The 62481-nt window shown below is 41.0% G+C and overlaps 1 long non-coding RNA gene across 2 annotated transcripts; it reads right to left on the bottom strand.

Annotated features, from left to right (window-relative positions):
- Positions 1-47200: 47200 nt before the first annotated feature.
- Positions 47201-55935, bottom strand: LOC311520447. 2 transcript variants are annotated; one of them, XR_014711597.1, is made up of 3 exons: positions 55841-55935; positions 53522-53749; positions 47201-47478 (listed from the first exon to the last, which is right to left on the bottom strand). It is a non-coding gene; the product is annotated as an uncharacterized lncRNA (long non-coding RNA). The 2 variants fall into 2 exon arrangements; XR_014711598.1 differs by lacking the exon at positions 47201-47478 and adding an exon at positions 48431-49678.
- Between the last annotated feature and the right edge of the window lie 6546 nt (positions 55936-62481).

Raw genomic sequence — 62481 nt, forward strand, 5'->3', positions numbered from 1 at the left:
CAGAAACACTGTCACAGTGAAGAATGCTCAGTAATGAACAGCTGAGCCCCTCAGTGAAAAAGAGATTTCATGAGAGGAGAGCTGGGCCTTGTTTATTACAGCCATATTTTCTCCTTGGGAAAAAAAAAAACCCAGGAATGCCCACTGTAATAAAACATTTAAAATAAAAAAATGAAAAAAATCAAAGTGTATGACATGTAACATGATTGCGAAACTGGAATCTTATAAAGCTATCTGAGCTAGACCAGGCTGGTAGCAGCATTGGAGGTTAGCATTAATTTTGGTTCCCAATTCCCCAAGTATGTTGTGGGGCAGAGAAGATGATGTGAGGGACAAAGTGAAGGTTATTCCTCCCAACAAGGGACACTGTAGAGGCAGTGAGAGTTGGAATGAAACAAATATTTGTTATAAACTTGGGGGAGGGGGGAGAAGAGGGAAAAATGTTTGAATTATTTAGAGATTGGACACAGGGTCTGTGACCTTTCATTGTGTCTATACTGTACTGAGGGAACACCCATAAGTCAGTACCCCTGGAAGGAAAAAGCTGAATGCAGAAGATGGTATTTCTAGTCAAACAGTTTTCTTCAACTATTAAAGTACAAACCTGAAGAGGCAGTGTTTACAGTCACACTAGTAAGACTTGACAGCACCTCCCATGCAAAATAACCACAATACAAACAGCCACAGAGGGCTGGAAACACCTTTTTCCAAACATGTTGTGGTTTATCTCAGTTTATAAGGTCCTTAACATAAGCAACTCATAGTCACTGATGGAACATTTGATTACTATAATTCCCTCTGAGAAGATGTGCAAGACATTCTGAATGTACACATTGCTATACTGATTTGCTCAACTGTCATCATATAACGCCCACCCTGTGTCCTTAACATAAACTATCTATAAAGTGGCAGGCTGTCTTTATATTGACTCTGCTGTAGTACTGACAGCCCCAAGTGCACAAAATCATGAATAAGACCTCCCAAAATCATAAGACTGGATTAAAAATCATGATTTTTTTAAAAAAAATACTAAAATGTTGGGTTCTTTTTAGTTGTCTTCTGGTTTCTGAGGCTGTTGGGTGCACTCACTCTTAAGATTTTCTCTGCAATGATGAGGGCTAACTACTTACTATTTTTTAAATGAAAACTGAGATTCTCATGTAACTACATGACTCCAGGAGTCGAAGCTTTAAGAAAAACATCCAATATCATGAAATCAGCAATAACATCATGTGAGTTACCAACACTGCTGCTGATTTTTAACCCTGTTAATGATGTGGGCATATACAATATCCTAGAGCTGCTCTTTGAGCTTTCCCCAAGTGATATTTGTAGTAAGTTACTTGGCAAATTTAAAATTAGATGTGTATTAAGTGTGATTCTACACAAAGCAATAGTCAAACAATGCCTATTCTGGGGACATGTCAAAATTGCCAAAGGGATGAAAGACCAACATTAAAAGTCAGAATTAAAAAATAGGTACCATTGATAATTAAGGCAACTCCCATTATGTAACTAGAGAATTCACAGTAACTAATAACTAAAATAACCCAGTTATTTAAGCACAGTATTCACCGCAGAGAAGGAGAGAAAGCAATATTAATTTAAGTATTCAGAAGAGCTATCCATCCAACTTCTTTCCCAAAAACTTTCAGAGATACAGGTAACTGCCAATAAAATACTAGATCAGAAGCAAAAATTCACTGATCTAAAAATTGCGCTTGTAATTTCCCCATTCTTCCACTTCTTTATTTTCTCTCCTTTCTTCAACTCATTCTATTAATCTCCATATCATCTCCCTCATTCCTGTCTGTTTTTCTCCCTTCAATTCATTACTTCTTCTTTTCTACCTGTTTATCTCTTTTTCTCTTTCTTTGAAAAACAGCATCTCCTTTTCCCATTCCTTGTCACATTCATATAGTCATTATCTTTTCTCCACTTTCCTCCCTTCTTTCCCCCACAGTTCAAATCTGTCTGGTCCCCAGATGGTTCCCTTTGCATTATAATGTCTGTCTCCTAATTGTCCCCACACAACAACCTTACTTGGTATCTCTATCTCTCTTTCCTCTTCTATCTTCCCCCAGGTTCTCTTTCCTCTCCCTGGAGTCTGTCTCATTTATTTCTCTCTCCCCTGGGCCTTCTTCCTCTCTTTGGGGCTCTAAAACACTTGCCAATACATGAGCCTTTCTTGGTTTCCAATCACTTAGGGTATGTCCACACTGAAATGTAAGCCTTCTGTAACCCACCTTCTGTCAACACTGCAATTGCACTAACCCAGGGTTCGGACTCAGGGTCCCAGGACCTGCAAGGCTGGAGGGTCCGAGCTCGAGGTAAGCTGCGACCCAGGGTCCAAGCCTTAGTGCTTTGCGACGTACTCACGGCCCTGCTTGAGTTGGATCCCAAGAGTCAGCCAGAAGTATCCCACAATTCCATGAGACAACTTCCTTAGTCCTCTCTATCCCAACAATCTGCAATCCACTGTCTTGAAAATGGATGCCACCCACCCCCTTTGTGAATGGCAGCAGCTCAAATCAGCATTATCCCATTTTCTTTTGATCACCAATCTGCAAGCACGTAGTCAGGAGCCTCCTGGATTTGCAATAGAGAGTGAACCGATCAAGCCTTTTGCAAAGTGAGCTGCTTCCTGGTAATGTGCAGGGCGGACGGAGATATAGTTACTTTGACTCTGGTCTGTTCACTGCAGTGTGGATGCCAGAGCCTAGCTTCAAGCACTGGTTAGAAAAGTCTTAATGTACGATTAAAATACAAAGTAGAGACTCAAGCCCAGAGTTCCCTAACATGGGTCATCTGATTCAAGTCCCACTAAACCTGGGCTTACATTGCAGTGTAGTTAAACTCTAAAGCACTAAAGGTTGAAACAAACCTATAAGGGGTGTTAAGCCCTAAAATTTGTCTCCCATCTCCTAATTTCTGGAGTAGTGCATTGGGAATAACTAACAAATGAAAAGGTTTCAGGGTGACTGCTTTAGCCAGGGTACAGCCCTTTCATTCTTTTCTCAAGACTGACTCTGCTAAGCCAACTTTGCAGTTCAGCCCACTTTGCTTCCTCCCTCCAAACCTGCCTCTTCATTCCACTCACCCCTACAAGCCACACTGCTCCTCCACTGTGCACAGCCAGCATGCATCACTACCTCTCTTCTTTATGTCCATAGGCCATCCAGGACAACTGCAGCTTTAAAATACATTCCAGTTGACCATCAGCTCCTCAGGGCCCCTGCCCACACAGTTTCCACACTGCTGCCACCCCACCTATTTGAAGCAGCTCCCACATAATTGCTGTGCTTTCAACTGGGGCACAGGGGCCAATGTGTTCATACACCCCTACTTGCCCATCTTACAGAGGAGAAGAGAGCGAGCAGAACTGCAGAGGAAGCTCTGGCGGGCTATACTGGTGAGGTAGAAGTTAAAGCACTCCTGGTGATTGGAGAAGCAGGATTTTGATACAAAACATGTCTCTCACATGCAGAAGAAATACAAGGCTCCTACTGGTGGGCAACATTTTAACAAGGGTCTCCCTCCATTATTACACTTTTTACATCACAGCTGGGGCTCTGGAATTCCACAAATGCTGTCAGAAGACAGTGGCTGATGAGCTATTTTGGGAAACTACAAGAAACTGTTAAAAAGTAAACTAACAGAGGGAAGGATCGGCTACCCTTTAAATGAATTGTCTGATAAGAGAAACCCAGGAGTCAGAACCTTACAGAGTACAGTCAGCACATTCCCACTTGGAAGGACTGACACAGGGCAGAGTTATTTATTTGCCAGGCATCTCAATAATGATATTATGAAAGAGAAAAAGAAACTGAATGGTTTACACTGAGGGGAAGGCAGGAACAGTAGAAAGCAGTCTTCTTGAAAATGGAGAGATCCTAGCCATGAAAAAATTACTACAGCAGAAAGGACACCCACTATAAATATTTGCAAGTCAGGGAACTTTTTATTGAATATACAAAATCAACATTGTTAAGACATCCAGCAGCTCTGTCTTCCTTCTTATTGTACTGAGATCAAAAGGCTGCCACTGTTAGTTATACGTGATAGAACTTGTCATATCTATCTAGTTAGTTAAATAACTACTGAGTGCACTGTATTCATTTCTAAGGAAAGATTTCCAATGTAATGTTAATTTGAAAATATGCTATTGTACTCTGCTTTTCTGAATAATTCCTTGTTTTCCAATCAGATTCAGCACATGGAGCCAAATTTTGTTTCCACTGAAGTCAATGGCAAAACTCCCCGTGTCTTCATTTGGACTAACAGTTGGCCGATGTTGTCAGATGAAAACACTGTCTGGCCAGAGACCCAAGTTAGCTAAGAGAGGCAAGGAAGTTAGTGGAAGCTCTGATAACAGCTGAAAAACCTCAGAGATGCATGAAAGAGATTGAGCTGAGCAGATCTTCAAGGTAATATAGTTTTTCTTTAGGGAAAATTATAGTGCAGTAGAGGAAGGTGAAGATGCAAAAAGCGGCCCGGTTGTCCCAGTACAGCTGAGCTGGGGGTAACCCTAACATGGCTGGTGGTGCTAGGGAGTTCAGGGTGGAGGTGGCAAGCAGATCCCAAAGGAGCATATCTACGTGGGGAGGGAGTGGGGCCATGACTTTGTGATACCCAGCTACAGGAGTGGCTCCTTGGGGGGCTGTTGCAGCCATTTCAACTTAGGCCTGGTCTATATAGGGGGTTTGCACAGGTTTAGTCCTCCAAGTATAAACCAAGACTTGTACTGGTGCAGGTTATACTAGTTTCAAACCTGACTGGAGGCTAGGCCTTAGAGCAGTCTTTACTTCTATCTGAATTGCTCCGTAGAATTATCACCCAACAGCCTGAAGATCAGGGAGCTGCAAAGGCAGATTGAAGCCAGAGCTGCACGGGGCCTCATGCACACAAAACCAGTACTAAGGATCTGGCCTAAATCATTTATGGGTTCAAACTAGGATTGCTGGAAGCTTAGCAGGGGTAAGACTGAATGTATATTGTGTCAGCTAGATACCATAGAAATGGGCATATTACAAACTGATAGACATAACTACTAAAATCCAAACAGCTTAGCTCACTGATCCAAAGCCCACCAAAGTCAAAGAAAAGACTCCTGTTGACTTCAATGAGTTCTGGACCAGTTCGTAACAGGGAACTGAGTTCAGAATTGAGTGTCAAATGCTTCTTAAATCAGAGGCTCTGGACCAGAAAGAGATGCATTAAAGAGTTTAGTGGGGTTAGTTTTAGGGCCCTGATCGAAAGCCCAGTGAAGTCAGTGGGAATCCTTCCTCTAACTTCACTGAGCTCTGGATCAGGTCCTAGATGAGGTGTTCAGAATTCCAAGACAAAGGAAAACTGCACAAGCTGAACACTGTCTGGGATTGAGCACCGCCTGAATTTACTGTAAATGATTAATTTTAGTCATTCTAACCTAAATATTATTAATGAAAAAAATAGAGAAGCAAGTAGATAAGATATAGATCATACGTATAATATAAATGTTAAAGTGCAGGGGTGTTTTTCACCCTCCTAAGTGCTGCTTTGAACATCTTCCATATTTCAAGTTCTCTGTTCAAAATTGCATCAGACATCTGGGTTAGCTGACTGTTCTTGTTAATTAATTCTTATATTTAGTGCTCTACTGTTGTCACCATTTGTTCATTGGCTTTTCTGTTCATTATTATCATAATATTTGTTTGTCTCACTAAATAAAGCAAACAATAACATTTTGAAGTGTGGTATAGTAAATGGAGCTTCTAGCATGGGCGGAAAAGCACACATGAAAGTTTCTATAGGAAAACATGTCCTTGCCAAACCACATGCAGGGATGAATCTAAATGAGTGAATTTAGGTAATTAATGCACAGCCGAGCCAAAGAAATAGAGCAGGAAATAGCTGCCAAACACCAATTACCTGTACGGCTAAAAAAAAGGGGACAACAAGAATTCCCAGAAGCCTCTCTATCAAAGCCTTTTTATGAAAAGTCTCTATACTTTGACTTGTAGCCAGCCTTTCTAGGCTAGCAGCATATGAGGAGGAGGTGGGTAGCAATGGGCGAGCTAGTTCCAGTGAAATAAAAGCCACCCCAAACTGTAGCTCAGATCTGAAACCCAAACATGACTCCTGTTATAGGGTTTAAAAATGTTTCGTGCACTTCCCTAGTATAACTGGAGATGGACCCAAAGCAAACACCCCTACATTTTGGAAAACTTTGGCCCCAAACCTGAATCTACTGGTGCGGCACTGTGCTTCTCCATGTTCTCCAATGGGCTGATATAGCTTAACACCAAACTCAAGATCTCTACAGTATGTGCCTTTAATAGAGACTGACTCACACCATTGCCAAAGAACTACTGGAGGAAGACTGTCAGGGTATAACTCCTGACAGTCTTCCTCCAGTAGTTCTTTGGCAATGGTGTGAGTCAGTCTCTATTAAAGGCACATACTGTAGAGATCTTGAGTTTGGTGTTAAGCTATATCAGCCCATTGGAGAACATGGAGAAGCACAGTGCCGCACCAGTAGATTCAGGTTTGGGGCCAAAGTTTCCCAAAATGTAGGGGTGTTTGCTTTGGGTCCATCTCCAGTTATACTAGGGAAGTGCACGAAACATTTTTAAATGTTTAAATTTCCTGGGAACTTTATTATCTCCCCTCTGTCAAATAGAAGCAGATATTGGGGCCTTGCAGATCAGCTTCCTGTCAGAGGAGAAATCAGTGACATGGAGTCTGGGAATACTTTTAGTGCAATTTATTCATTTTACCCTACATATACACCACAGTCCTGGAACACAGGTGGTCACAAACAACATGCTGATAGTCTTTTCAGGGATCTGAAACAACTGGGATTGTTTAGTCTGTAGAAGAGAAGAATGAGGGGGGGATTTGATAGCTGCTTTCAACTACCTGAAAGGGGGTTCCAAAGAGGATGGATCTAGACTCTTCTCAGTGGTAGTGGGAGAACAAGGAGTAATGAGCTCAAGTTGCAGTGGAGGAGGTTTAGGAAAAACTTTTTCATTAGGAGGGTGGTGAAGCACTGGAATGAGTTACCTAGGGAGGTGGTGGAATCTCCTTCCTTTGAGGTTTTTAAGGTCAGGCTTGACAAAGCCCTGGTTGGGATGATTTAGTTGGGGATTGGTCCTGCCTTGAGCAGGGGGTTGGACTAGATGACCTCCTGAAGTCCCTTCCAACCTTGATATTCTATGATTCTATGATCTCAGCCTGAATACCAATACCCAGTTCCCAGGATACAAATCTGCTGCAAGAATTAACTTTAATTAGAGAGATAAAGGCAGTAAGCAAAGTCCATTGCTGCTTACCACAGCTCATACAAAGAAACCCTAACAGAAAACAATTAGTGTGCAGTAAGCTGGGGTATAATGCATTAGCATGCCGCACACTGTCTGTCTGTGTGTACCCTCCTCTCAAGTGCTAAAGTTTCCATAGTGAGCTTTGATCTACTCCTCTTTGAGTAAATCAAAGCGCACTAGAGAACCCACTAGCCTACTTTCTGAGGGAATTTGAAAACACAAGGAGGAGATTCAGACAGGTACAGGATCCCTCTATCTGATTCACTCACATTGGATTGAAGGAGATCTGACTGAAAAATCAGAATAAGTTGCAGCTTGTCTTTAGTTATTTTATTTAACGCCCAAAAAAAGCAAAATTACTGCTTCTCTTGCTGACTTGATAATCCAGTAAGAGGTCTCCTAGGAGAAGTACCTACAGAGAACCTGGTTCTCCTTTCAGTTACACCGGTTTTACACTGGTATAACTCAACTGGACTTCAAAGACGTTACTCCTGATTTACACCAATGAAAGTTAAAGGAAAGTCATGTGCAGAATATACAGCTTGTGGGTCTCTTGGGTTGAGGCACCACTCATATTGTAGTATTTGGAATTCAAGCATTGATGAGGTTTCCAGAGTCTCCTCCTCCTCCTCTGGCAAAACTTAGCAGAATCAGCAAAAGGCAGTTCATTCCCTGGAATTCACCAAGATATCCTTGAGACTGCCATGGAAATCTAGAGATGTGTGCAGAGAGATGCATCAATGACTAGAAGCCCACAGGAGTTACAGTACAGTACCTTGCATTTCAATCACCAGAATTACTAACTCTGTCCCTAGCCATGAGAGAGAGAGACCATAATACAAGAGAGAACAAATGGGAGTTTTACACTGAGGAATTAGTTGAATAAATTGTTGTGCTAACACTTTTATTTGCCCCATAATTATGTTAATTCATTTGCTATTATTCACTGTAATAACATTGGTCACAATGAATTCATTTAGTATTAATGCATCTATGAAACACATTTCCATGAGAGTTGCACAGTAATTCAGAATTAGTTAAATGTACTATTAACATAAAATATGCTCATTTCCTTTTTGTTGTTGTTTTCAGAGTTTCAGAGTAAGATTTCTTTTAGCCTTTTCAGTCAACTTTCTTAGACATTCATCAGCTCTGTAGTTTATAAGTCAGGATGTGTCTGTCATCCTTAACCTTCATCCTCCTTGAATTTTCATCCTGATGCATTTGGATTAAACCACAGACTGATAAATGAGCATTGCTTTGGCGACACAAAAGAGCAGTCATTAAAGAAACCTCTCATAAGGTATGAATCAAACACAGGAAACATTTAGTCTTTTTCCCTGTGATTTTTCCCTAGTTCAGGGACTGCCTGCAGCAATATGCTTTTCTTATTTTTATTTATTTCCTTTCTCTGTTTCTTCTCCAAACAATTTTCATCTGAGTTTTCCAGTTGTTTTTCTAAATGATATACAGGTATGCATGGACAGAAGACAGTCTGCTGTTTATTGCACTAATGTGGTTTAGCAAAAGCAATTTTATCAGTCTGAAATTTAATCCAGGACTAGAAGGCATGAAAACGAGAAGTGGGTGAAGGTTAAGTAATAGGCACCCTAATGTGAGAAACAAGTCTAATTAAAGAAGTGAGATATGTAGGGACTTTATGCCATTTTCCCTGCTGAAAATCGTTTTTCAGAAGCACGGTGCAATGGGAGTGAGAAGGGTATTCTTAGTACTCCCAATACATTGTTTCTGTCCCTTTTGAACATGTTGGGACTCATTGTCTGCTCACTTTCACCTTGCGTAGTCATTTGCAGCTGTGCAAAGTGAATCAGAAGGTGGAAGGTACAGGAGGATCAGGTCCTTTGATTCTATTTTTCAGTACATCTATCCAGTGTTTCACCTTCCACTTTTCTTTTGCTTCTTCCATTTCCAGTCCTCCTTTCTGAAGGAAGTGAAGATGTTTTACCTCCCTATGTCTTCAAAATCAAGACTGAATGCCTTTCTGGAAGGTATGCTTTAGTCAAACACAAATTGTTGGGTTCACTATAGGGGTGACTGGGTGACATTTTATAGCCTGTGCTAAACAGGAGGTCAGATAAGATGATCCTAATGGTTTCTTCTGGATTTAAAATCTATGACACTATGAATCTATGAATATCTAGGGAATGCAAGTCCTGTTCTTAAACAAATTAGGTCTGAAGTAATGGGTCATATCTTCAGATGGTATAAATCAATGTAGCTTCCTTGACTTCACTGGAACTGTGCTGATTTACACCATATGAGCATCAGAGTCATTGTCTTTCTTTTCCTTCAATGTAAGGAAGTGCATAAACCCTGCATTTCCTCTCACACTAGTACAAATTAGGAATAACTTCATTGAAATCAATGGAACTGCACTGGTGTAAAAATAGAAAAAGTGAGAAAAGAATCAGCATCATATAGTGTAAAATCCTGATTTAGTACCGGGAATATGAATTTCCAAAGAATACCAACACATAGCAAATATGAGCATTCCTTGAAAAGGTCCTCCATTCAAAACCCAAGAGGGGATATGTTCAGAGGCCCATATCCAAATAGATTAGCATGTGTAAATTTCTTCAGGCTCCAAGCTGAGTCCAAAGAAAATAGCAAACAGCAGATGCTGTTACTGGCACAAGCATATTTTTAGCTATGGCTTGCCGTCTAGATCTGGGATGCCCTGAGATGTTCTTGACAACAGTGCCAGAAGAGGTTATACAAAAAGGAAAAGGAACCCAGAATGCAATGTTATTTCTGAAATAAATATGATGTAAAGTTATTGTAAAAATATGCTTTAAATGGTACAATATATAGGGGGCCAGATCTTTGGTGGCGTAAATTGGCATAGCTCTATTGACTTCAATGGAGTTAAACAGAATTACACCACCAGACAAACTGGTCCAGAATTTGAAAAGAATGTTAAATGTATGGAACCTTCTTCTCCTCTCAGCAGCTTCACACTTGTGCAACCCAACTGGCTTCAGTGGAGTCACTCCTGATTTATACCAATGTGAGTAAGAGGAGAATAAATCCTTTGGTAGATACAAGACAGGTCAAGGATAGTTGAAGCCCATTTTTTCCTGAGACATGCAAAAGCATATATGGATTTTAACAGACTTGTGACTACTGCAACTTTGAGCAGAATGACACATCTGTGGAGAGAAAGAAATTGTTTAAGGTGTTATGAGAAAAAAAAGAGAGCAAACGAAAATTAGGACTGAGTGGCAGAAATAATCCCTGACAGTGAGGTCGAGTCAACTGTGCCATAGTCATTTAGACCCAGCCTAGATAAAGCACTTGAGAATACACTATTCAGAACAATACTGCAACATCAGGGGGATAAGCTAGATTCTTTATCTCTGACTCCTAGGATTAAAAGAGCAAGGAGGCAGCTCAGTAGTACCTAACAACAAAAACACTGGCACTTTATACTAAGCATAAGATCCAACTTCATGATGAGAACAGGTTGGTAACAGTGTGGATGAACAATTTTCTACAACAGTTTTCCATCAGAAAGAGCAATTAGTCAAAACCAAAATGTTTTGCAGGAATATGTCAATTTTCAATGGGAAAAAGTTGAAACAAATTGTTTTGACTTCCTCATTTCACTTTGATAATATTGAAATATTGCATTTTGATAAGATAAAAGTTTCATTTTCATTTATTGTTTCAATTCATTTTCTTTGACATATGTATGATATATTTTATATTTTACAAGTTTTTGACATCATTGAAATGTCACAATTCCACATTATCAAAACAAAATATTGCAAAGGTGCTAAATAATTTCTTTTCAGAAACTTGTATTCTATGAGAAATTTCCAAATTTTGGCTTTTCATTCTGATTCAGAACAACTTTTTTTCAAAATGTCAGAATTTCCCATGGGACAGAAATTCCGTTTTCTGACAAGCTCTAGCTGCCAAAGCATTTAAAAGTTAGAGCTGGGGAAACTCATATATATTCAATGAATGGCGCTCTGATGATTTACCCTAACTTAGGATCTGGCTGATTTAGGTGCTGAATACACATATTTTTCTTCAAACTGGGACATTCAGCGTATAGCTGGTCCAATTAGTTCATTTTAAAAAATAGAAATTGCAGGTCACCTTTAAAACAAAAAGAAGTCATTTTTAATATAGCAATATTTCATTTTTGACAGGTAGTCGTAACTCAGGTACTGCAGTTACAAACACGGGAGGGGAGCTACTCTTCTAATACACACTTAAAGAAGAGTTATACATTAAGGACCAGGGGATGCGGATGTGGAGATATGTTGACTACATTAAGCAGCACATCTATTTGTTTTAAAAATAACTTTTTAATGGCACTAAAGTCAAACATAAACAATCTCATAATTTGAGGCACATATGCACTAGTGTGTTGACAGGGAGAAAAGAGAAGGTAAAAATATATGGAACAAAAGATTGCCACCATCAAAAAAGAAACCCATTATTAAAAAAGAGCAGTACAGAGGAAAATCAAAGCCCTAGGGAGAGCTGCAATGCTGAGCCAGAATTTTAAAAAATATCTACTTCAGTTGCTAGCCTATGTTGCTGCAATTCCTGGCATATTTCCTAAGTGTTTCACTGTATCCTATGGTGCTCTGATCCTATCAAATGAAGCAATTGACATGTACGCATTGCCAAATGACAGGAAGCCAAGGAACGGGGGGTGGAGGGAGAAGGAAAGGAAAGGAACAGGTTGGTTTGTTATGTCTAAATGAGAATTTACAGATAATCCATGGAACAGTTCTAGGAGGAAGGCCCAGCTCTAATGCAGACACAGATGCTATCAAGGAAAGAAACAAACAAATGGGGGGGCCAGGAGAGCAGAATCTTGCACTTCCTCCCCACTCTTATCCCCTCCCCTCCCTTACACTTCTTAGACTCTCACCCTTCTCTGGCTCTTTCCCCTCACAATACAAGCATGTGTTAGTCTCTCCCACCTTAAAAACCCATCCTAGACTACACTTGTCCCCAACTATTGTCCCACCTCCCTTCTCCTTTTCATCTTTAAGCTCTTTGAACATGCTGTTTACAATCATTGCCTGGCGTTCCTCTCCTCCAATTCCATCCTAAATCCTTTTCTATCTGGCTTTTGCTCCTTACACTCCACTGAAACCATTCTCTCCAAAGTCTCTAATTGCCTTTTCCTAACCAAAACTCAGAACCATTATTCCATCCTTCTTGAGCTGTCACCTGCCTTTGACACCACCAACCATGATCTTCTTGAAATCTTAACCTCACTTGACCTCTGTGACTGCCCAACAATTTTGGTTCACTTATTTATGGGTCCACACTATTCTTGTGTATTCTAGCATGATCTTAACATAATCCTTATTTGGACTAATTCAGTCTGTCTACCTTTCATATCTTTTTCCATTAACATTTGTTGTGACAGCTTATGAACTTTTACATACATTTTACAGTTGAGCTTATAGTTAGGACAAAATGTAAGCCCAGTTATCACAACACCCCCTTTTACAGGCTCCAGATGAACCCCAAACACAACCTGGGATGAAACAGGATTGAACTTTAAATAGAAGCAGCTCTAGACCATCTCAACTAACTTTCTTGATCACTGTGGACAATGCCACCATCCTGCCTTTTATTCAGATCCATAACCTGCTCATCATCTTTGACTCAGACCTCTCTCTAGGTCTTGACATCCAGGCTAAGTCTACATCTTTCTGCATCACATTTGTAAGATACGGCCTTTCTTGTCCGCCCACTCAGCTAAAAACACTCATCTAAGCTCCCAACATCTCACGTCTCAATAACTGCAATGTCCTTCTCTCTGATGTTGACAAATACGTTCATAATGCTGCTTCAAGGATCATTTTTCTAGCCCATCACTTTGACCACATCACCCCTCTCTTTGCATCCCTCTGATGGTTCTGTTCTCTATTGGATCAAACATAAGCTACTTTTCTTCATTTTCAAGGACCTTCATGGCCTATCCCTCCCCTGCCTATCATCTCTCATTCAACATCAAGATGTCAACTCCTGTCTCCACTGAGGAGCATGTCTCTGATTTGTACCAATGGGGAGCCAAAGCTCCAGGGCTGCTGGGCTAAGGCTCTAGGCTGGGAAACTAGATGGGTACATGGTTTCTGTCTGAATCGCAGGTGATGCCCTTCTTTGCCCCAGACAATCCAGGATGGTGAACAGGATTGTCCCATAGACTTTTGTTGCAGTCATGTCCAGAGCATGATACGCCACCTGGGATTCCTGTCAGAGCTAACTTGGTGGCTCACACCTCCCAGAGCCACTGGTGGGCCTCAGTCACCCCCTCAAATGTTTCTAAGAAGGCCTCAGGTTCCTCTCATGACCCTGTCTTAGTGAGGACATCTCCCTATCACCTAGGTAACCACGCTGCTGCGCCAACCTGTGAATGCTGGTGTTAGGATATAGATATTCAGGCCTGTCTGTAAAGGCCTATACTCTAAGAGTTTAGGTGTATTCTTATCACTTGGCTAGTTATAGAGGTATAAAAGAAAGAATCAAAATCACTGTCTGCTGGTGTAACGGTCTTCTCTTACTGTGACAGTCTGAGGCCCTGTTCTTAGACTAAGGTGTTTGGCTAAGCAGCAGAGGCAGCCATAAGCTGGGAAGCGAACGGTCACATCCTCACGTTCCAAACTAGTCACGTTGAACTAAGGTGCTATTGGGCTCTTAGGAATACAATCCTGTCCTGATAATGTCTATCGCCTCCAGAGAAAGGGAAGTGCCTAGAAAATGTAAAAGGAAACTTAGTTTGATAGCATCCTGTCTGGCAAGAACTCACTTATCAATAGCTGGGATGTGAAATACTCACTTCTGTATTGTTTTGTCATTATAGTTCCCACTTTGCTATTGTTTGTCTGTATAATCTCTGTCTGGTTCTGTGATTGTTTCTGTCTGCTGTACCATTAATTTTGCTGGGTGTAAACTAATTAAGGTGGTGGGATATAATTGGTTACATAATCATGTAACAATATGTTAGGATTGGTTAGTTAAATTTCAGGAAAATGATTGGTTAAGGTATAGCTAAGCTGAACTCAAGTTTTACTATATAGTCTGCAGTCAATCAGGAAGTGGGTGGGTAGGAAATGGGAACAGGGAATGGGGGTGGGGAAATTGGAATCATGTTTGGCTAAAGGGGGAAATGGGAATCATGTTTGGCTAAGGGCAGGAATGGGAACAGGGACACAGGTGTAAGGCTCTGTGGTGTCAGAGCTGGGAAGGGGGACACTAAGGAAGGAAACTGGAATCATGCTTGCTGGAAGTTCACCCCAATAAATATTGAATTGTTTGCACCTTTGGACTTCGGGTATTGCTGCTCTCTGTTCGTGCGAGAAGGACCAGGGAAGTGAGGGGGTGAAGGAATAAGCCCCCTAACAGCAGGTTATTCTGGGCCCAAAGGTACAGCACCTACCAGTGCTCGTTTTGCTAGAAATGTTGCTGCTGCACCAAAATTTGCTGCAGCTGCTGTTGCCGCTCTGGTTCTCCCATCCATTTTGTTAGTGCTTCGGGATCCATGCTCATCCTGCAGACACTGTCTGCAGTCTCCACCACATGTAGGGAGGAGGACCCAGACACCAGCCTGAGACAAACAATCAGCCACACCAGTTCAGTTTGCAGCCCCTTTTTCTCAGAGTTCTGTTTATTTCTCAAAAACACAAACAAAAGGAAATGTGGAATAACAACAAAAAGCAACAGTCCTGTTCTCAACTGAAATTGTGGAGTCCTCTGGTCTCCAGTATCTAAATGGTCTGGACCTTCCCCAGCCTAGGGAGACCGTAGGACCTGCTTGCCCCCTCACAGCCTTCTGCTGCAGCCATAGGAGAGAGTGTTCTCTCAGCCCTCTCCTGATCCCAAACTCCCTCATGGAGCTGGGTCTTCATTTATATTCCCCAGCCAGGAATCAGATCCAATCCTTAGCTGCTATCCAGCTAGGCTGGCTGATTCCCAGCACCCCTCTGCTGGGCTTCTCACCAGAACACAGCTGTCTGCTCCGTGGGCCCAGTGGACCTTAAAGTGGCAGAATGTCCTTTGACAATGCACCTCTCCAGGAAGGCTTCAAACCATTTTAGCACATTCCCTGGATCCTTGCCACCTCTCTCAGGCGACATAGCAGTACCTGATCAAATTCTGCAGTGAGGCATAGGAGGATAAGAATGGATGTCTGCTCTCTGTCCATGGACAGGAGGAGGTCATCCATCAGTGCCACTAAAGCAGTTTCAGTTTCATGTCCTGGCCCGAATATGAATTGCGGCAGGTCTAGAATGTTAGCTTCAGTTAGATGAGCTAGTAGTTGACCTTAGGCTAGCTTCTCTACAAGTTTGCTCAAGAATGTGCGGTTTGACCCTGGGCAATCCTTGTGCAGAACCAGGGTAACCCAGCTGGGTTTCTTCAGTGCATGTCAGGCATTTGTGTGTTTGAAGGAGAACGTGAAGATCCCCTCTCTGAATGACATGTTGGCTTTTCACTTAGGAGTCATACCAGTTGTTCATGACTCTCCTTCAAAAGCCCAGAAGGGGATGGGATGACCTACATATAAGCATCCACAAAGCTACCATATTATCCTCTTTCCAATCACTGCTTAAAAGTCTCCTTCCCTGCGATGCCTACAACAAAACTACATGTCACACTGACCAATATTATCTCATTTTTCCCCTTGTACTCCCCCTCACAAGTCTGTGTGTGTCCATTGGCTGTCTCTTTTCTTATCCTTAGATTGTACACTCTTTGGGGCAGAGACCTTCTTTGTTTTGTGTTTGTACAGCACCCAGCCCAATGGGGTCCTGGTCCAGGACTAATAATTATTATAAATACATATTAATACATAAATTAGAAATTGGGGCTATTACCAAATACATCACATAGTTTCCCCCAAATTTTGTGGACCAAACAGTAGTTTAAGTGCTTGAGACTGAGACAGCTTACTGTGTTTTATGTATTATTTTTTATTTTTTTAAGGGGTGAAAATAAAAAGACATGGTGTTAAAAATCTATCAGGGAAGGGAGGCGTTACGTTTTTGTTAGCTTTTTGTAAAAAAGCTTTGTTGAGCCAGAATGAATAAAAAATGGCAGAAGTTTGCAGTTATCTACAATCATGTTATATAAAAATTGTGGATAAAAACCATTAAAAAATGAAGTCAGAATAATTGGGTGAAATATGTGGGTTAAATCTAAGATATGGTAATGTGATGACTTACTGTTTTGTTTCTTATTATGTATGCCTAATAAATGCTTACGGGAAATTATAGAAGCCATAGAAGTAAGCCAGTTTTTTCATACAAAAAACCCACAAAACAAAATTAACTTTCTTTTAATTTTGAAGAGGTTTCTAGAAACACTGTCAAGCCCAATATCCCAACCTTACAAGAAGAACCATAACATGTGAGATTAGGAAAATATTTTATATGTCTTTTAAAGTACTTGATCTGTATTATGAAATTTCAAACAGTAATTTTATTTATTTATTGTAATTTTCCCTGAAATGTATAGGGCTGCTCTGTGAGAGCATGTGGCTCTGCTGTGAGTTTCCATATGGAATTAGTTGTTTCCAACTAACATGCCAACATTGCCTGTGCTTTGAACAACAATATTTTTCCTCATATTCCTTGTTTCATCCATTCATTAATCTTCCGATGCAGAATTTCCTTTCCTGTAAGTGCTAACTAAATGAAAGAGTATTTCCAAGAGCACATGGTGTGTTGAAAGAAGTCCAGGAAACAATTTGCCAGTGCAGCAGCTTCAGCAAGAAGGGCCTGCAAAGTGGACTTTCACCACTCAGAAGCAAGAACAGTCTTTGAATCTGTCATGAAGCAAGAAATCTGCCAGCAGCATTGTATATTAAGACAGTAGTGGTAGTATTTATTACTACAATTCATGTTTATGTTATTGCAAAACCACAGAATAAGAAACATTCCAAACTTTGAAGAGTTTATAAACTAAAATAGACAAGACATGATAACAGTTCAGGTAAAGGAGATTATTGGTGGGAACAAGGATTGTAAGAAGCAACTTTTAAGAAGAAGAAGTGGCATGGCAGATATGTAGGAGCAGACTTTATCAGGCATAGATGGGCTGCATAATAGGAAGTGTGAAGTTAAAAGTGAGCCAATAGGAGGGAGGGAGTGGACAAAAGTGGAAGCAGAAGTAGACAAGCTTAAAGATGTAGTTGGGGTTATAAAGAGCTTTGAAGGTGACAAGAGAGATGATGAAGAATTGATCAGCAAAGTAGGACAAGTACTGGCAGTGCAGAGAGGAAATGGATGAGAGCGCAGACAAATCAAGAGGAATAAAAACAGAAAAAATAACTCTTTCACTAAACTAGGAGGAGATCAGAAGGGAGAGTGAAAGACAGCAAGGGAGAGCAAGTGATGATCAGAGAGAGAGAAACTGAAGACCAAGAGATCAGAAAAAGAACTGATCAGTAAAGACTAGGACAAGAGCATGACAGAAACAGTGATTGCAAGCATCTGATGAAAGAAAAATGAAGTAAGAAGCACTCAGATGAGACTGATTATTAATGAAGAAAGTGAAGTCACCCTAGATAAGTGTAGGGAATTGAGAAGGCAAAAGTCATCTCAGTAAAAACAACAGGGGAAGGGAAACTGGAGTGTTTTATAACAACCTGGCAGAGAGGAAGAGGAGAAAACTGCTGGATAGAATGGACTTCAAAAGAAAGAGCTGAAAAAGAGAATGGGGAGGGAAAGGGGCTGAAATCAACACAAGGAGCAGCTGTTAATGCTAAGCCAAGACTTTGGGTCAAAGCAGGTGGAGGAGAGGTCCCTGAAGGAGAGAACAACAGAATCCAAGCCACAGGGAGAGACCCACGTATCAACGAGGGAGCAGAAGAAAAATATCATTCATCATAATTATTTTATTTTTAGATGGGGCAAGAACTTCCAGTGAAATAAAAGGAGTGCAGAAAAAATATGGGAAATGGAAATAAGATGAGCAAGTACATAACAAAAGGGGCAAGTATGGAGGGAGCATGAGAGTGGGAGGAGAAGAGACAATATAGATATGAAGAGGCGACAAGAAGGGAAAGAGATCACCTGAAGCAAGATGATTTGTGTGCACAATGAGAGGATAAGAAGAGGAAGAGACACTGGGACTGAAGTAATGTGAAGAAAGAAGGTGATTGAGTTTACAAAAGTAGAAGTCGAGAGAAAAAAAGATGAAATACAGAAAGTGCAGTGAGGACAAGGAGAATCAGGAAGCATGTGAACTTAAGGAACATCTGTCTTACATCTCTGAAGATCTTTGTGGAATCCCCAAAGTAGCTATGACCTTGTCAACTTCAGGCATGTTATACTCAACATAATCTTTATCAAAAAGAGACTTATAATGTACTTGCTGAGTAGTGGAACTGAACTGAAGGGAGGGGGAGGTACGAGCTTGTGGCAAGGTGTCTGCTCAAGGGTCCTATAGATTACTCCTCTCCTGCGGATCCTGTTGAGAGCTTCATGGCAGGAGGCACCATAGACTGAGGACTTCACATAGAGGTGCAATGCAGAAACAGCTCTTTGCTGGAGCCACAAAGGACAGCAGCAGACGTGAGTGAACTCTTGTGATGCCCTTCCGACCCAGCCATTAAATAAAGCTGAAATCATTACCACTAGGTTAGTGGAGCCTCAGGACAGGACCAGGCTACACATCCTATGTGAATGGAGACAGGCCTACCCAAGTGCACCTGGGGCCTCTGGGGCTACACTACACACTGACACCAAATTGTGAGTGAGGTTAACAAATGGAGTGGGGGAAATTGATATGTAAAGGGACGTTTGCCCATTGGACATTCATAGTAGTGGTGTTACTATGAAGGAGTGTTTTGCCTATCATTCATATCAGTAAATTGTTGCTGTGCTTTTCCAAAGTGATGCTGTGTTCCCTTTTCCCCAATGCAGTTTTCTTTGCTTCATACATGGATTCAGTGCTTGCAAGTGGTAAGTATTGCTGATACTTGGGATAACTGGGAAAAAACAGCTGAAGACAGTTGGCAGTTTTTCAAAGAGACATTATTAAGGGCACAAGAGCAAACTATCCCACTGCATAGGAAAGATAGGAAGTATGGCAAGAAACCACCCTGGCTTAACCAGGAGATCTTCAATGATCTAAAAATCAAAAAAGAGTCTGACAAAAAGTGGAAGCTAGGTCAAATTACAAAGGATGAATATAAACAAATAACACAAGTATGTAAGGACAAGATTAGAAAGGCCAAGGCACAAAACGAGATCAAACTAGCTAGAGACATAAAGGGTAACAAGAAAACATTCTACAAATACATTAGAAGCAAGAGGAAGACCAAGGACTGAGTAGGCCCATTACTCAATGAAGGGGGGAAAATAATAATAGAAAATGTGGAAATGGCAGAGGTGCTTAATGACTTCTTTGTTTCGGTTTTCCCCAAGAAGGTTGGTGGTGATTGGACGTCTAATATAGTGAATGCCAGTGAAAATGAGGTAGGATCGGAGGCTAAAATAGGGAAAGAACAAGTTAAAAATTACTTAGACAAAGTTAGATGTCTTCAAGTCACCAGGGCCTGATGAAATGCATCCTAGAATACTCAAGGAGCTGGCTGAAGAAATATCTGAGACCTTAGCAATTATCTTTGAAAAGTCATGGAAGATAGGAGAGATTCCAGAAGACTGAAAAGGGGCAAATACAGTGCCAATCTATAAAAAGGAAATAAGAACAACCGGGGAATTAAAGACCAGTCAGCTTAACTTCTGTACCCGGAAAGATAATGGAGCAAATAATTAAGCAATCAATTTGAAAACATCTAGAAGATAATAAGGTGATAAGTATCAATCAGCATGGATTTTTCAAGAACAAATCGTGTCAAACCAACCTGATAGCTTTCTTTGACAAGGTAACAAGCCTTGTGGATGGGGGTGGGGGGCAGTAGACTTGGTATATATTGACTTTAGTAAAGCTTTTGATACTGTCTCACATGACATTCTCATAAACCAGGGAAATTCAAACTAGATGGAGTACTATAAGGTGGGTGCAAAACTGGTTGGAAAACTGTTCCCAAAAGAGCAGTTATCAGTGGTCCACAGTCATGTTGGAAGGACATAACAAGTGGGGTCCCACAGGGATCAGTTCTGGGTCCAGTTCTGTTCAATATCTTCATCAATGATTTAGATTATGGCATGGAGAGTATATTTATAAAGCTTGTGGATGATACCAAGCTGGGGTGCGGCGATTTGAAAGTGCTTTGGAGGATAGGATTAAAACTCAAAATGATTTGGACAAACTGGAGAAATGGTTTGAAGTAAACAGGATGAAATTCAATAAGGACAAATGCAAAGTACTCCACTTAGGAAGGAACAATCAGTTGCACACATACAAAATGGCAAGTGACTGCCTAGAAAGGAGTACTGCAGAAAGGGATCTGGGCACCATAGTGGACCATAAGCTAAATATGAATCAACAGTATAACACTGTTGCAAAAAAAAGCTAACATCATTCTGGAATGTATTAACAGGAGTGTTGTAAGCAAGACACGAGAAGTAATTCTTCCGCTCTACTCCATACTGATTAGGCCTCAATTGGAGCATTTCAGAAAAGATATGGACAAATTGGAGAGAGTCCAGCGAAGAGCAACAAAAATGATTCAAGGTCTAGAAAACATGACCTTATGAGGGAAGATTGAAAAAATTGGGTTTGTTTAGTCTGGAAAAGAGAAGACTGAGAGGGGACATGATAACAGTTTTCAAGTACATAACAGGTTGTTACAAGGAAGAAGGAGAAAAATTGTTTTTCTTAACCTCTGAGGATAGGACAAGAAGCAATGGATTTAAATTGTAGCAAGGGAGGTTTAGGTTGGACATTAGCAAAAACTTCCTAACTGTCAGGGTGGTTAAGCACTGGAATAAATTGCCTAGGGAGGTTATTGAATAAAGACTGGGAGTGGATGTGTCATTACACAAAGTAAAACTATTTCCCCATGTTTATTTCCACCTCCTCTCCGCCCCCCACTGTTCCTCATACACTCTTATCAACTGCTGGAAATGGCCCACCTTGATTATCACTACAAAAGGTTCACCCGTCACCCCCGCTCTCCTGCTGGTTATAGCTCACCTTACCTGATCACTCTTGTTACAGTGTGTATGGTAACACCCATTGTTTCATGTTCGCTGTGTATATAAAATCTCCCCACTGTATTTTCCACTACATGCATCCGATGAGCTGTAGGTCACGAAAGCTTATGCTCAAATAAATTTGTTAGTCTCTAAGGTGCCACAAGCACTCCTTTTCTTTTTGCAGATACAGACTAACACGGCTGCTACTCTGAAATCTATCATCGGAGATTTTTAAGAGCACGTTAGACAAACACCTGTCAGGGATGGTCTAGGTAATACTTAGTCCTGCAAGAGGGCAGGGGACTGGACTAGATGACCTCTCAACATCCTTTCCAGTCCTATGATTCTATAATTAAGGACACACAGGGAAGGTATTTAGTTATCCCAGAAATTCTGGGTGAAGGCTCAAATTTGTTATTTTTGTTAGTTTTAAGAGGTGCTCCTAGCTGTTTCAGCCTGTATTTTGATGCTGTCATTCAAAATGAAAATGAAATAAATTTTATGAGTCTAAGGAAAGGAAGGAGTGAGAGCAGCACAATAAGAGCAGTGGACTTAAAAAAAAAAAACACAAACCCCAGACTTTAACAAACTCAGAAAACTGGTAGGTAAGCCCCATGGAAAGAAAATCAAATGGAAAAAGGAGTTCAGAAGAGCTGGAGACAATGTTAGAGACACAACTGCAAACTATCCCAATGCGAAGGAAAGATAGGAAGAATAATAAGAGACCAATATAGCGCCATCAGGAGTTCTTTAATAACCTGAAAATCAAAAGGGAATGCTACAAAAAATGGAAACATGGACAAATTGCTAAGGTGGAGTACAAATGAATAGCACAAACATGTAGGGACAAAATCAGAAAGGTTAAGGCACAAAATGAGTTATAGCTAGCAAGGAAATAAGAAGAGGTTCTTTAAATACATTCGGAGCAAGAGAAAGACAAAAGAAAGTATAGGTCCTCTATTTATTGGGAAAAAGAGCTAATAACTGATGACATCAAGGCTGAGGTGTTTAATGCCTATTTTGCTTCAGTCTTTATTGAAAAGGTTAATGATGACCAGATACTCAGCACAATTACTATTAACAAGGGGGGAGGAATACAAGCCAAAATAGCAAAAGACCAGGTTAAAGAATATTAAGATAAGTTAGATGTATTCAAGTCGGCAGGGCCTGATGAAATTCATTCTAGGGTACATAAAGAAGTAGCTGAAGCAATATCGAAACCATTAGCAATTATCTTGGAGAACACATGGAGCATCGGTGAGGTCCCAGAGGATAAGAGAAGGGCAAATATACTACCTATCTTTAAAAGGGGGAACAAAGAAGATCCCAGGAATTATGGACCAGTCAGCTAACTTCGATACCTGGAAAGATACAGGAACAAGTTATTAAACAATTAATTTGTAAGCATCTAGAGAATAACAAGATTGTCAAGAATAGCTAGAATGGATTTGTCAAGAACAAACCAGGCTAAATCCACCTGATTTCCTTCTTTGACAGGGTTACTGGCCTAGTGGATAAGGGGAAGCTTATAAAATTTGCAGATGACACCAAGATAGGAGGGGTTGTTAGCACTTTAGAGGACAGGATTAGAATTCAATTCTTGACATATGCCTCTTGTGGAAGATCATTTATGTCTTCCACCCCACCTCCCAGCATCACCCTTAACTAGTTTGCTGTTGTCAGTCTTGCATACTACATTTTTTCATAGATTCTATCACAATATAATTTTGCCAGTATCTGAAATGCCTTTTTTCAGTGTTTGAATGGTACTAAACTAAAATGTTCTGTGATCAGCCTGCATCACTGGACATGGAGATATGTATATGCAGAACAGCACTATGGGATTCATCTGATGAAGTGGGCTTTACCCATGAGAGCTTATGCCCAAATAAATTTGTTAGTCTCTAAGGTACCACAAGTACTCCTCAGTCTTAGTACTATGGGACTTATTTTATGGAATGAGATTTTTTTCCCCACTGCAAGACCTTTCACAACACAGTATATTTTTAGTATGGTTTAGATTTAATATACTTCTGCCGTTCTATATAGCTCAAGTAAACAGTCAAAAAGTCTGTCTTTTCATAAGTCTTCAAGTAGCTTTAGATAAATATTATTATTTTTTTTAATATATCGTTATAACTCAGTTGGGTTTAAGTGGACACAAGAACAAATGGATATGAACTGGTCATTGGGAAGTTTAGACTTGAAATTAGATGAAGGTTTCGAACCATCAGAGGAGTGAAGTTTTGGAATAGCCTTCCAAGGGAAGCAGTGGGGGCAAAAGACCTATCTGGCTTTAAGATTATACTCAATAAGTTTATGGAGGAGATGGTATGATGGGATAACATGATTTTGGTAATTAATTGATCTTTAAATATTCATGGTAAATAGGCCCAATGGCCTGTGATGGGATGTTAGATGGGGTGGGATCTAAGTTACTATAGAAAATTCTTTCTTAGGTATCTGGCTGGTGAATCTTGCCCATATGCTCAGAGTTTAGCTGATCGCCATATTTGGGGTCGGGAAGGAATTTTCCTCCAGGGAAGATTGGAAGAGGACCTGGAGATTTTTCGCCTTCCTCTGTAGCATGGGGCACGGGTCACTTGCTGGAGGATTCTCTGCTCCTTGAAGTCTTTAAACCACAATTTGAGGACTTCAATAGCTCAGACATAGGTGAGAGGTTTTTCGCAGGAGTGGGTGGGTGAGATTCTGTGGCCTGCGTTGTGCAGGAGGTCGGACTAGATGATCATAATGGTCCCTTCTGACCTTAGTATCTATGAATCTGTAAGTCACAAAATTGGAGGTGGTAAATCAATATTTTTCAAATAAATTTGATCACTTCTTTTACATTATTCTTCCAGCTCTGATTACAGCATTAAATAAAACATAAAAACAAAAAATAGAAGAACAGTCCCAATTTGCAATTTAATCTAGTCATCCTTACAGCTTTAAATAAAGATTACAGGAGCTGAATGTAATTCTAAAACATGATATTGTAAAACCTGTTTAGAATGACAAACATACTTTAAAAAAAAATAGATGTTTCTATTAGTGTAAATTTGCAGCAGTGTTGTGAAAAGCACTGGGCCTGATCTGGGAAAAATTTGCCTCCTCTACTGAGGAAAATGTCCCACTGCCTTGAGCAGCCATGAAATGCTTCACCTTTTTTAGGAAGAGTCTCTAGGCCTAATTGTCCACTCACATTCACCAGCTAAAGCGTAAGTTTTTGTAAGTAAGAGAAAAAATAGATTATCTGAATCCATCCAGCTTGGAATTATGTGTCAGAAGCCTTAGCTGAGAATACTCGGGATCCCTCTGATATCCTAATGTGAGGCTGAGTTCTTCCTTTGCTGAATGAACATCAAAGCTAATACCCGCAATCTCTCTTCAATTGATGATAAAAGATAAGGACTAAATTAACAAGTAGCTGGTCACTCTGGAGATGGAAGTTGTTATCAGTTTGGTTATCAACAGCCCATACTCTGTTACGTTTCTTAACCTTGTCATTGTAATGTAACAAAGACAAATATAGCATCTTCCATGTAAGCTGAATACTAGCTTGTCTGGTTATCTGGTGTGTGGGGGCAGATAAGTAAGGAGAGGAAACATTGAAGAAAAAATTCATTTTCCACAGATTATGAGCTTTTTTTTTACTGCTAGTAATGCAGAGAAGATTAAAGTGAAGTCTATATTTCACAAATGGGAGGACCAAATGATTTAAAACCTTTGTTATAATGGCCTGCTTTGGAGTGAAAAATCAATTTCTTTTACAGCAAGAATCTGTTAATCCAGGAGACGCGTGGAATGTTAGAAAGGGAGGAAAAGAAAGAGTTGGTTGGGTGGTTTCTTATACCTACATTTTGATATGACTAATGACAAAGACCGTGGCCATTATCTCTATTCTGTGTGCTTAAAAGAGGCTACGATTAAAAGAAATGCAAAAATACCTAAAATTTAGAAAGCTCTATTAAAAGCAGTGTGGCATCACTATATTTTAAACTGATTTTTATTAATAAACTGTAGCTGGTACATTTTTGCAGAAATGTAGGACACCCCATTATACGGATGTGCTGCTGCAATACAGAAAGGGAGCCCTTGTACATGTGATCGTGCAAGCATAAATCTAGGCTAAGAGCAAATATTTTCAAATGTGGCACCTAAATTGAGGTGACTAAATCCATATTTAGGTACTGGAATAAAAGTGATCCAATTTTCAGAGGTGCAGTGTTGTTTTTCACACTAAATCAGTAAGAGGCTGTATTTAACAATTGTATTGTTCCTATTTAAGCACTGAGAAACGCAGAAACCAGAGCATGTTCTCATTGCAGCTTTCAACTCACTCACTGTCCCTGCAGTCCGGACCCCACTATCCAGTAAGGAGGGTCACCTCTTTGACATCTGCAGCCTCACCTCACATGCTTAACACACACCAGTGCTGGCCATTTCCTTTCATTTCAATAGGATTTGTGGGAGCTCAACATCTCTGAAAATCAGGCCACTTTTATTTCAGTTGGTCAAGATTTAGAAGCTTAACTTTAGGTATCCAAATTTGTAAATTATTGGCTATATGTATTGATATCAATGGCATTCCATGCACACAATGAAGGTAGCATATGACCCTTCTAAATGTTGTTCTCTATCGAATCAGCAAAGGCCAGATTCTCTTCACATTGACACACTGGTATACTTCCATTGACACCAGATGAGTTATTCCATTGTAAGTAATTGTTTTACATTGATTTACATAGTCCATTGTGTAATTAATTTTCACCATTGCAAGAGAAGAATCAGATCCAGACTCTGGAAGGCCATATTACAGAGTTCTATGCCCAGCACATCCACAGGAGGCTGATTGAGTTGTATGTATTGTATCAGAGGTGGGCCCATTTAAGTAATTATCATATAGAGTTTAATAGAGAATTATGGGCCTGATCATTGAATCTTTTCTATATAATTCTATAGGATGGTTTTTGAAAATCTCATAGAAAATATCATTCTTTATTAAATTCTAGTTTTTAGGGTATTTTTAGAACACCCCATTGATTTCGTCCTTTACATTTTATAGCACTTTTTCATATGGGCTGAATGAAAACATGTATATGAGACACAATGGCCAGATCTTTCTTGCTATATCCGTGTGAGTAGCTCCAATAAAAACAACAAGATACCTGTGTGCCTATGGGGAGTAGAATTTGGACCCACACTGTTTATAAAACAGAAGCAGTGGCTTAAGCTCCTCCTCATTCAGACTAAAGCTGTGGAAACAGTTTAACTTGTGCATGATAATAATTAGGGAGGTTATTGCAATCTCAAACTCCACGGGGCTTGTCCATCTCTGCTCAGGAACTCTAGAATGGCTGCTGTATCAGCAAATCATATGCATTCACCTGACAACCAAATAAAACATTGTGATGAAACAGGAAGATTTTCCTCATGAATCCTTTCAGACAAATTCAAATTAGCCTCAGCAAATACAATTGCTTTTATTTCTTTATTATTGTTATTATTAATTTATTTTAAAGTTCAGGCAAACACCAAAAAGCCCAGAAACCTGCAAGTGCAGAGCCTATCCAGCAATTTTTTAATGTCCCGTTAGCCCAAAATGAAATTTCAGTGTGCAAAAATCTTCCAAAAAATCCTCAGAGTTGACAAATGTAAGTGAATTTTCACACAAAATATTTTTCAGTATTTTCACACAGACGTTTCCAGTGCTGTCAATCCTGTATGTTTTGGAAGCACTACAGTCACTTAAAGCATACAAATTAATAAATAGAAGTGAACAATATTAGAGAAATACAGATGAAGATTGCAAACCATCTTAAAACCATTTGATAGTAAAACTAATTTGGATCTAAAACTCTGATCCAAATTCTCCAAAGCTTTCAGAGAACTCAGATCCAGAACTAAGCTATTGGGTCCACATCTATAATAGACAGAACTAAAACCCCAGAAACAAACATTCCCCGATACTAGAAAAGTTTGGATCCTGTTCTAGAATTTTACTCCTCAGGCTCCTCTCCTATTTGCTTTTGAAATATTGAACAAGACTTTGCAATTTGAGAACATGCAGTGGACCAGGGTTAGTTACTCTGGTGAAAATCTGGAGTAATTCCATAGATTTATGTGAATTTACTCCAATTTTACTCCAGACCAGAATCTGACCCCATGTAGTATCTCTATAATATCAAAGTACCGTAAAACAAGTGGTGACAGAAAATGTTAAAACAGAACAAGAAAAAATGATCCGTAAGCTAAGAAAATGAATTCTTGGGCAAATAATAAATTGAGTAAAATGAATTGCCAAATGTCACTAATTTAATGCTTTCTGTGAGCAATAAGATATAATATGGCTGAAACACTGTAATGGGGTTACAAACAAGGCACACACAAAAGAGATTCTTTTGAAATACAACTTAATTTTTCCTTATGAATTTTCATGCTCCTCTGTGATCCATCAAAAGCAGATATTAAACCCAAAACTATAATACATCATTAAGGATATCATAGCCAGCCATTGAGAAACTGCAGCAGGGGATGTTTACAGTATTACACATACTGTGTGACTGCACCTCAGATCTGGATTCTTAGTTCATGTTGCAATTAGAAAGGCACAATCTTCAATTGCTGTAAATTGGCATAACTCCACTGACTTCAATGGAGCTGTATCACCTTATACCTGCTGAGGATATGGCTTGAAGCATCCTAAGGAATAAATTAGCCAGGCTGTGGGCAGATGCATGAAGAGAAAGGATTCTTCCCCTAGAGATTGAGGACAGGAGGCTAAACATAATAGTGAATTCAAAAGCCTCCACCCATCACTGCCTGGTCCTGTCCCCACCTGACACCACCTTGCACACTACCAGACAAGGAGCCACCAAGGAGCAGGCCTCTGTATCAAAAGGGTTTCATAAACCCTGACTTTCCTTTGAGCAACAGAACCACACTGGTTTCACCTTAGAAAATTCTCCAAAGCTGTGGAGGAACTCCTTCCTAAACATCAAGAACAGTGATTCTTGAGCAGTATGGGTGTTATATGTACTATAATAGTTATTGATTCATACACACATATATAAATCCAGGCACTTAAAGTCACATTCACACAAGGCCAATTTTAAAAGAAAAATCTCCCCTAAAATTTAGAATTTTCACATGGCTCATATGCTACCTCCTTACCATCTTGTTGAGAATTCCAGTGGAAACTAATCACCAGTTTCTTTTATTTGCCATTTATAAACAACAAAATAAACCAAACCTCCCCAATCTGCAGGAGGGGCTGCAGACAGACAGTCACCACACACATTTTCTTTGGGCTTGTCTACACTTTGGAAGTGGATTAAGCTAAACCAGAAAAGGGCACTTTTATTCCAGAATAAGAGTATCCACTTTTCCAGAATAGCTATTCCAATTTAAAATCACACCCCTGTATTATTCCAGATTAATTTCCATGTGTAGATTTCCTCAGATCCAAAATGTATGGTCACATATGCACAAAAGTCAGCGTAATTTCCAACTACTCGTATAAAAATGGCCTGTTAATACCCTGCTGTTATTTCCTATTTAAATAGATTGTAAATTCCTCAGGGCAGAGACAGTCTGTTTATTCTCTGTATGTACAGTGCTTTGAACAAAAGGGTCTGGATCTACGATTGGGGTCCCTAGGTGCTTCCATAATCAAAATATATAATAATAATTTCCCTGTATATTCTGTGTACCTGTTTACATTCTGTGTCTTCCTGTGACTGGTTCTTTGAAAGACAAATAAACTGTCATTTAACATATACACAACATATAAATACTTCCTTGAAGTCAGGCCTGAGGTGCATTGATGTCACTGTGTCTCGGTGGGTGAAGGAGGTGGAAGAAACATGCACGGACTTTGCTTCTGCTGTGCTAATTCTCTTTCTGGAGATAAACCAAGGACTCCAGGACTGTCAAATCAGCCCCATGAACACTAAATCCACTTCAAAAATTCCAAAAAGAAAGGATAGAAAAGAGCTGGAGGTTAGACAAAAGAAAGGAAAAGGAAAGCTTAAAAGAGATGAAGGGGATGGGAAAGTAAGTGTGAGGGGGGGGAAAGGAGGAATACAGATCTGAGCACATGTGGAAGAAAAATGAAGAATTGGAGAGGATGGAAAGAAGAAAAATAGATGGATTTAGTGTAGCAAGGCTTAGCTATTAAATGTTATAGCTTGATAAATTCCCAAAAGTGCAAAAAGCTGTTTATGTGTATATAGCACTTTAAAAGTCACAAAAGGAAATAGGAAATGAATTCAATGCACTTGCTTTCTGTGTTGCACTTTTTTAAGAGCAGATAAATGCCGCTAACAGAGCTCTTTGCAGTGTTTCAAAATGAATAAATAAAACCATACCTCCCAACTTTTTTATTATGATGTCTGTCTCTGACTTTTTAAATGCTTTCCTTAAAAATGTTTTCACGCTTCTTTTTCCCTGAACATTTTACAGTTTTGCCTTCTTAAATTTCACTGGAGACCAGCAAATCAAGTTGAATCTTGCTGATTTGATAGCTGCTTTTACATGGCCCAGCAGAAGGCAATGTGTTAGTATCAGTCTTGCTGGGAGGAGAGTTTATTAGCAAACCCTCCCCTGCTTTATTGGCAAGGAGACGTGATCAGAAGGAATGCCGAGGAAGCTGTCTGTAGGTGGCTGGAGGAAGATGTAAGGTGCCACTTTGCCTTCTTCAATCATGACCTTCACTCACATGACAACAAAAAACAAAACCAGGTCTTTGACACAATATAATTAGGACCCTAGCATTTCACCAGGTCGGGGAGAGAGACAAAAGAATAATACTTGTTTTGCAGCCCCAGTAATTAGTCCTGGAGGATTTCTCCAACTGCTACTGTTGGCAAGCAAAGCTCAGGAAAAAAGCCACCACTCTTGCTATACATGCCGACTGTGGAGTCTGCTTCCTGCTTGAAATTCAAATGAGCACTGCTCTGACCTTTACTGTCACATTTTTTATTTCATAGACAGTTTACAAGGCCTCTCCACCATGCAGGTCATGTTTTAGTTTAAACAGAAATATTCTCGTAGGTGTTAGATGCTAGTTAATGATTACACTGAAATCATTCTAATTAGGTTCTGTTGTTACATGCTGCCCTTTGGGGGCTGCTTCTGTTGTCACATAAAGTATTTTGTAGAAAAATAATTGGTCTGAGGTCTTTTCCCTTTTTTTCATTTTTACATTATTGATCTTTTCTGTACTTGATGATCCAGAATACAGTGCATACCAGTTAGTTACAGCCCCTCCTCACCACCCCACAATTCCATGTGCAGAGAACAGCTAAGGGGATTTTAAATTTGCGTGATGTGCGTGGGATTTATTAACTGTGGTTTGGGGAGGGAAATGTTCATTGTGTCCTTTACTGAACACACTCTCCTGCCTTCTCCCTAAGGAAAGTGGCTCACTGCATGTGGAGACTAGCAGACAACGGAGGAGGCATTCTGTCTCCTCCAGTGGAGGAATGACTTGGAGGAAGGAAAGTAAGAGGGACTCTTTAGCCTACTGATGATTTGATAGACTAGCTTCACTTTGTGAGAGAGCATGAAGCAAGCAGATTATAAAGAAAGTGTTGGTTGGTGGAATAGGTTCCCACTTGACTTCTTAAATTTGGTGGAAGAGACTTTCTATCAAGTGTTTGAATTCTAGAACTGGATTCTAACTTCTTGTCATGTAGACTGTCTTCTACTGAAACATGAAAAATGACAGTAATTTTTTTCTGTGTTTAGAATATAGCTTGTATATTTTTAGAAATGACTGATCATGCCTCAAGTTTTTGGGTGCCCAACTTGAGACATCTAGAAGGGGCCTGATTTGCAGAAGTGCTGAGCACCTTTAGGGTGCCACAAGATTTGCACCCTAAACTGTGAGGCACCTGAAATCGAGAGTCAGTTTTGAAAATGTAGGTAATCTATTTTGAGAATGTAGATCCCAATGTCTATGTTTTAAGCTACACATGCTACATAAAATGCACACTACCATCCCATGCTATCTAGGTGAGTTTGTAGCAGAGTGTGTGGTTTCAGTGGTATGGGAAAAGCAGTGTTTATTTACTTATAGTAAGAGCAGATGCTTTCCCCCCGCCCCCCAGGAGTCCAAAATGCAGCATACCACATTTAACCCACAGAAATCAGCTCTAATATGAGAGGTCAGTGTTACACTAAAGAAAGTGGGAACAAAGTGCAGCAAATATCAGCTCAGTATGCATCCATAGAATCCTACCAAAGTTACAGTCCATTTTGGTCAATTTCACAGTCATAGGATTTTTTAAATCGTAACTTCCATTATTTCAGCTATTTAAATCTGAAATTTCACGCTGTTGTAATTGTAGGGGTCCTGACCCAAAAAGGAGTCATGGAGGAGAGACGGGGCAGGTTTCAAGGTTATTGTAGGGGGGTTGCTGTACTGCTACCCTTACTTCTGTGCTGCTGCTGGCAGCAGTACTGCCTTCAGAGCTGGGCAGCTGCAGAGCAGAGGCTGCTGGCTGGGAGCCAGCTCTGAAGGCAGAGCCCCAGCCAGCAGCAGCGCAGAAGTAAGGATGGCATGGTATGGTGTTACCACCCTCACTTCTGCACTGCTGCCTGCAGAACTGGGCCCTCAGGCAGCAGCCACCACTGTCTGGCCACCCAGCTGTGAAGGCAGCAGCGCAGAAGTAAGGATGGCATGATATGGTATTGCCACCCTTACTTCTGCGCTGCTGCCGGTAGAACGCTGCTTTCAAAGCTGGAGGTCCAGCCTACAGCTGCCGGCTCTCCGGCCACTCAGCTCTGAAGGCAGCACAGAAGTAAGAGTGGCAATACCGCAACTCCCCTAAAATAAACTTGCAACCTCACCGTCCCCCCCCCACCGCAACTCTCTTTTCAGAGTGATAAACAGAGTGATAAACCAATTTGATAAACACTGGTCTCCCCCTGTGAAATCTGGTCTTTTTTGTACTTTTACCCTATTTTATACAGATTTCACAGGGGGAGACCAGATTTCATGGTCCATGATGCATTTTTCATAGCCATGAATTTGGTAGGGCCCATACAAATATAGAATAATATGGGATATTGGGACCAAAGTTTTGCATTCAGTTACAAAGATTAATGTATGGCTTCTTAAAATTTTCCAGCTGATATAGTTATTTTATGTGGACTTAAATATATAAAGTAATTGCATTAATATTTCTAACCGTGGTTTATATAGTGGCATGGTGTTGTGCTCTTTTATACCAGCTGCAGCAGATCTGACCCATTTCTGTCAGTTGTTGAAGTTTGTCTTTATAAGTGTATTTATTAATATTCCTTGTTTTATATGCAATAACCATAAGAAACATATTGCCAGTTTTGAGAACAATCCACCACAGACACAGTTCCCAACAGTTGCTAACTCAAAATGGAACTTCAAACAGTTGAAATGTAAAACCATAAAGGCTGTTATTAGATTCTGTGTTGTCAATACAAAACTGGTACACCCTGCAAGTACTAAGTGTTCCCCCAGGAAATATGGATGCCACAGTGCCACCTCTATTGAATGCGTCTCATATATGAGGGGCAAGACCAGTACTTTACTGCTGCCATGGGCATAACTCACTTTTTAAATGCTGCTTCCTAAGGGAGAAAGGATTCAGCCTTGATGACAACTCATTTTTAGAAGTAATTATTGGTCAAGGCCCCATTGTGCTAGGTGCTGCACAGACATATAAATGGGAAATCCCTCTCCCAAAAGGCTTACTTTCATAACAGGAAGAGCAGGATACACACTTCAGGCTCATGACAGAATGACTCTCAAAATTTGAGGTGTGTCTTGCTCTCTTTGCTATCTGATTGGGTGTAACTTGGATACTTTGAGTTGGATTATCAGACCTGCACAAAGAGGGAAGCCTCCATGCATGGATCTCCCTGGCCTGAACAGAAGCAGGTTGAAATTCTATCTCTGCTGTCTCAGCACTCCAAGGGAAGCACTACATATGGAAGGCTCTCATATGGGAAAGGGTAGACTTAAAATGGTGCCGCTGAGCTGAAGCCAGGGGACAGGTGTGCTATGAAAACTGTCCCTCTAGAAATAATTGCAGCTGCCTAACCAGGGGGCTGGAACAATTTGCATAGTGGGGCTGCTGAGAGCCATTGACCCAAACTATAAACCCTGTATATAATGGAAAGCACTTCAAGCCGGGGGTGTGACAGCACCCACAGTTTCAGCACCAATTTCACTAACTGTCCATAATTTTCAGATTACTCCATTCATCATTCTTCATTTTAGTAACTCAGAAAGTTTGAAACATCTACTTAGAATCTTTTGTAGATAGGCAAAAAAAATACCCATCTGAAGGGACTTTTATTTCTCCAAGGGGTTAATTTTATTAGGTAGATCAGCCTATGTTCTATCTACAGCATATCCTGAAACAATAATAGAAAAGATTTATGTCAAAAGTGGTATTAAGTATTCAGAGGCTGGAAAGTGGGGGTAAAGTGAGGCTTCCATCTATTCACAGTGATTTTCTCTCTCTCTCCTTTTTTGCAATTTTTTTTCCCTTGGATGTGCAAAATATGATCTGTCTACACCAGGCTTTTGGTAGGTATTACTGCATCGCCCAGCGGTGTGGATTTTCCACACTCCTGGACGACGTAGTTATACTGACGTAAGTCTCTAGTGTAGACAAAGCATAACTCAATGAAGCCGGTGGAGTTATTTCCGATATACACCTCCGTAGGAGACAGTAGAATTGGCCCATCAACTACAACTCTCTGCCTGGCTGCCACTACAGCCCTACAGCCTCAGCACTACATTGCTAACACTTTTATCACTACCTAAATGAAGTATCAATAATTAAATTCCCACTTATAAAAACAGGAAATTATTCATGCCATCAGCACTCAACCTCAATAACAGAAGTAAACCTAACTATCTCATTAACCAATTTCATTGTGTGCAAACAGAACTGCCCATTGTTGACAATAAATATTTGATAAGTGAGGCAACAGGAAGGATAAACCAAGGATGTATAGTGTGGCTGCTTTATAGCTGCCACAAGAATTAACCCAGATGGCTACGGTTTACCCGGCTAATACCTCAACTTATTTTTTTTTCATTTTAACAGGAAACTGATTTCAGTCGGGTCAGATATAAACCATCTGTTCTCTCCCTCTTTGTTTATGGTATTAAGTCAAGTTTAAAACCCCAAGTCCTATCAAATCCTACTAGTTCCCGTGAGCTTTCTAAATTAGCAACCAAATGATAACTGGAGACCAATTAATAATTTAAAATAATATTTGCTAATTAATAATACTGGAATGTACTATAATTTTACCCAAGTTCAGGACAAGCAGTTGCTGATTTTATTATAACACTCAGTCTTCATGAAGTGAAGTTTTAATGTGTACCAGCGAAATCCAGCCCACCCATTCTAACAGAAAAGAAAAGAGTTTGGTTTAATATAGCACCTTTCATACTCCGTATCTGTCACAGCACTTCACAAAGCAATTAGCTATGTTAGAAACCACAGCAGCTGTTAGTGTGATTGGTCATCTTCAGGACTCAAGAGGACTCTGCCCTTCTTTGAAAAATGTCACAAGTTCTATAACTTCCACCTGGACATTCCCCAAGATTTCAGTTTAACATCTGACCCAAGTGACAGCAACTCTAACAATATACCACACCTTATTACTGGACTAGAATCGTCTGGGTCCGTCCACTAGTTTTAATGTTATATAAGAAATGATACCTGACAGGGTGGGCATCCATCAGTAAATGTATGTACTCTTTGAGCCCTACTCTTCCTCCGCAGAAGAAGAGTTGATGTCAATACAAGTTATTTGTTTTGTGTGCATGGAGAATCAGGCTACCTGGGGGAACTACAGCATTGCCATAGGTATAAAATGATGGTGCATGGGTCATTGCTGGTCTGTGGAACACTTGCTGGTGATGTGTAAGATAGCTAGCAGTTCACATGAAACTGGCTCCATCCCATGTTTTCAGCGGCTTCAAAAAGCATCCAGGTGCCGAAACCTGGACATCTGTAGAAGCAGCTGGAAATAAGGAGGAGAAGCTAGCCTAGTTGCAACTTCCAGTGTCCAATGGTACTTAACAAGAGGAGGAAAGGAAACATAAGCTGCCCTCAGGAACCAGAGACCAGTATTTTTTTCTATACAAGCAACTGCTGTGGTTGCCAATGGGATGGCACAATGAGGATGTTGGATATTACCACAGGTGGCCCACAGAATTGTGAGAGAGACAGGAAATGATCCACAAGACACACTTTCTGTTAAAGTGTGGTCCACTGTCTGAAATGTCTGAGAATCCCTATATTAATATACCCTGGGCGGGGGGGGTGTTCTGGTTCACAAACACATGCTCTGGACTATGTTATTGTGCTGATTAAGTTGTTTACTGAAACAGCAAACCAAATATTTAAATGTAATTCATTTATGAAATATTCATGTGTCTAAAAAATTCCATTATAAAATAGTAAATAAAATAAAAACAAATTATTAAATTCAAATAAAGTAGCAAATGATAAAGAGAAAAAGGATGCATACACAGGACAAGTTCTGGTTGTCTCTACATAACTGTGTGAGGGAGGGAGAAAGAAGAGCACATGGGGTTCTTCCCTACCACACTTGTGTCTTGACACACAACTGCACAAAGAGTAAACCATAATCCAAGTGATTGTGCTTCTTGAGCATCACAATGCTTGATACTCACAAGAGACTGTTGCTCGGTAGGACACGGTATTTGTAGCCATTACTCTACTCTTGTGCAGTCTCAGCCCAGCACTGGGTAGGGAGCATTTTGAAAAAGGAGGCGTGGGAGCCACTCCTAGACATACTTCTTTTAGCACTACCCTGGAGGCCCTCCGTGTGCCTCAGCATTGTGCAGGAAGAATGCTTCCAGTCGTTGTGACTGGAGTGTGCACCTCTGAACCTAACCCCACTACAGCAATTGCTTTGATTGTCACAGCCTGTGTACGTATATATGGAAAAATATAGATGGCATGGACACTTGTGCCTGAGAGTGTTTAAATTCCCATTTTTAACACCCCTCTCTCCTTTCCTCTCTGCCTCTTTCTGGTCCCACTTCCCTCAGCTCATTAATGGGAGTTACTTCTTTGAAGTTCCTCTTGAAGCTTAACCAAGGGGAATAAGACCTGGTGAAGCCCATTTACGCCATTGCTTCTGAGAAACGAGGAAGAAGACAGAGTGCAAAAGAAAAGAGAGAGGAGGAATCTGACTGTTGTAAAAGCTGTATAGTCTTGCATATGCATTGGAAGACAATTACAAGGTCTGAAAGTAAAGGATGGGTGAACTCATTCTGTCTAATTTCAAACCCACTCAAATACCAAATGTTTGATATTTAGAATTATGTTTGTACATTACTGGGTTCACATTCCAGCTGTGAATAAATGATCAGAGAAAAAGAGACTGAACAAATCCTATGGAAAAGTTGGATGGAAACTGGAGCAGGAATCAGTGAGAAAAACACATGCAGAGAGATGGAGAAAAATGGGACAGAGATCAGGAGAGAGAAATTCTAATGAAAATAAACAAGTAAGGCTATATAATATATACAGACTCTCAGCTTGTGGCAACCTAGCTTTTGGGGGAGATTCTCCTATACTTAATACACACTGTAGCACTGGGTTCTCTTTAGCTAGAAAGATATTTTCAATTAAATGGGTTTAATTACTGGAGAACGATGATGAACAACGATCCTGATGCTTCGATACAAGCAGGTGTAATTATTACAGCATGAGGAGTCATGTTCAAGTCAGTGGACAATACTCAGGATAATACACAGGATGGCTGGTAGTAAATACTTGCATAGTCAGGCTCTAATGTTGCAAATCTTGTATACCCTGTGAATGGTGGGAAAGATTCCCAAAACTATTAGTTCCATGAGTTTCATCCAAACTTAGTGGAAAGCTTCTTAAGCCAATCAGGGTTCAGGTTTTATCTAGCCTATTTTAAAATGCTGTTTGGTACAGGTATTTGGCTCCTGCATGTTTTATGATGTAGTGTGCACTTTGAAAAAAGAAAATGGAATTGTGAGAGTGAAAAGTTGCTCTGTTACTCACAGCAAAGCCAACACCAGACAAGTCAGGATGCTCTTGTAAATGTCTAAAATAACATTTCTATTTAAGTTTCTGTGTGAATCTGAAGTGTTACTAAAGAACATGGATGACTTTAAAACCTTGTGTATGATTTGAACTCATGGCCTTCTGGTTCAGAAGCAAGAACAAGCCATGCCAGAATAATTATACAGTGTATAACTCACCTCATTCACTATGAGCCATATGCGTGACCTAGCAATTGAACTGTTAAAATCCCGAAGTCAAGTGTACACCTACTTAAATTCAGCTAATAAGTGGAACAGTGAACAAAGCTGGTACTTCAGTACCAATTCTGACAAATGTCACTACAAGCATCTGTTAGACCTGCATTTTTTTTTTGGACCAATGTTGTTTTATAATTAGTAAAGCTGGGCAAATCATTCAAAATAAATATTTTTCATGAACGTGTGAGAAAGAGAAATAACTTTTCTAAAATGTGAAATTCTCTGTCTAAATATTTTACAGTCATGGAGATGCCCCAAAAGTCGACAAGCTCCACCAGAGCCTCCAATCAGCTACAGTGCACCTTCAGAACTTTGGCTTCTGATGAGAAATGGAGGGAAAGCTTACATTTATTACATTGGTCAATATGAAACAGAAGAAATAGCTAAAGTAAATAAGAGTAATTTCTGTTGAGATGTGGACATTAATGTGTAACAGACATTAATGTAGTTTGCAGTACAGTGGCAGCTGATCACTGACTGGATCATCAAGATTCTTTTCACTACCTCAGACAATCAGAGATAGGCATATTCATACAAGTGCAAAATTTTCTGTGCTTCTATTGGTTTACTGATAGTTTTTGGAAGAAAAACTTATTTACTTCTATGAATTCATTATGGGGGGGTGTATTCATTTTATAGATGATTTTTTATAAGAGAATAATAATCTGATTGGTTGGGTAGATTCCATTTGCTATAATATGAATTCATGACATTACAGGTGAAAAATTATCTCTACCATTGTCTCATCTACATCAGCCAGAGCACTTCCTTCAGCATGTTAAGCACCCACAGCTGGATTGGGGTGGATTTCAACTCCCCAACCATCCACCCACCCTTAGAATTTATACTAATTAAATTAATATTACCAAAAATGAATAGCAAAAAATGAATCAGTGATCTTGAGAATAGATCCCTGATACTTTCAGATATCTTGAACTCATATCAGTATCTACATGGGTAAATATGGATTAGTCCCATGAGAAAGGCTTTGCAGATGCAGCCATTTATAGGCCAAAAAATGCAATTTTTGGACATTTTGACAAAATGTAGAATAAATAGTACCTTATTCTCATAATGTAGAATCAGGTTTCCTGTGTGAATACTTGGGATTATAAATTCAAAATTAATTTTGAGGCTATCCTATCATATTTGTATAAAATACATTTTCTGTGAACATTCCTCCCAGCAAACGTGTTCACTAGAATATTTGTGAAAAGGGAATACAAATAAAGGTAGTGATCACAGTCTAACTGAATTTATTTAAAAAGTCAAAAAAAATTCACTGGCATTTTTTCAGTATTCACCCATCAGATAACGTTTAGTTTCATATTAAATGGAAATCTCAAAAGAAAGTCAAATCCCAACAATCAATTTAACAAATAACATTTTCCCGTTGCTTTATTTCTTCCAATTGTTTTCAGCTCTTACAATATGTGGACTATTGTTAGCAACTTCAATTTAGCACTAATTTTTTTATGCTGAAGTCTGTCCTTCCCACCACACAAATGTGCATCTCATCTTCTTCTTTCTTTGGTAAATTGAATGCAGTGGAATAGTGCATTCTGTCTCTGGTGAAATCAGATTTTCTGCCCTATGGGGATAGCACAGCCAGATTTAATTTCATATCCTGATATTTTTGCAATCATGCATAGACTTCTTTAGACAAGTGAGAATGAAATGCCTTTTTGACAAGTCTCAGCGTGTCCCAGGCAAGGACACATACAGTTTTATGAGAGAGTGTCCAAGCCTATTGTACATCTGGATGATGTGACTAAATCAGACATCAAAGTGATGAATCTCAAATGTAACTGGATATGCAACTGCTACACTTCATAGTGTTTCCCTTGGTTATTTTCCATTTTGACTAAATTCTGTGGCACAATTTAATTCAATATGTGTCTCTAGAAGTGAAGTCAATATTTCTTTATCTTTCTAAAATGCAAATGTATAATGAAGCTAAAGGGAATTCTATCACCTCAGGTGAAAAAGAATCTTTTGCATCTTAAGGACCACATTCCCATGTCAGTTAAGTGTCTTACAAGTCCACCTACACATCTGAGCCTCTAGTGCAGTGTAAATGAAAGAACTGCCTAAGTCTCATTCCAACAGTGTGAGAAAATTATATTCTTCCCTTTTCTCCTTCCATCTGAGAAACTAATTGCATTTTGTGCTTTGTGCAGGCTGGAGAGAAATACACATCCTACTAAAACAGTGAGACGATTTTAAAAGGGGTGTGAGTTGACCAAACAAGAAAGTTACATTACAATATTTTTTTTCCAAATATGTAAACATTTGGGGTTTTTTTTATCAGAATGCAAGCTTTTCTACTAAAATCAAACTGCAGTGCAATCATTTAGATTGACTAGTTAGAGCTATCCAAGTGTTGAGATTCTGAAGATAATTCTCAGTTCAAACACTCTTGGATTTGATCTGGCTCAGAAAATCTATGTGCCCTTTTCCCTGCACAGTTACTCCATGTGGATCTGCAGAACTTTTCTTCCCCAAGCATAATGTAACATTAGAATTAATAAAAGTATTAATAAAAATCAGAAATAAAAATAACAAAAAGCCAGCATTTTAAATAATCATTGTCATCTGATGAACTCATACAACAGGAAAACTGCTTCTAAGTTAGAGTACATGGAAAGAAATGACTGCTAAACAATCTGTGGACCTTTACCCTTTACATGAAAAGTCCCACTGAAGTCAATGGAAAATCTCCCAATGACTTCACTAGGCTTTGGATCAGACCGAATAAAGGTTGTGGGATCAAGCACACAGCTAGGAAGCAGAATAATAATAATAAATAATAATAATACCTAGCTCTCATATAGCGCTAAAGCTTCTAAATACCAGCACCAAGCAGAACAGAAAATGCCTACATATCTGCCATATTTTGTTTTAAGAAAAATCCAGAAATAACACACACTCAGAGAGGCAGACTGAAGAGTCACAGACATCCGCAGGATAGGCCAATGTACATCAGAGTCCCATATCTAACCCTTCTGTGTTTTTCCTGCTAGGAATGTAGTGTATGCACAGCTCAGTACTTGGTAGCTGGGGTCATTTAACAAAATTATCTGCCATTAGGAAAACAGAAACAAAGATACGGTTCTGCTGGAATTTTTTTTCTGTGCTGAAAATTAAAACTGGCACTGTGTCACAAATAAAAGAAAGCATGGCATTATAACTGAAATACTTCCAGGTGTTCACGTGTGGCATGCAGAAAATCACACAAGACATTCTAAATACAACACTGCCTTCCTTTCGCACCCCATGCTACCAATGACTACAGTGGGAGCTTTGCATGTGTAGGGAATGTAGAATCAGACCCTTTGTGGTCTCTATTAAAATATGTGATCTCTCTGCCACTCATCAAAGAGGGCTCTTATCCATCAAGTCTCCTGCTTCTCCTTGTAATAGACTCTGTATTGGACTGTGAGGCATTTTGGGCTTGATGGGTCAGAATCTCTGTAATGTATGGCTCCCAGCTGAGGGTAATGGGGTAGGGGGAGAGCTGCTGTGAGGCATTAAAGTGTCCCTTGGCACAAAAAGTTGATGCCCAATTAGGTTTAGAAAAAGTGACAAAGAGTTGATGCCCAATTAGGTTTAGATAAAGCTCTTCTCTGTAAACCTCAATTACCTGTGATGCCTTATGACATTCAGCGTTTACAAAGTATAATTACACAATAGTGTCTGACATTTAATGTCTATAGATAATTTAAAAGACTTCTACTTCAAAAGGGCTGCTCATGAGCAACAGTAATCACTTCAATTAGCTTGGCACCATTACAATGTAACAAGACCATTTGACTGCCTATTAGAACCAGCCAAGCTCTTCAAGTGTGTTAATTTAGCAGTCATTGCTAATTTCTGGGCTTTGCTACATTTGCATAGGAAAACATAGCCCTGTTAGCCAGAAAGGGATTTTCATTCCTGTAGCAACTTCCTATTCTTAGTAAGTTTTTTATGATGTTATTGTTTTCAACCAGAAACATATTTCAAACAATGAACTATAGTGAGTAAAATGCTCTTGCTTCACCTCCATTTCATCTATGTATTTTAGTTCTCCAGGATCTGTGTCCAAGCTATTAATACAGCTTTTGAACTTAATGCACCTGACAAAATATATAATTGTTTAAAAGACGTTCTCCATTCTATCCAGTTTTCTGTGGTGCAAGACCAAAAAGCATGGCAAAAGTAGCTTTTAGCCACCTTTGAGCTTGCCCATGAGTTGCCTGACTTTCCCACAGAAATTAGAGCAGATTTAGGGTGGCCAAGGGGTCGCTGTGGGAGCTGAGAATGATGGAACAGAGCAGCACCCCAGCCATTCCCTATCCTCCAGACCACACCAAATATGCAATGGGCTGCTCTGTAACACCCAGGAAACCCTCTTACACTAGGAGAGTTCCATATGGCCCAGTTACACTAGCCTAATAAGCTCTTTTATACTACTGGAGCAGCATAAAAGGGACAAAGTTGAAAGAAGAATCAGCTCCAAGGCTTTTTTTCTTCTTAGTCACTGAAGAGATCATTATTATGTGCTGGATATATTATATCCTATATTAAGTTGACGATCTTAGTCCAGTTCCTAGAGAGCAGGTATCCACAAAACAAAATAAAGCAAGTAAATAAACCTACTATTACATGTGGGCCCTTTGTCAGCAATCTCAGCAGAGAAGCTGTAAACTGCATGGGAATATAAACTGAACTGTCCTCTTATATCTTAAAACTATTAAAATGCTGAGACACATTGATGAGGTAGAATGTGGAATTCTGCCACTAACTCTGGTGTGGCTGAAAAGAAACTTTAGTTTGTAGTGTTATCAGTCTGGCAGTTTCTACCAGTACTAATTTTTTAACCATTAAAAAAATTACAGTTTAGTTTGTTTTATAGTCTGCACATATGATGTCTCAAATGCCTGCTAATTCTACAAAACTGGTAAAGAATATATAATGAAATGTCATGAAGCAAACATCTATAAGAGAAAGGACTGACAAATATACAGAACCAGATCTGTTCTTTTTTTCAATAACTTGCTCCTATGGGTAACGGTAGCAGAAAATCACCGAGAACAATTTTATGTTGTATGATACCTTCCAAAACCATTTTTTCTGCTTCTTAGGTAGTCTAATAAATACACCCTTTTTCTGTGGAAATAGCACATCTCTTTCCCCTTTCACTCAGTTCTTTAAATCAGTGACTGGACAAAAGATATTCAAAGATAAGCAACTAAAATTACCTAAATTGGGCTAGAATTCTTGCATTCTTATGAGATTTCTGGAACTTCCTGCCTCCAGTCAATAAGCACCTTTAAAAATATGTATTTACCTTTCTAATACCAGGTGAGGTAATAGCAGAGGGGGAGATTTTCAAAGATGCAAATTGACGTTAGACCCCAACTTTTATAGACTTACAATGCAATGTTGATACCAAAGTGTCCTTTGTGCATTTGTATATTGCTCCCAGAATCTGGAGGTAATCTATAGTTAAAAAGGGAAATACCATCAGTAACTTTAATATTTACCTAATGGGAATTGCAGTTGCTCAGAATGTCTCAGGACCTGGACTTACATCATATCATTAATAGCTATTTAGCAACCCTGAGGCCTATTACAGCCCTTTGTTCTGCTTTAGATCTGTAAGGAGACCATGAAACTGCCTTTAAAGGTTATCTGGGGATTCTGTCAGCATGGAAGCAATCCTCTATTAGCATAAAGCTGGAGTAGTGGCACTTTGCCACTCCACATTTCACCATCTATAGTGGGATTCATGGCCAAGGGAAGAAGGACCACAGCCAGATCTCTGTGTTCTAATGATCTTTGAACAGCCCTGTGGAGCTACAAGCAGCCACACACAATTTAAAGCAGTTCTCACACTACTGTAAGTTTCATCGGATACCCAGCCAGCCCCAAAGAGCTACTTTACCCTCCCTCCTTCTCCAGTCCTGCACTGAATGTATCTTGCGTGAACTGGAGGACCTAGCCTGGAGAACCCAAGACAATCAAGGTCGCTGAGAAATTTTGTAGAAAATGTTTTCTCTCTCTCCCTCCCTCTCTGCCTTTTTTTAAAAAAAGTCATATAGCAAATATGAAAAAACACTGAAAAGATCATTAGTTCCATTTTACTTTTCCTGGCAACTGTCAAAGCAATATCTGTTTTTTAATTCATGAAAAATTGAGACAAAAAGGAAGGTTACATGGACAGGAAACAAGACCAGTAGGTGTCGAAGGAAAAAAAAAAACATCAGCATAAAACTGGTTCATCAGCAAAACTTTTATGAGAAAAAGGGCACTTGACGTATTTGTTCAATATTGGAAATCTTCTTTAATTTACTTACTACAAACTTGCATCTTTTATAAGAGACAAGTCTCATCAGGAATGCATTACGAATTCCTTTATTGCCCTTCTGGTGTCTATTTCCACTTATTGCCTTACAGTAAACTGAGAGGTCTATCATTGCTCTTTTCAACACAATTTTCACAGATTCATATGTTCATCTCAGGGTCATGCTCATTCCAGTGCCCTAAGATCATTTATTTGCTGTGGAGTTTTTTTGTTTTGTTTTTAATTTTGAACTCTGTATGTACATGGCCAGAATCTAACCTCATGTTTGGAAGCTGATAATAATACTTCCTTCTTCTGTAGTACTTTCCAACCAAGCACTCCAAAACACTCTGCTAACTTTGATTAATTTAATGTGTGAGGTAGCTATTATTAGTCCTTCTTTATAACTGGGGAAACTGAGGTACAGAGGTTGAGTGGCTTGTCCGAGGCCACGCAGAAAGCCTGTGACAGGTCCACAACTGTGTAACCTTGTGCTTTCTTGAATAAAATGGAATATATCTTGTTAAATCTTTGTCCACATGAAGGTTTATTATCTTCCAGTTAACTCCTACAGTTTACCCAACAAGCTTTCAGGAACACTAAACTGAGAGCTGTGATAGGATCCCTGAGGTACAACCTGGCACTGGGGTACCACTGTGCCACCTTAACACTCCAGACTGGGCTCTCTCACACAATGCTTTGCTACTGACAAGCAGCAAACCTCTCCAGGCCCTGTTAGTACAACAGCATATGGAGTCCTACACCCAGCTAAATTGCATGAATGCTCTGAGCCACTCACAAATCACACAGAGAAAGGCACCAGCATATCTCCCAAGCCCCCAGCCTTGCATCCCAGAACTGTACCATCTTGCCCTGGTCAGAAGCCTAATCAGTGTAAGCATGGGCGACGGGTGAACCACTGGCTGGGGGAAGCTAGCCACTGGTCAGCTCTGCCCCGCCCCCCACACCCAAGGACCCGCTCCCATTCCCCCACCATTGCCCCCTCTCCCCGCGGCTGCCAGCCCCCACACATCCAGCTCCAGAGTGTCAGGTGGACAGTGCTCAGCCCCTCTCCCCAGCCCCGAGCACAGGGCGGGCAGGCAGTGTATGCCCCCCTGCAGCCCACAATATAGGATGGGTAGCTCCAGTGCCTCCAGCTCCCACCCCCAGTGCCGGGCGGCGCAACCCTAGCGTCCGGAGCCTCCCACTACTGGGTAGCCTCAACCACCCCAAGTCCCAGCAGTTCTAGCCCCAGCGCCAACATGCTGCTTCCCTGAAGAGGAGCAGGCAGCAGCCTGACTGGGCTGGGACCAAGCAGGGAAGGGCACGCAGAGCTTCAGGGATGAGCAAGGGCGGGGCCACACCAGGCTGTTTGGGTAGGCACAGCCTCCCCCAGCCTGTGCGACATGCCACCCATAAGTATAAGTTCATTACCCAGTCCACAAACACCCCTCAGAAATAAAAGGTAGGCATGCAGTCTAAATCTTAAACCTTATTAGACTATGCAGTATTTGGATCAAGCAGTTTTTATTACCTCACTGGTTGTTGCAGTTAAATTACAGTCCTTAATACATGGACTTTCCCTTTAAGCCTGGGACCAGTCTCCTCAGTTCAGGTCTTTGGCTTCCCAGCATCTTGCTGCTTTCAATATAGGTGGGGGAGAAGAAAGGTGGCCTCTTGATGCCACTGTCCCTTATTTTATACTGTTGTCCATGTCACTGGAAAGAAACTACCCAAGGCATGCCTGGTGGGCCTTGCTGAGTCACAGGTTTGAGCAATAATTGTAAATCCCTGGTTTACAACTCCCCTGCTGCTTAATGGTCGTTTAATGATCCAGGGTGTGGATCACCTCGTTTGTTGTCACTGGAGAACAAGCAGTGAACAACTCCCAGACTTACAACATATTTCAATAACAACCATACTGCAAAATCTCATAATTTCATACACACTAACGACATACATATTTTGATAGAACCATAGGTTTAAGCAGATAATGACCTTTCATATTATATCTTATATGGCCTGCTTTGTACGAAATATCACAACCATATATGAATGATGAATATAGGGGTTACGGGGTGCTACTTTGGGGTACAGTGAGTCACAAGTACCATATTCTGTCCTTTTGTACACTCAGGCTGGTCTACACTACGAGTTTATTTGATTTAGCAGCGTTACATTGAATTAACCCTGCATCCATCCACACAATGAAGCCATATTTTTTTACATAAAGGGCTCTGAAAACAGATTTCTGTACTCCTCTACAATCAGGGGATTAACACTGAAATCGACATCACCGTTTTGAATTAGGGTTATTGTGGACGCAATTCGAAGGTATTGGCCTCCGGGAGCTATCCCACTGTGCACCATTGTGACCACTCTGAACAGCACTCTGAACTTGGATGCACTGGCCAGGTATACAGGAAAAGCCCCGGGAACTTTTGAATCTCATTTCCTGTTTGGCCAGGCGAGCTCATCAGCACAGGTAACCATGCAGTCCCAGAATTGAAAAAGAGCTCCAGCATGGACCGAACGGGAGGTACTGGATCTGATTGCTGTATGGGGAGAGGAATCCGTGCTATCAGAACTACGTTCCAAAAGACAAAATGCCAAAACATTTCAAAAAATCTCAGAGGCCATGAGGGACAGAGGCTACATCAGGGACGCAACACAGTGTCGCGTGAAACTTAAGGAGCTCAGACAAGCGTACCAGAAAACCAAAGAATCAAACGGATGCTCCGGGACAGAGCCCCAGACATGCCGCTTTTACGCTTAGCTGCATGCAATTCTAGGGGTGGCCGCCACCACTACCCCACCCCTGTCTGTGGACTCTGATGATGGAGTACTCTCTGCCATGGCTGAGGATTTTGCAGATGGGGAAGATGAGGAGGAGGAGGAGGACGAGCTTGAGGAGAGCACACAGCACACCATTCTCCCCGACAGCCAGGATCTTTTTATCACCCTAAATGAAATACCCTCCCAACCCAACCAAGCCTGAGAAGGGATCTCTGGTGAGTGTACCTTTTTAAATATAATACAAGTTATAAAAGCAAGCATTTTTTAATGATTAAGTAGCCCTGAGGACTTGGGATACATTCGTGGCCAGTACTGCTACTGGAAAAGTCTGTTAATGTGTCTGGAGATGGAGCGGAAATCCTCCAGGGACATCTCCATGAAGCTGTTCTGGACGTACTCCCAAAGCCTTTTCAAAAGGTTTCTGGGGAGGGCAGCCTTATTCTGTCCTCCATGGTAGGACACTTTACCACGGCAGGCAAGCAGCACGTAGTCTGGAATCATTGCATAACAAAGCATGGCAGCATATGGTCCCGGTGTTTGTTGGCATTCAAGTAACATCCATTCTTTATCTCTCTGTGTTATCCTCAGGAGAGTGATATCATTCATGGTAACCTGGTTGAGATAGGGGAATTTAATTAAGGGGACATCCAGAGGTGGCCGTTCCTACTTGGCTGTTTGCCTGTGCCTGAAAAGAAATCCTCCCCGCAGTTAGCCACACGGTGGGGAAGGAGAGGGAGGGCATTGGCACTGAGCTGTTCGCATTTGGCTAGCAGGGATCTTCCCTGATACCAGCCACGCGATGGGGGCAGGGGTAAAGCAATCATCCCAGAGAATTGGATTGGGGGGCTGGGTTAGTTTGGTTTCTGCTGCTGCACGTTAACAGGAAAACTGCAGCATTAAATGGCCAACTCAACATGCTTTGCTTGGTATGGGAGAGAAGGGCGCTGCTGTTATGAAGGTTGCAGAAGCCGAAAGACTACGGCTTACCATGGCCGCCTGCAAGCCAAATTCTGTTCTGTTCATGCGCGATGAAATGTTCTCTGAGCTCATGCAGTCGTCCGGCACTGACAGAGCTCAGCAGAATGTGTGGAGGGCACAACAGCAGAGTACAGTGAAGTGGCTGAGGAACGTGAGGAGAGGTGGTGGCCAGAAGATCAGAGGAGGCATGAGAAAATGCTGGGGCTACTGCGGGATCAACAGGACATGCTCTGGCGTCTAGTGGAGGTTCATTAACAGCAGCAGGAGCACAGACTGCTGCTGCAGCCCCTGTTTAAGCATCCTCCCTCCTCCCCAAGTTCCATAGCCTCCTCACCCAGATGCCCAAGAACGTGGTGGGGGGAGACTCCGGGCACCCAACCACTCCACCCCAGTGGACAGCCCAAGCAACAGAAGGCTGTCATTCAAGAAGTTTTAAAGTAGCCTTTTCCTTCCCTCCTACCCTCCTCCCACACCCCACCCAGGCTACCTTGTGAATTATCTCCCTATTTTTATAATCAGTTAATAAAGAATACATGTTTTTTAAATGATAGTGACTTTATTTCCTTTGCAAGCAAGCTGTGATCGAAGAGGGGCGAGCGGGTGGCTTACAGGGAATTTAGAGACAACCAAGGGGACAGGTTTTCATCAAGGAGAAACAAACAGAAGTGTCACACAGTACCCTGGCCAGTCATGAAACTGGTTTTCAAAGCTTCTCTGATGCGTTGTGCTCTTCTAATCGCCCTGGTGTCTGTCTGCGCGTATTCAGTGGCCAGGCGATTTCCATCAACCTCCCACCCGCCCTCTTACTCTCACAGAGATTGTGGAGCACACAGCAAGCACCAATAACAATGGGAATATTGGTTTCGCTGAGGTCAGACCGAGTCAGTAAACTGCACCAGCGACCCTTTAAACGTCCAAATGCACCCACTACCATCATTCTGCACTTGCTCAGCCTATAGTTGAACAGCTCCTGACTACTGTCCAGGCTGCCTGTGTACGGCTTCATGAGCCATGGCATGAAGGGGTAGGCTGGGTCCCCAAGGATAACTATAGGCATTTCAACATCCTCAACATGGCCTGGAAAGTAAATCCCTTCCTGCAGCCGTTTAAACAGACCAGAGTTCCTGAAGACACGAACGTCATGGCCTTTCCCGGCCATCCCAAGTTGATGTTGGTGAAACGTTCCTTGTGATCTACCAGTGCTTGCAGCACCATTGAAAAGTACCTCTTTCGGTTTATGTACTGGCTGCCTTGGTGGTCCGGTCCCAAGATAGGGATATGCATTCCATCTATAGTGCCACCACAGTTAGGGAATCCCATTGCAGCAAAGCCATCTAGTATGACCTGTAAATTTCCTAGAGTCACTACCTTTGATAGCAGCAGCTCAATGATTGCGTTGGCTACTTGCATCACAGCAACCCCCACAGTAGATTTGCCCACTCCAAATTGATTACTGACTGACCAGTAGCTGTCTGGCATTGCAAGCTTCCACAGGGCTATTGCCACTCGCTTGTGAACTGTGAGGGCTGCTCTCATCTTGGTATTCTTGCACTTCAGGGCAGGGGAAAGCAAGTCACAAAGTTCCATAAACGTGCCCTTACGCATGCAAAAGTTTCGGAGCCACTGGGAATCGTCTCAACACTATGCAGTCCCACCACTCTGTGCTTGTTTCCCAGGGCAAAAATCGGCGTTCCACGGCATGAGTCTGCCCCAGTAACACCATGATCTCCAAATTGCTGGGGACTGCGGAATTAGAGAATTCTGTGTCCATGTCCTCATCACCATGCTGCCGTCACCTCCTCGCCTGGTTTCTCAGGTGCTGGTTCTGCATAAACTGCACGATAATGCACAAGGTGTTTACAATAGTCATAACTGCTGAGGCAAGCTGAACGGGCTCCATGCTTGCTGTGCTACAGCGTCTGCTCGGGCAATCCAGGGAAAAGGGCGCGAAACGATTGTCTGCCGTTGCTCTGACAGAGAGAGGGGCGACTGACAACATGGCTTACAGGGTTGGTTTACAGGGAATTAAAATCAACAAAGGGGGTGGCTTTGCATCAATGAGAAACAGAATGGCCCCCTCAAGGATAGAACTCAAAACCCTGGGTTTACAGGCCGTTGATTTTATGGAGGGAGGGGGGAGAAAATGAATACAAAACAAATCTAGTCTATTTCTTGTTTTGAGCCACTTCATCTATCTTTATACATCTTGCTGGCAGCAGACTGTGCAGTATGACTGCTGGCCATCATCATGTCCTGGGTGCTCGGCAGAAGACGATGCAGTATGACTGCTGGCCATTGTCGTCTACTGGCTGCTCATTAAAAGACAGTGCAGCGGGACAGCTGGCAGGACTGAATTGCCATGAGACGAAACTTAAAAGGGTAATGACCTGGCTGAGTCACTCCCATGTTTGCCCAGGCGCCCATGACCTCACTGAGGTGGGTTCAAAGAGCACCCTGGACTACGTCGACGATGGCTACCAGTCATACTGCACTGTCTGCTGCCAAAAGGCAATGAGCGGCTGCTGTGTAGCAAGGCAGTACCACATCTGCCAACACCCAGGAGACATACGGTGACAGTGAGCTGAGCGGGCTCCATGCTTGCCGTGGTATGGCGTCTGCTCGGGTAACCCAGGAAAAAAGGCATGAAACAATTGTCTGCCGTTACTTTCACGGAGGGAGGGAGGGAAAGGGAGCCTGACGATATGTACCCAGAACCACCCGCGACAATGTTTTTGCCCCATCACACATTGGGATTTCTACCCAGAATTCAAATGGGTGGGGGAGACTGCGGGAACTGTGGGATAGCCACCCACAGTGCAACGCTCCGGAAGTTGACGGTTGCCTCGGTACTGTGGACACACTCTGCCGACTACATGCACTTAGAGCATTTGTGTGGGGATACACACAATCAACTGTATAAAAACACTTTCTACAAAACCGAATTCTAGAAATTCAACCTAATTTCGTAGTATAGACATGGCCTCAGACAACTCCCACTGAGATTAGTGGGAGTTACACATTCATAGATTGTTTAAGGACTGTTTAAGGACAAGGAGTAATGGTCTCAAGTTGCAGTGGGGGAGGTTTAGGTTGGATATTAGGAAAAACTTTTTCACTAGGAGGGTGGTGAAACACTGGAATGCGTTACCTAGGGAGGTGGTAGAATCTCCTTCCTTAGAGGTTTTTAAGGTCAGGCTTGACAAAGCCCTGGCTGGGATGATTTAAGTAGGGATTGGTCCTGCTTTGAGCAGGGGGTTGGACTAGATGACCTCCTGAGGTCCCTTCCAACCCTGATATTCTCTGATTCTATGACTCTATACAAAATTGGCTGTTAGTGTGTAGACACCTCCAGTTGCTGACATAACCTCCATTCACTTTAGTGGAGAGTATCCCAGTCTCTCTAGGCACAATGGGGTATTTGCCAATTGCCTCAAATACTTTCAAAAACGTACAGCAAACTGGAAAAGGTGCTTTGTACACAGACTATTTTTACTATATCTTCCCTTTATAAAGGTATTTCCCTTTAACCGTCAGTGTGCCTAAGCCCCCTCATTCCTCTTGTGTGTGCATGTACACTAAAACCTCACACATTCCCGCAAAGGATGAAAGGCATAATGCCCTGAGAATGGGGTTTTCTCTACATTCATGTTTGCCCCTTCAATCCTCAGCCACTGCTGTATTTCCCACAGTGAGCCTCCAAATTTTCTCAACAAAAAACGGTAACCACTGACAGTGGTTGTGTATGAGAAACTGCTGAGCACACTGCTGAGCTCCATTTGCTATGTAATTGCTAAACTAGTGGGATCTAAACCACCACTTGGCTAAGCATTTTGGGACAACTGGATTTGGTCACACAGATTTCCAGAGGAAACAAATTTAGGTGTGCCAGTTTCTTTGCTGGGATAAAGCCAGCTATCCCACTAGGCTCCCCAGCCGGCAACATAGCCTCCTTTTCTCCTGAATCCTCTCCTGTGAGGCTTCCTCCCACCATCCCAGTATATATTACTTTAAATCTGCTCATACTTTGACATCCAATAGTATTCCCTCCCTCTCCGTAACTCTTCAGGATCTGCCCTCCTCGATCTCTACCAAAATCTCCTCTTCTCCACTCATTCTGTCTTCCAGAAACCCTCTTTTGTCCTCACTATTCCCCCAGAGAAATTCCTTTCTGCTCACTTTCCCTCAGAACCCCTCCCACCTCACCAAGCCCTTCAGCTGCCCGAACCTATCACAAATAAGAGGGCTAGGCCCAGGGCCATCATGGACAAGAGTCTATTTTCTTCCATAATCTGCCTGTGCATGTGGGAGTGGAGGTGATGCGACACATTTTTAATTCTCCCTCCCCACGAAGAGAGGCAGTCAGTGACTCTCATTTTTCTTTCTCTCTTTCTTTCCTCCCACCTCCAGCCTTTGTTGGATCTGGGTAGGTAATTAGAACTTCAGTGATGCCAATTCCCGTCTTTCCCCACCACAACAGTATGGAGGAGGAAGCAATCTTAAGATGACTTAGGAGCTACATACATGCCACCTAGCACTCCCTGTCTGTACAGCATGAGCAGATGTTACATCCGCTTCTTTTGCACAACTGATCAGCCGCTGGCAAACATCGTAACAGTGGTGGGGGCCCTGAGTCACAAAGGAAATGTTGATGTGAAGTACAGAGCAGCACTCCTCGTGTTCAGTACCCATTTCATCACCCTCTCAGTACAAAAAGTCCAAACTAAATGACTGCAAAAATTGCTAATTGTTACGCAACCCGCCCCCACACACATATACCCTGGTAATAGTCAGTGCTAATTTACTGGCTCCCAGTCTGTTACAGTCTTTCAGCATCAGGGTGAAGTGAAGAGCTATCTCAATCTCGCCTGCAGGGTTGTTTTGATCAGCCAGAACTTGATCTACACTGACAAGGCAGTAGTGAGCAAATGTCAGAGCATTTTTTATCAGAACTCCACCACACCTTAGGAGTGCTTCCTACATGTCTAGGGGTGAAAGGGGGAAAAAACAACACATAATATAAAATGCATTACTCTGATTTCTCACCCAGCTTCATACCAAACACCTGGATATACTGTTATATTACTCAAAATTATGTGTTCTCTCCCCACCAAAAAAGAAAAGAAAAAAAAAAGGCTAAAAGCCACTGTTTGTATGCGTCAGACTACACTAATTGCTGCCACTCCTCTTAAGAAAAAAGAAAGAGTCGAGCAATGAATAAAATATAGATGACGGGAATCAATTTAATTTAATCACCATAAGTATGTTGTAAAATCACTTCATCACTTCATGTTGGATGAAATATTCAATGGTTTTCCCAGCCCTCTCCTGTTCTTTCATCTAAGGAGACATAGAGTATCTTTGTCAGCAGAGGCAGCTGCTCTGGGGGTGAGATGAGACCTGCCATCTGTCCAGATTTGATCAGCTCATCTCTGATTCGGGTGAACATGTCCTGATCAAACAGCAGGGGAAATGAAAAATAAATGCTCTGATTTTATACCAAACAACCCAGGAACCACATTTTAGGAGGAAGGCCTTGATGAAACAGAGGTGGGAACAAAACTGAGTGGAAATATTTTACAGTCAGGAAGAGTACCATAAAACTAAACCATCCACTACAAGTTCATGCAATTTCAGTGGCAAAATTGATATTATTTGAAAAAATGAGCTGTTTACTTACATGGCTGGTGGAAAGGATTTGATAGCTGAGGAAACCTAACTGTCTCATTAGTGTTCCCATCCAGGTTTCCCTCCAAAACTGAGCATTCTGTTGCAAGAGGGAAAGTCTGTCCTGAGCAGCCTTCATTATGCCAAAGAGTTCCAGTCTGTCCTCACTTTCCTGTTCCTACCCATGTACTCTAACATAACAGCCTCTCTGGATACGGAAATGGTATATCTATGTAGGCATCTAAAACACAAACACAGCAGGAGAGGATTCACACAGTTGTGTCATGTTGAAAGAAGCTAGGTATCACAGTGGGTTAATGCACTTGCCTTTTGCTATGTGAGAATAGTTAGGAATCACAGAATGCTACTTTCTTCTAACAGTGAACAAGAAATAGAATAAAGTATATTTATAAAACAATATTATCCCTAATGCTGCTTTCACTCAGGATCAGCTTGTCTGTTAAGCCTTTGCCTAAAAACTCACTCAGCCTCATTCCTGCTTCAGATTTTAAGAACCAATTCACATATCCTCACACCATTCAACTCCAAAGCCTTGGATTCAAATTTTGGCTTGGGTCACAAGTAAAAATGAGCTTAATAGATTCCTCTTAGTCCTCGATGGGCATTTGTCCATATCAGACAGTTGGTGGTCCCTGTTTGAGAAAGCTGCAGACAGTTGTTTAATATACGAGGGAAAGGCGCTCAGATATGAAGGAGATGGTACAGTACACCAGGATTAAATCCAATGAAATAGAAATAACTGTATTTTTCAGGTCAAGAATGAGGTACGCTGGCAGAACTGTGTGAAGAAGCTTAGACTCATAGACCTTAAGACCAGAATGGACCATTCTGACCTCTGTCACATCACAGGCCACAGAACTTCACCCTCTAATAGGTCAAAAATCTCTGGCTGGGTTACTGAAGTCCTCCAGTCTTGATGTAAAGATATCAAGCTACAGAGAACCCATAATTTACTCTGGTTCAAACCAGCAAGAGGCCCATGTCCCATGCTGCAGAGGAAGGTGAAATCAGAAATAATTATTATTATTACTATTACGAATAAATAATAGCTCTGCTTGAGCCGTACACTTTTTATGCCTTCCAATTAGAGTATACGAACATATTTGGGACCTTACAGGTACTGTCCAACATTGGCACCAGTGTGCCGTACCACCATGACCAGGGCTCCAGTAAGGGTGACCAGACAGCAAGTGTGAAAAATCAGGGCAGGAAATGGAGCTAATAGGCACCTATATAAGACAAAGCCCCAAATCAGGATGTCTGGTCACCCTAACTGTGCCTGCTACCATCATGCCTTATGGAACTCCCTGGTACACAGAGGGCATGTAGCTGCTGTGTGTGCAGTGTCTACCTAGGATGTTACACCAGTATAAGCCAAGGTGTATATTTAAATTGATATAATGATAATGGTATAACCCTCTGTGTGGACACATAGCGAAACTGACCAGCATAGAATATTCCATATTCTGGAATAGCTCGCCAGATGAACACTCTATTCCTGAATAAAAGTGACTTTATTCTCAGATAATTACTCTGCTCACAAAGTGGCGTAATTATTCTGCAATGAAAGTGACTTTTATTCTGGAATAGTGTCCACATAGCAAACTATCGCAGAATAGCTATCAGAGAATAACTTATTCTGCAATAGCTATACTAGTCAATTTCCCTGTGTAGATAAAGCTTAATTCTCCTATATAAGGGTCTTTTTTTTTAATTAATAGCTATTTTTCTTCGGAAGAGGTTTAAGCTAAACTGAAAAAGGCCCTCTGATACTGGAGTAAGTTCGTTCACAGCGGGAGCTATACAGCATAACTATCAGTTTACCAGTATAATTGTTAAAACTTTCCCATGTAGATAAGCCCTCAAGGATCTGTATCCAGCAGCTGGATGCAGCGGAGAATTTGAACGAAAAGGGTAAATGCGTAAATTTTGTTAAACAAAATATCCTGTTCATGAACTATGTTTTGAATTTTAAAGAAGAGCTCTAGTAATTATAATCACTGTTTTCTATATATAGAAAACTGGCCTATATGGAAATAACACATAGAATTTTCATATTCTAGTTTCCTAAAGATATAGGCCCAAATCCTAAGTTTTGCTATTTTGTTTAATCATACCTGAATGGTTGCACCCATAAAGCCCTTGACTGTTCAGGTCTGAAACTACCCATTCTTTACTCATGGCCTTCTGTCTTTGAATCCAGAGTTTAAAAGACTTCATATCTGCCTGAAACTGATAATTTGTTTTCTGTTTATTATGGGGAAACCACACACATACAGAGAGAGAGAGAGAGAGAACAGCCATTCCCTACCTTCTAGAATAGGAAACCCCCTGTCTCCAAGAAATTGGTTTCCTGGCATCAGAGAAGCAAAATTTTCAAAGGTCAATACTCTTAAAATGTTCTTTAATGGCACCTGTAGCTTAGAGGAAATTACCTCCTGTAGAAGAAAAAAACACTCAGACAAGAAGTAGTAATCTTCATTAGTGATGAACAGCACTGTCAGAAAATTAAAACCAGAACAGCTCAATACCAGCAGCAGCAGAGTAGTATGAGGCCAATGACCTGTTACAATCCTTTGAACATTGACCCATTCTGACAAACACATTCTGGGTTGCCAGATAATTTACTAAGGTGAAAGGCAAAAAGTGTCTTTACCAAACGTTATAGCAAGCAACATTACCAGCTCTGTTGAATGGTCAGGAAATTAACATGCACACTTGCCAACCTTATGTGAAGAAATCTGCTGCCTGTCAGCTTGCATTCTTGTACATGGGAGGGAGCAGCTGGGGCAGCTGCTGGTACACACTGTATGACAGCACCCTCTCTAGAGGCCTGATATTATTACAACCTGCACCTCTCCTCATGTTGAATTAACTTGTTCTGACTGTGTGACAGTTCTGATGACTACACACTCTGATGCAAGTAGCCTGGGTCACATGCTGCTGCATGCATGGATTGTCACTAACTGTGCCACTAAAACCAGACAAAACCTTGTCAAGGGAGATAAACTCCTCTAGAGAGAAAGGTAAGTGACTCAACTCATAGCACAGCTTGTGAGGATTTTGTTCAGTTCAAGGACAGTATCCACTGACAGGAGAACTGGATGTAGTCAGGAAGACACACACACACAGACAGAGAGAGAGAGAGAGAGGTGCCAGAGCAAAAGCAGAAAGGCTGTCAGGGGCTCACTGTCAACATTTTCACAATAAAGAGACCAAGAAAATAAACCTTCCAATACCCCTCTGCAACTATCTGACAAAAAATATGCCCTCACTGTAAAAAGAGAGCTGCATTCTGGTTCAGAAATTAAGCTGATTCACATAGGTTTCTACAGACAGATGTTCTATTGCCATTCCCACTTGCTGGAGTTCAACCAGCCCCAGTCCTACCAGACACCACCATTCCTGGCAGTGGCTGGATTCCTGTCAAACCCAAGTAAGACAAATGTTGAATGTAACTGTTTTTGTTCTCCAGACAGAGGGATGAATCTATTTTCCTATTTAAACAGAAATATCTGTCATAGCTAAGGATGGAGGCAATATAACATGGCAATCAAGGTTATAGTAAGTGCCCTTGTTGGAAAAGTTTTATATTTTGTTCCTAGAAAACATACTTGGCCCAGATTCCTCAGTATGCTCTGGCTGCTTTGCACTGCTCCAGTGATGCTGAACAGCTCTTAACCCAGTTTAAATAGCTTGGCCATACCCTATTTAACATTTTTATTAAAGACCTGAAAATACATAAAATCATCACTCATAACGTTTTCAGATGAGACAAAAATTGGGGGAGTGGTAAATAATGAAGAGGACAGGTCACTGCTACAGAGTGATCTGAATGACTTGGTAATCTGGGCACAAGCAAACAATATGCATTATAATGTGGCTAAATGTAAAGGTACACATCTAGGACAAAGAAGGTAGGCTGTAATTACAGGATGGGAAACTCTATCCTGGCAAACAGTGACTCTGAAAAAAATTGGGTATTGTGGAAAATGAGCTCCCATTGTGACACTATGGCCAAAGGGCTAATGCAATCCTGGGATTCATAAGAACAGGGTAATCTGGAGTAAAATAGAGTGGTTTTTTACAGCTGTATTTGGCACTGGTGAGACTGCAGCTGAAATACTGTGTCCAGTTGTGGTGTCCACAATTCAAGAAGGATGTTGATAAACTGGGGAGAGTTCAAAGAACAGCCATGAGAATTATTAAAGGATCAGAAAACACCTTGTAGTGATAAACTCAAGGAGCAAAGGAACAAAAAGAAGGTTAAGGGTTGACTTGATTACAGCCTATAAGTACCTACATAGGGAAAAAATATTTAATAATGGGCTCTTCAGTCTAGCAGAGAAAGGCATAACACAATCCAATGGCTGGAAATTGAAGCTACACAAATTCAGACACAAAATAAGGCATAAATTTTTAATAGTGAAAGTAATTAACCGTTGGAACAATTTACCAAGTTTCGGGTGGATTCGCCATCACTGACAATTTTTACATTTAGATTGGATGTTTTTCTAAAAGATCTGCTGCAGGAATTATTTTGGGGAAGTCGTGTGGCCTGTGCTATGCAGAGGGTCATGATGGTCTCGGCCTTGGAATCTATGAATCTTAACTGTCCAGGTAAACTGAGCTTACTGCTGTTCTGTGTTATTGGAGCAGTGCAAAGCAGTCGCACTGTACCTGTGAATCTGGCCCACTGAATATATTGATAGTATAGTGGGGGTGGGTAGAAGGTGAAGATCTTTGAGAATGTTGGGCAAAATCTTTTGCTTTTCTGAAATATTTTGATGAACTGCAGGAATAAAAGTCATAGGACTGGAAGGGAACTTCTGGGTCATCAGGTCCAGTCCCTTGCTACCCCATCATATACACCCATAAATTTATCAAGCTCCATCTTAAAACTACTTATGTTGTTTGCCCCTACAGTGGGAGGCTACTCCAAAACCTCACCTGTCTCGTGTGGTTAGAAACCTTCTTCTAATTTCTAGACTACATTTATTTATGTCCAATTTATACCTATTTGTTCTTGTGCCAACAGTGTCCCTTAGCTTAAACAGCTCTTCACACTCTCTGGTGTTTACACCATTATATACACCGTGGGACACCTGGCATTGGCCACTGTTGTAAGACAGGATATTGGGCTAAATGGACCTTTGGTCTGACTCAGTATGGCCGTTCTTATGTTCTTATATTTATAGAGAGTAGTCATGAACCCTCTCAGCTTTCCTTTTGCTCGGCTAACCACACCACACTCTTTAAGGTCAGATCTACACCATAAACTTACATCGGTATAACTACATCACTCAGCATAGTGAAAAAGCTACACCCCTGAGCAACGCAATTATACCAACCTAAGCCCTAGTGTAAACAGCACTATGTTGATGGGAGGGTTTCTCACGTTGACATAGCAGCTGCCTCTTGTGGAGATGGATTAACTACGCCAGCGGGAGAAGTCCTCCCGTCAGTGCAGTAATATCTTCATAAAGAGTTACAGCAACACAGCTGCACCACTGCTGCGTTTTAAGCGTAGACCAGCCCTTAGTCTCATCTTGTAAGATGGGCTTTTCATTCCCATGATCATTGATGTAACCCTTGGCAGGGGTGGTTCAAGAGTATCCCAAGAGGAGGTGAAGTCTATTAGGCCTTGCTTTCATTACAAAAAAAGATGTGTTTTAACACCTGCTAGCTGACATGTTAAAATCCTACTATAAACAAGGCAAGTTGCAATTTTAACACATGTTGGCTGATCAAGATAAACCTTGGGCTCTCCCTTGTGGTTCTGTGAATGTTTTAACTATAGAAATGTTAGGGACTACATAGCACAGAGAACTGGTTATGGGACATTAATCCTTTTATATCTAGGTTTCCAGCTCAAATCCCTCCTAGGTGAGTAGTGATCAAAAGCCACTGTAATCCAATGGCCTTTTGTGTTTTTTTCCTCATGTGAAATCAGTCTTAGTCCAAAAACAGCATAGTACAATTGGCACTTATTAGCACACCTTTTGGCAATCCCAAGTAATAAGTCAAGGGCCGAATGAGTCAAAAGTAGTGTCTTCAAGTCACTTTTGGCAGACTAGTATGGGGAGGTTGCTTTGCTTCTGTCCATGCTGTACCTTTTATGTGGACTTTAGAAACAGAAGGCTTCAGTTTCCATTAGGTCATGTTTCAAACGCTTTACCTTTTCAATAAGAGAAAAGCAAGCTGTGGCTGAACAAACAAAAAACCTCTTTCTGTCTAGGGTTGAGACTTGGAAGATAACAGATTTGGTATCTGAAACTTTGTATTCCTGTCACATCACTGTGTGACATATCTTTTTCTTAGCTGGTACCCTTTTTAAACTTTAAAGATAAGCAACCCAAACGTTCATTTTTTTCCTACACTGTCATCTAACAAAGCTAAAGCATTGCCAAGATAATAATCTGCTTTTTAGTAGAAATGGCCCTAAACCAACTCTCTACATCCACACATCCCTAAACTTCAAAGAAGTTTCCCCAATCACTTCCCCATTCCGGAGCAGGGACTTGAACCTAGGTGTTCTATACTAGCGACTTAACTGCTGGGCTATAGGGTATTGGAGGAAGGCGGGCTTTCTCACGATCTGTTGTTGAAGTTATGCCAATTTGTATTCACTAATTAAATATTCAATGGGCCAGAGAGGGAGAATGACTCTAGTAACTGGTGGTTAGGGCTCTCACCTGTGAGGAGTGCAGGGACACCTGGACTCTAGTCCCTGCTTCAATGAAGATTTAATTATTTATACAAAGTGGAACAGCTTCAACAGGAGAGAATGAGAGACCCACCCGAGAACAGACAATAGTGTGGTGGTTAGATGTGTACCTGGGATATATACAAGAGCTGCATTGGAGTCCTTGCTCCAAAGAGGGGGTTTAAACCTCAGTTTCCCACATCCCAGCTTAGTACACTACCTATTAGATAAAAAAGTACACAACACCACTCCCACCCCGACTCAGAACCTTCTCTCGGTTCTGTGAATGGCGCCTCAGTCCCATTGTGAATCCAGCTCAAAAAGCAAAACATTTCATTTTAAAAAGTCAACATTTCTTTTTCCTTTTTAAAAAAACTTTTTTTTTCCAAAATCAATATGCATTTGTGAAATGTTTCCATCAAAATGAATCTGCATTGGGGAATGCAGGGGGAATGTCTCAGACAAAAAAGTTTGCCCAGCTCTATTTGTGGCCGACCCTGTTTGTGGACCTATTAGAGATTTGTATGTTCCCAAGGGAATATATACAAATTTTAATTCCCAGCAAACTATCTGACTTAGTGATGTGATCATCATGCTGTTTTTCCCATCAGGTCTGTCACATAAGGAAAGCAGAACCTGCCAGTAGCACACTCCATTTTGGTCAGCTATCATCATCCTTTTATACTAAAATTTCCACTATCATTTTGGAAAAACAGGGCTATATCTGCTCTCAGATACAAGTAAAGCTGATGGGATGTGTGCATATCTAACTTGGAGCAAAATTTGGCCTACAGTATGGTTGATGTATGGTTGAAACAGTTATCACTACTTTTGGTGTCAATAATTTATTGCTTTAAAGACAATTACAAGTAAACTCGGTACCTCTGATCTTTTCTAGCACTAAGTTAATACGTGAGTGGTCTGTGGGAGGGCTTTTAAATGTAGTCTAGTCTCTCTAGCAGGAAGACGAGCTCACAGATCCATCCATCTTTTACATTTTTGCTGACTGGGATTTGAGAAATTGCTCCCTGCTGCCCTTCAGATTCAGAAATGACTTCTGATTTTAACTTCTCAGTGGAACAGCATCCCTGCCAGTGAGCAATGATCAATCCTATTATAATCATGATAATTTAGCTTCCAGCAGTCAATACAAGATTTAATTATTGTACAGCCATCATGTATAATGCTGATATTATGATATAGCTCCATAATATGTTCTCTGAACCATGATTATCCCCCTACATTGATTTTCAGACAAAATTATACTGCTTGCTTTTTTGCATTTGCAACTTTGGACACTATTGTTGAATGAAGCAGTTGAAAATTGTAGTGGTTATAGTGAATGAGCTGAGATCTCAAGTATTATTTGTTAGCCTTATAACAGAGAGAGTTCTGAGGGACTGATCATCAAGGTGCAATGTATTTGACTCAAGAAAAGCTTTACAAATCCATTTCAAGAAGGAGGTAGTAACCTAAATAAAGAGAAACAAAGAAAGGAAGAGTCATAGGGGTTATTGTCAATGGGCATTCCTACAACTAATAGTAATAATCCAGGAACAAATCAAATATCATTTTTATTGTCAGTATATATCTTTTTCACTTTACCAGTGCTTATTTGTGCCAGAGTTTATCAGGACTGAGCCCCAGCACCTCTAGGCTTGGCAGTTCATAGCCCCAGCACCTCTGGGCTTGCTGCATCAGTTATGAATGGAAAAATGTAAAAAATGTAAAAAAATTGCTTGAGCCCTGGCACCTAATTGCTTGAGCCCAGCACCTCTTTCATTACAAATTAAGCAGTGCACATTTTCCTATACTTCCCTGCCATTTTTCTTCCATCCTGTTCTGGAAGGGATCACTTCTGGGACTGAGAAAGTGGATCACTCTCCGTGTCTGTATAATCCTTAGCCTTTCAGCTGACCCTGCTACATGGTTGCCAAATAATGTCACTTGTGATCACAGCCTTGTGATCTGGACACTTGTCCATTAGGACCTAAACGGAGATCATCAATTCATTTCAGATAGGACAGTTAATGACTATTGAATACTATACACCAGAGCTATCTCTGAACTGGCAACCCAGAGCTGAAACAATCTATATCCTATTGTCACTTCCTTAAAATCCCACCTCCCTCTTAGCTCCTCACTTTTACTCTGCATGCCAAATAAGATATCTAGGACCCGAGTTGTTTTTTAAAGTCAGATATACAGATGCATGTGCATTTGTGAGCCTTATCTGTACACAATAA

The sequence above is a fragment of the Lepidochelys olivacea genome (assembly GCF_965140295.1).
Source record: "Lepidochelys olivacea isolate rLepOli2 genome assembly, chromosome: 5".
Classification (NCBI taxonomy): domain Eukaryota; kingdom Metazoa; phylum Chordata; order Testudines; family Cheloniidae; genus Lepidochelys; species Lepidochelys olivacea.